General features: G+C 35.3%; 3 protein-coding genes and 2 long non-coding RNA genes across 28 annotated transcripts in view; 1 reads left to right on the top strand and 4 right to left on the bottom strand.

Annotated features, from left to right (window-relative positions):
• The first annotated feature begins 12,630 nt into the window (after positions 1 to 12,630).
• Positions 12,631 to 31,551, top strand: LOC113715851 (uncharacterized). Its single transcript, XM_027240151.1, has 4 exons — positions 12,631 to 12,837; positions 29,809 to 29,952; positions 30,159 to 30,366; positions 30,506 to 31,551. The coding sequence occupies exons 1-4, from the start codon at positions 12,631 to 12,633 to the stop codon at positions 31,549 to 31,551; spliced, it is 1,605 nt and encodes a 534-aa protein (XP_027095952.1).
• A 2,282-nt stretch (positions 31,552 to 33,833) lies between these two features.
• On the bottom strand, positions 33,834 to 45,220 carry LOC113717310 (WD repeat-containing protein 55-like). 23 transcript variants are annotated; one of them, XR_011823039.1, is made up of 10 exons: positions 44,572 to 44,852; positions 43,671 to 43,738; positions 43,194 to 43,225; positions 42,984 to 43,032; positions 42,826 to 42,872; positions 42,662 to 42,735; positions 42,354 to 42,409; positions 42,076 to 42,194; positions 34,754 to 34,816; positions 33,834 to 34,063 (listed from the first exon to the last, which is right to left on the bottom strand). XR_011823039.1 is itself a non-coding variant. In XM_072070678.1 (9 exons), exons 2-8 carry the CDS (start codon positions 43,704 to 43,706, stop codon positions 42,397 to 42,399), a joined length of 300 nt encoding a protein of 99 aa, XP_071926779.1. In that variant the 5' UTR covers positions 43,707 to 43,738; positions 44,572 to 44,852; the 3' UTR covers positions 41,918 to 42,194; positions 42,354 to 42,396. The 23 variants fall into 23 exon arrangements, 10 of the variants coding, with proteins under 10 accessions (XP_071926779.1, XP_071926774.1, XP_071926777.1 ...); XR_011823040.1 differs by lacking the exon at positions 34,754 to 34,816; XR_011823036.1 differs by having other exon boundaries at positions 42,076 to 42,409; positions 42,535 to 42,735.
• A 7,383-nt stretch (positions 45,221 to 52,603) lies between these two features.
• LOC113715852 (uncharacterized) lies at positions 52,604 to 55,823 on the bottom strand. Its single transcript, XM_072069948.1, has 6 exons — positions 55,646 to 55,823; positions 55,412 to 55,574; positions 54,693 to 54,956; positions 54,070 to 54,535; positions 53,117 to 53,766; positions 52,604 to 53,048 (listed from the first exon to the last, which is right to left on the bottom strand). Exons 1-6 carry the CDS (start codon positions 55,821 to 55,823, stop codon positions 52,604 to 52,606), a joined length of 2,166 nt encoding a protein of 721 aa, XP_071926049.1.
• Positions 55,824 to 63,752: 7,929 nt separating this feature from the next.
• Positions 63,753 to 65,114, bottom strand: LOC140017073 (uncharacterized). Its single transcript, XR_011823395.1, has 2 exons — positions 64,601 to 65,114; positions 63,753 to 64,224 (listed from the first exon to the last, which is right to left on the bottom strand). It is a non-coding gene; the product is annotated as an uncharacterized lncRNA (long non-coding RNA).
• A 1,787-nt stretch (positions 65,115 to 66,901) lies between these two features.
• Positions 66,902 to 72,089, bottom strand: part of LOC113715647 (uncharacterized) — a 10,872-nt gene continuing 5,684 nt past the window's right edge. Inside the window, exons 5-6 of one of the 2 annotated variants that reach the window (XR_011822812.1) lie at positions 67,654 to 67,784; positions 66,902 to 67,212 (exon numbers count right to left, since the gene is read on the bottom strand). This is a non-coding gene — a long non-coding RNA (uncharacterized lncRNA). The remainder of the gene's footprint in view (positions 67,213 to 67,653; positions 67,785 to 72,089) is intronic. The other variant, XR_011822811.1, reaches the window with a different exon arrangement.

Consider the following 72,089-nt stretch of genomic DNA (forward strand, 5'->3'; position numbering starts at 1 on the left):
TACTGTTAGAAAATAGATTCATAGGAATACAATTTTCCAGAACACACATTTATAAGATTCAGTCCATAAATCAGTCAAATTCCAGTCTCAAGTTGCTGCTTCATCAAGTAGAAAAACAGAGCAGGTGTGAAAATTCAGTCAACTTTGAAAAATCATAGATATTCATAGGAATTGAGAAAAATTCTGAAATTTTCACGGTAGAATGTACTCTGAATCTAGTTTCAAACGCAATAAGCAGAACTCAATTTGAATTTTTCTACACCAAATATAATAGATTTCCCAAAACTGCTCAGAGTCTCCTACGGGAAATTTTCCCGCAACACTTTCCCCTATTTTCTTAACTTTTCCATCCAAACTCAACACCAATATTTATGACAATCCAACCTCAATCAAAACCACAAGTTAGAGGCTATAAAGTAAACTTGATTAAAGCCACAAAACCATCCAAAATATCAAATTTTCTAGCTCAAAATCAACTACAACAAAGCTGAAATTTGAAACCCTAAACTGAAAATTTCAATTATAAGCTGAAATTTTCCACAAGCATGCCAAAATAACTTGTAAAAGCTAGAAAATTCACATGACAAATCTACTAAATCATGGCCAAACTCAAAGCATCATATAAAAGCTGAAATTTCACCATGAAAACTGAAATTTTTGAATCACCACTCAAACCTTAAAATTTCTCATGAAAACTACTAAAATCAAGCCCTAAATCCATTCTTATGCAAATATTAAAAGAAAAGAGGGTTTCTTGATATAGTTACCTTGAAACCCTATGAAGATATGGCAACCAAGTACTTCTTTCTCTAAAATCTTTTCACCAAAGCCCTTAATCCTCCTAAGTGTCAACTTTTATGAAGTGATTTGCAAGATTAAGGTGAAAACTCAAGATTCAAGCAAGAACTAGAGGTTGAAGATGAACTTTCTATTCATTTTTCTTCTCTCCAAGGGGTCGGCCAAATGAAGAAAAAAAATGATAGGTTTTGGTCAAATTTTTGGTTTATTAAAGGATAAGAAAGGTTGGAGTCGAAATCAAAGATCCAAAGCTTTGTTGACAAATGTCCTCCAATGGTTAATCCTCATCCTATTATATTCCAAATGCTAAAATATCTAGTTAACCTCTAATTATCCCTTAACACCATATAAAATAATATCCCTTTGCACAAAACTCCTCCTAATTTTCAAAAATTTAACGCACACACCTCATTAGTGGGTCCCACTACCATAATGCATGCATTACGAGTTTAACATGTACTCACTTATACAAGGAAAATGATTTAAAAACTTGACTCACTTGTAAAAATACCTAGGAATTGAAGGCAATAGGGTAAACTAATGAAAATGTATTTGAAGAAATAAAATAAAATAAGAAAATTTTTCAGGTCCTCACACTCTCTCCCCCTTAAAAGAATTTCGTCCTGGAAATTCTCACCTTCTATCACCCTTGTCGACTATCAAGACGATTGTCCATAAATAGTATAGGTTCTAGCCAGTGCTCGAGGTCTGTTCCCTCCTTCCTTTTTGCTTGTTTAGAGACATCTTTATCCATTTGTTGAGGAGCACACTCTCTTCGTTGATTTTTCGGGTAGTTTGCAAGTCGATGATCCGCACTTCCACAAATCAAACACATTCACCACTTTTTTCAATAGTTTTTCTCAGTGTGATTACACTTCCCATAATATTCACAATTCAACTGAGGAGTCACTCCTTGGCTTTTCCGCAGAATTTTCCTTGATGATTCCTTTTAAATTTGAGTTCCTCTTATTATAGTTCATGCTGGTTTTCCCGCCATGGGTGGAGATGGAAGTGAAAATTGTTCTTCTCCACCTCTTCTCCCAACTTTGCAAGGTGGTACATCTTTTCTAGGTACTTTCAGGTTACGACTGCTAGATGCATCCCTTTTGCATGTTTGAGCCGTTGCCAAAGATTCTTGAATTTCCAGATTTAAGTCCTGAATGAACCGCCTATTTTTCTTTTGCTCAATAGCAACCAGTTCTGGGGAAAATTTGAATAATTTTGTAAACTGAGATTTATACTCAATAGCACTTCTTAATTCCTGACGGAGCCTTATAAACTTGTCCTCTCTTCTTTCTTGAACAAGAGGGGGAATATATTTCCCATGAAATTCTCAAGTAAAATTTAGCTAGGTCTAAGGTACTTGTTCCCTCTCCCACTTAGTCCTTACAACATTCCACCATGATCGGGCCGCTCTCTTAAGTTGAAATACAGCAAATGTCACCAGTCTTTCCTCTGTATATTTTAGAGCAGCAAAGATATTTATCATGTTTTCTAACTAATTTTCAGCTATTTCAGGGTCAGGACTTCCAGAAATCTTAGGTGGAGAAAACTTTTGAAATCTCTCCAATGCTTTATCCTCTCTGATCTCTTGGTCTCTTTGTTGATTCACTTGTCCAGCCCCTTGGTTCTGTTGGGGTACTTAACGTTCTATCAAGTCCGTCATACGATTTATAACCAATGCCACTTGATCATTTGCCCCAGCTCTTGGCCCAGTGTTTTGGTTAGCCACAGACCCACTTTCTTTCCTTTGATTTTGGGCTTGTCCACGTGGATGTCCTCGACGTTGTCTTCCAGGTTCCATTTTTCTTCTCAACCAGTCTATGTCGATGTGTATTAATTCAATATTCATTATGAACACACATACGCATATGCATGTGAACATACCAATGATAAGCACATATATTCAAAAATAATAATTGGCAAATTAGACTAAATCATTTCCACAAGCAACGTAGTCACAATCAATTCTAACTACCAATTATGCTCAATATGAGCTATTTAATCAACTCAAGTTGAAATCAAGTGCCATACATATTCAAGTTGAAGGTATTAAATACATTAACCAATTCTCACTTCCAACCCCATGATCCCTTTCACACAAGTCAAAATCAATGGTCACTAGATCATATCATAATAGATCCGGTCAACTTTATCTTTCTAAAACAAAAATCTGTCAACGATAGTTGCGGGAAAACTGTATTTAATCAAACATTCCAAGAGTCACTTCTAGTTGCAGCCATGTACATTCGAATCTCAAAATCCTAAAGGGATATTTCAAACGAAATGAGAGTTTCATAAGTCTTCAAGTCAAAGATTCGACACCTACGTATCAAATCTTACCGTTATTCAAGAAACTCATCATTTATTCAAGAAATCAACCATTCACAATCCTCTTCTTTCCCCGCCAATTCCTAGATAAGAGACGCGGAGAGAACTTGTCTTAAGAACCATCGAGATCATAGATGTTCAACATTCCACTTAAAAGTCACACTAGTCCCACTGTCCGGTATCTTTAACTTTCAGCCTAGGATACTCTATAGTGATCTGAAACCTAGGCTCTGATACCGTGACAGCCCTATCTTTCCCAAAAATGACTCAGAGGGGTCAGTGGACCGCCTGCCCAACGCTCGCCAGAACTCACTACAATCCATAGCAAGAATTACTTGAAATTTCTAAACTAACCAAAACAATATTCATTACACCCCAAAATAACATTTACATACATCCAAAAACTATTACATAGGTTCACGTACAAAAGATTCATCATTCGGCGTTTATCTTAATTAAAACCCAAAAATATGTATACACTACAATCATTTCTACTGAAATAAAAACTTAAAATCTCTAAAAAACATTCCAACAGTATTCTTTAGCACTCTCGGATTCGAATCCTGTTAAGGAAAACAAAACGTGGGATGAGCTTACGCCCATTGAACATTCTAGGTAAATAGGCACAATAAGAGAATAACACAATTTAACATATAAACACGTTTTTTCAAGTAATACAGGTTCAAGTAAATCAATACTCAACTTTAGAAACTGGTAGTGCAGCAATTAATTGTAATAGGAGTCTTTCAATGTAAAATACTTGATAAACAATAACATTCATGCTTGCATTTAATCATTTGTTTAAGTAAATACAAAGATGAACAATAATTTAAACATTAAAAGGATACGGGATTCACAAGGAGCAACATTCGCCTTATAATTGCCAATAAACAATCCCCTACATATTACCACCTATAACTTCCGAACTCCCACCTTATGTCTTCCGAAAGATCAACAATCCCCTCATTTAACATCCACCTTATGCCCTCCGAAAAATCAACAATCCCCTCATTTAACATTAAACATTTAACATTGTATTCAAGGCCTTTCGGCAAAGAGTTTTATATTTTGCACTTAACATTGGTAAGTTATAAACCCAAAGCTGTCCAATTGATTCGACCTCGCAAATGGCGGGTCTCGACTAGGGTGCTAGCATAAGGTTAAGCTCAGTTCAGCCGATGCAATAAAGTACACATCGACCTACATTCTTGAACATTTATCATGCATTCATGTAATGTGAGCATGCGCTCATAGCAAATTAACAAGACAAGAAAATCACAACAGTCATTCACTTATTAGCATGTCATTCAAAGGAGAGCACTTAAGCAAATAATAGCATTTTCTCAACTCAGGCATAATCAAATAACATGTATTGGAACACTCACCGATATCAGTAGAGTAAATGACAAAAGTTCATCCCCGGGTTATGCTTGTACTCACCAATAAGCCCTAAGAACAACCAAGATAAAGATATTATGGTCCTACCGTCCTATACTAAACCTTTAACATCATCAAATAAGGATTTCATACTACGCGCTATTCAAATAATGACTAAGGGCTAGTAAGGAAACTCGGTCTCGAACAATCAACAATCACTATTCCACTCATAAAATCAAACTCAAAATGGTTTAACAACTCCAACTTAAAGTTGGAAATGCAAGCAAGAACAAGTTTAAAAAACAGAATTTTCTCCAGTTTTGCGCGACACTATTTGAAAAATCGTATCGTAAGTTTCTTAAGTCTAAAATTTATAAACTTTATACCATTGAAAAATAGACTCAAAGGACTACAATTTTTCACAATACATTTATAAGATTCTGTCCATAAATCAGTCAAATTTCAATCTCAATTTGCTGCTTCATCGAGTAGAAAAACAAAGTAGTTGTGAAAATTCAGTCAAATTTGGAAAATCATAGATATTCATAGGAATTGAGAAAAATTCTGAAATTTTCACGGTAGAATGTACTTTAAATCTAGTTTTAAACGCAACAAGAGGAACTCAATTTGAATTTTTCTACACCATAATATAATAGATTTTCCTAGACTGCTCAGAGTCTCCTGCGGGAAAATTTCCAGCAACACTTCCTCTTACTTTCTTAACTTTTTCATCCAAACTCAACACCAATATTTATGGCAATCCAACCTCAATCACAACCACAAGTTAGAGGCTATGAAGTACATTTGATTAAGGCCACAAAATCATCCAAAATATCAAATTTTCTAACTCAAAATCAACCACAATGAATCTGAAATTTGAAACCCTAAACTAAAAATTTCAACTACAAGCTGAAATTTTTCTTAAGCAAGCCAAAATAACGTATAAAAGCTATAAAATTCACATGGCAAAACTACTAAATCATGGCCAAGTTCAAAGTATCATATAAAAGCTGAAATTTCACCATCAAAACTGAAATTTTTGAATCACCACTCAAACCATGAAATTTCTCATAAAAACTAACAAAATAAAACCCTAAATCCACTCTTATGCAAGTATTAAAAGAAAAGATGGCTTCTTGATGTAGTTACCTTGAAGCCCTATGAAGATATGGCAACCAAGTACTTCTTTTTCCAAAATCTTTCCACCAAATCCCTTAATTCTCCCTAAGTGTCAACTTTTATGGAGTGATTTGCAAGATTAAGGTGAAAACTCAAGATTCAAACAAGAACTATAGGTTGAAGATGAACTTTTTCTTCCTTTTTTTTCTCTCCAAGGGGTCGGCCAAATGAAGAAAAAGAATGATAGGTTTTGGTCAAATTTTTGGTTTATTAAAGGATAAGAAAGGTTGGAGTCAAAATCAAAGATCCAAAGCTTTGTGGACAAATGTCCTCCAATGGTTAATCCTCATCCTATTGTCTTCCAAATGCTAAAATATCTATCCAACCTCTAATTATCCCTTAATATCTTATAAAACAATATCCCTTTGTATAAAACTCCTCCTAATTTTCAAAAATTTAACGCACACACCTTACTAGTGGGTCCCACTTCCATAATGCATTATGAACTTAATATGTACTAACTTATACAAGGAAAATGATTTACAAACTTGACTCACTGTAAAAATATCTAGGAAATGAAGACAATAGGGTAAAGTAACGAAAAAATAAAATAAAATAAAATAACGAAATTTTTTAGGTCCTCACACACCTTCTCCCTCGATCTCCATCTCATGCTCATGTTTGTTGAATATGTCATCCTGAAACAATTCATCTCGTATAAAATTGTGTAGTGTGCAACAGGCTATGACCATATTTATTTGTGTGGTCATATAAAAATTGGGTATAGGACCGCGTAAGATGATGAATCTCCTTTTTAGCATCCCAAAGCATCTCTCAATTATATTTCGAAGCGATGAATGCTGACTATTGAAAAGTTTCTGTGGTGAGGCAAACCCACGCTAACCCTATGCAACTTGTTGGGGCGTTCTACGATACGATGCAATAAATTCAGGAATGTTTTTGTATGCTAAGTCCACCTGGTAGTATTTTGCTGTGAACACAGGTATTGAAACACTAAAAAAAAAATGACTTGACTTTAGACCATGGTTTTTCACAAACTACATTTCAATAGAAAATTTTAAAAATCGAGTACACCTGGTGGAGGCATTGAAATATATGTAAGTTCTATTAGTGTTCCACCCAAGACACGTGCATTGTGGGCACTTCCTTCTGGACCAGTATAAATATACACAAATTGCATATCCACACCTATTCATGTATGCCACTTGCTCTCCAGTGGAGGATGTTCTGAAATGTGCGTGCCATTTGTTGTACCTACAACGTTCTATATATTTGATATACGGGTTAGTTACTATATATATAATTGCATATATCCTAGGAACACCTAAGAAGAAATCTTTCCCTATCCAATAGTAATATTGTATCTTTATATCTTAGAAGACGTTTGGAGGGTTCCTGTTCATTGCAATTTCATCTGCTCTCTTCAGGGCCATTTTTGTCCTTACAGCCTTTTGGTTGTTCTTTTTTCTTGGAGCTAAGACGTTTGGAGGGTTAGTGTTCATTACAATTCGTTTGCTCTTTTCAGGCCTATTTTTGTCCTCCAAGCCTTTTGGCTGTTCTTTTTCTTGTAGCTATTAGAACTGGTTGTTGCTTATTGCAAGACTTAGCTGAATGTCAGTGGAACATTGGCTGTTTTGCAGCATTTACAAGAAGCATTAATGAGATGTGATGTTGATTTCTATTAACCAACTCATTTTCTCTTGTTTAATTACATTTTCATCCCTCAAAATATTCATTGAATGGACTATATATTTTCAACTCATGTCTAATAGTGTCATTTTACAATAGCTTTTTACTTTTGGTGTGGGAAATTGGAAAATTGCTGCATGTATTCATCTTCCGTTGCTATTTGTATAAGCCCACAACCTTTTGCTTTATCCTACTACCTTCTGCTTTGTTTATGCTTCCTTTATTCATGCTATAAACTGTAAACCATGGCTTCAACTGATGCACCGGCACATTCAATGAATAAGAACATTGTTCGCAACCGAAAATTAAGAGAAAAATATGCTTCCTTATCAGTGGAAGAAAAAGAAGCTTGTAGAGCTAAACAAAGAGAAGCTTATCAAAAAATGAGAGCAAGGAAAGCTGCTGCATCCACGTCTTCTATGAATCAACAACAAACTGATGGTATCTAATTCAGTTTTGCCTTTATATTGTATTTGTGTATGTAGCAGAAAGCAGTCATGCATCATTTGAAATAAAAGAACAATAACGTAGTGAATAAAGGTGCTTCTCATGCATGCAATACATAAACAATTTTCTTATCAGAAACCTGCTCACGAGATGCAATACTTAAAGAATTTTCTTATGAGAAACCTGCTCACGAGATAACTAGAATTGTTATAAGAACCAACCATCAGTAAGACAAACTACAATCATACTAGTAATCTGGATTGTAGCATACAAAAAATAATACTAACTGAGCAGTACTTGAAATGTTAATACAGCTAGCAGAGGTGTTAAAATTTAAAACAGTTGATGTAAACGTTTGTTTTTCCCAAAAAACAAACGTAAAACAATTAGCTAATGTAACACTAAGCTCATGTTTTTCCCAAAAAAAAAAAAACTAAGCTGATGTAAAGCAGTAAACGTGCATAATGCATATAAATATATATCTAGCCATAAACGTGATATAAATGCATATCACCATAAACATTTGTTTTTCCCACTAAGATTCCATATTATCCAGCCCGTCAATGCCATGCACCTCTTTTTCAATCACTGACTCATGCTTCTAAATTACTTTCTTCATAAATAAAGAGGAGAAAAAAGAACTTTTGAAGTTTTTTAGTGTTCTCTTTTGTTACCTTAATACTGAATTAAAAAAAAAATTCTATAAGCAATGCGAATTATGAAAATCTTGTATATCAGGTATAGAACTTCCAGTTGGGTGTGACGTACAACAGAACAATGAGTACAATAGCCAACAGAGTATTGCTGTTAAACAACTTTTGCAACAGAATAGAAACAAAGACACTAATCTGCAACAATCTATTGCTGTCAAAAGTAATTCTCTGTGCAAAACCAATGGTAAATCAAAAGGCAAGCTAAAAAACCATGATTCTGTATTTTCAACATTTGAACAAGGTTTGCCTACACAAATTAATTCTGTATTCTATGTTTACACAAGTAATTTTGTATTCTATGTTTACCTTAATTCTGTATTTTTTTTGCTCTTCTAGGTTCTTCATCAAAAAAGTTGTCCAACTATAAATGCAGAAGAATCAATAAACTAAATGTGTCAGGTATATCTTGTTATAATCATATTTATCACTCTATGTTTCATATAACAATTTCTTTGTTTTTATCTGGTAGGTGATCCTCCTATATGTGATAGTTGCTCTAATTTCTTGCATCAAACAGTTAATAATCTTGCAGGTTTAACCCCTTAATACTATTTTTACAAATATTTGCTCAGTGTTGGTTGGTCACTGAATTTGATTTATGTTCTTACGCTTTTTTATTTACCTAATCAGGTATATCAATGACAGTACAACCTCAGCCAGTGGAAACCAATGTTTCTAATGTCATAAAAAATCATCCAAAAGGTATGTATAACTAAAATGTATCTGAAAATGTTGCAGAACTTATTACTTCCTGACTAGCGACATTATTGTCCTATAGGCAAAAGCTCAAGCCAAAGGAGATCAGGTATCCGAGCAAAAAAAACTTACATGCAAAATAAAGATATCATTCCTATTTCTTTATGTTATATCTGTTCATATACAAATATTTATAGTTCTTTCATATGCATATAATATAGTGATAACAATGCTTTGTATTCCTATTATTGTACAGCATCTAAAAATGCAGCTGGTGTAGACGCTCTGAATTTCATTAGCCATAATGCGGCTAATTGATTAGAATGTAGGTGTAAAAAAGAAAAGTCAGGCACTTACGGATCTGATAGAGCGTGTGTATAAAACTATGGGTGCCGGGCTGTCTTAGCCCGGCACCTGACGGAAACCTTTTTTTTTAAAAAAAAAAAACATGTCAGGTGTCGGGCTGTCCGGCACCTGACACATTTTTTTTAAAAAAAAGATGTCAAGTGCCAGGCTGTGTGACATCCAATTGAGTGAATTGCAATTCACATCGAATTGAGTGAATTGCAATTCACTTTATTTGTTAAGCTAGTTGATAAATGCAATTCACTTTAATTAGTTTAGTGAATTAATTAGTTTAATTAATTGAGTGAATTAATTTTAAGAGATTCGATTAAATGCATTTAATTAAGGTGATGAATTAGGTTTAATTTGTTATTTATTAAATATTCATTTATTTGTTATAAATGATTTAATTATTTAATTATAATGCATTATTTGTTGTTATTTAATTACACTTTATTTGTTGTTATTTGTTATGCTATTTGTTATTATTCGTTGTTATTTAATTACCCTTTATTTATCGTTATTTGTTAAATTATTTCTTATTATTTCTTATAATTATAGAATCGCACCTGACAGGAAATTTTTTTTAAAAATCTATCAGGTGTCGGACTGTGTCAGCCCGATACCTGACCGAATTTTTCTAAAAAATAAAAAAAATTAATAAGTCTACCAAACAAAATGTGCCGAGTAACAAAAAATTCTTAGCGAAACTTTCCCAGTAGAATTCAAATCACTTGACTTGAAATACAATTATCTAGTATACATATTCTTTTAATTTTGAATTTTCCTCTTTCATTTATAGCTTCTCATTTTATTCTCAAGAAAATATCGTAAGGCTGAAATTGTGATATGATTAGTAATTATCAATCGCAATTTGTGACACGTTGCATCATGCAAAAGATCAAAACCCTAAACCCTAAACACTAAACCCTAAACCCTAAACCTAAAAACCCTAAACCCTAAAACCCTAAACCCTACAGATCAAAACCCTAAACCCTAAACCCTGAACCTTGAACCCTAAACCCAAAACCCTAAACCTAACCCTAAACCCTAAACATTTTAGATTTTGTATTCATTCTCATGTTGGTACTTATATTGAATTTTTGCATTTTACCAATTGAACATAATGCATACTAATAGAACATCTATTTAAGTTCTGAATTTTTTTCGTAGTTTGTATTGTGAGGATAATTTCATAAATCTCCCATACAAAAAAAAATCAAAAAACCAAAACAAGAAAAAAAGTTTAATAAAAAGCTGAGTCGACCTGAAGTACTAAATACTTTGAAATTTAAGTTAATTAATTTACATTTCAAAGTTGAAACGTAAGAAAAAGAAGAAAATATATTTGTGCAAAATCACTAATTACTCCTATAGGATGTTAAACTACGAAAATGTTTTTCAAACAAAATATACCATTCATTTTGTAATAAGATGTAGTTCTCAAATTGTTGAGAAATTATTTGTTAGAATTTTTATGTAATTTTTAATGTTCACTATAATTTTATAAAACTAAATTTATTGTGCAATATATAAAAAATGGACCAAAAAAAGAGGAAAAAATGCATAGCGTGACAACGGTGAAATGGCTAGATATAAAAATAACAATAAGCATTCAAATAATAAAAGGCTAAATTCCCATATTATAATATTTGATATTTAGCAAACATGTAATGAAGATTGTATATTTTGTCTACCCAGAAGATTCCGATCTAAACCCAAAAGATTGTATATTTTGTCTACCAAATCATCATAACCTACCATCTCTGTAAGGAACAACACTTGTTTCGGTATAGAAGGATCATATGAAATTGACCCTCCTTCGTTTATAATTTTTCCACCCCAATATACTTGAATCACCAAGCAATTATCACTTGACATGTTAAACCTATTAGAGACGAGTGTTGATAGCATTTTAGAACCTCATTAATATGCTTATTTGAATAATTAATTAATTGAATCAAGTATATATAATTTATATTGCGATTCTATAATTATAAGAAATAATAACAAATAACAACAACTAAAGTGTAATTAAATAACAACGAATAATAACAAATAGTATAACAAATAACAACAAATAAAGTGTAATTAAATAACAACAAATAATAACAAATAACAACAAATAATGCATTATAATTAAATAATTAAATCATTTATAACAAATAAATGAATATTTAATAAATAACAAATTAAACCATCACCTTAATTAAATGCATTTAATCGAATCTCTTAAAATTACTTCACTCAATTAATTAAACTAATTAATCCACTAAACTAATTAAAGTGAATTGCATTTATCAACTAGCGTAACAAATAAAGTGAATTGCAATTCACTCAATTGACTCAATTGGATGAATTGCAACTGCACTTGACATCTTTTTTCAAAAAAAAAATGTGTCAGGTGCCCGGCACCTGACATGTTTTTAAAAAAAAAAGTTTCTGTCAGGTGCCGGGCTGTCTCAGCCTGGTACCCATAGTTTTATACATGGACTCTGTCAGATCCGCAAGTGTCTGACTTTTCTTTTTTACACCTATATTCTAATCAATTAGCCCCATAATGCAGACCATCTCCCTGATGCATTAGATTGCAAATATTGTGGAGCGAAAAAATTTTATTTAGAGACAGCAAACTTTTGCTGTTCTGATGGCGAGGTTGTGCTCCATGAAAATAAGTTACCTGATGTATTAATTGAACTTTTTACTGGACAGAGTGAAGAAGCTATACATTTCCGAACCTATGTCAGGACCTATAATAGCATGTTTGCATGTACTTCCTTTGGTGTTCACTATAACAAATCCCTTTGCAAGAGGACAAACGGAATCTATACATTCAAGATACAAGGCCAAACCTACCATTTTATCAATGAACTAATACCGCATGGAGGATTAGGAATGTATCTTCAGCTTTTTTTACATGACATAGAACATGAAATTCAGAATCGATTAGCCATATCAGAAAGGCTGACCGAAAATATTGTAGTCAAGCTAATGGAAGTAATGAAAGAAAATCCATATGCTTGCTTCTTTAGGAGTTCGAGAAATGTCCCAAACTTGGACTCATATCAGATAGTATTAAAATCTCACTCCGACAATGACCAGCGAGTGTTTAATAAACCCGCTGTATCTCAAGTTGCAGCTTTATGGGTTGAAGGAGACAACGCTAATTAAGGTTATTCTAGACACATACAGATATATACAAAAGAAGGACACAGCCACAGCATTCAATATTACTATGGCTGCTATGACCCTCTTCAGTATCCACTACTTTTTCCATTTGGAGAAACTGGATGGCATCCAGGTATAGAAAGATCAGGAGGAGGCAATCCAAAAAAACGCAAAAGAAAGACTGCGAAACATTCATGTACAGCTACATTGTCCAGCTTTAAGTCGCCAGAAGAAATGATTAATCTTGAAGAAGAAGGTAAGATGTGATGCTCCCACTTCTCCCTAAGGCGAACCAAAGGGTATCCGCGGAACGCCTGCCCAACTCTTGCCAGGACTCAAGCAATTTCTATTCAAGCTTATAGCGGTGCTAGAAGTCAACAACCAGATAATATAAATACAATTAGTGCGGAAGCGTTCGACCTTAACGATATATATAACAACCACCCAATCCTTACATTGGGATTCCATAATACAGTCCAAAATATACAATAGTTAAAAGTCTAGACAAAAGAGTTGAAACCCTATTACAAGAGTACACAAAAGATAATTTCCTCCGAACCTCATTCCAAACTCAAATCCTGTTAAGGAAAACAAATCTACAGGGTGAGCAAAACGCTCGTGAGGTCAAGAACACACATGCAAGCACATAGTCCAAGTAACAAGCCCAAATAACAGGTCCAAATAACAGGTCAATTGATAAAGTACAAGTAATTGATCATTCCAATAAGATGTAAACATAAACAATTCAAGGATGTGGTAGCTCACAGGAGCTAAGTTCCACTTGCTTTGCCAAGGTTATTCGTATACCTTTCCGCGATGACACTCCGTCAATCAGGTTGGTATTTTCAATCCGTAAATCACCACTTACTTCCATCCGTCCACCGTACATACTCCCACCGGGCCCGAATGTCATTTATAAGGCGATACTTCAACGAGTATGCCAAGCAAGATCTCTCCAATAGATCAAACTTATCATGTAATTCTCATGACTCGCCAAAGTTCCCGACCAAACCCGTGCCGGCTCGAGTCCAAGGTTTACCTATGAGTTTGGGTGTCCCCCAGTTAACATTTGAGAGTTGAGAAGATTCACTCCAATGACGTATGCAGCCATAGCATACCATTTCATTTCATTCAAACATTCAATCATCTCATTTCATTCAATTAAGTCATTCATAATTCATTCGTTTCATTTCAATCATGAGTCATTCATTTCAAATAAGAACGAGTGCGGTAAAGTACACACTCGCCTTCATTTTTAAAATCTCCAAACAATTATAACAATTAAGCATATATCAAGTATCCATACACTTGACACTCACCAATATAAGTAATGAGGAAGAAAAGGGCACTTGAAGTTCAAGTGTCCACCGTGGGATCCTCTTGAGGGTTCTCGTGCAAGCCTGAGCAATTAGTAATGAACAATCACATATAAACCCTAATTATTAAGAAAGATTGCACACTTGTGCGATCTCAGAAAATTTCACGAAAATGAGCCTTACTTATTCGTAAATCGAGACTCAAAAGTGGGGTTTTAAAACACAAGCGAAATCTGATTTCCATCTTTGAAATTGAGTGTAAAACGATCAAGTGATATCACAGGAAAAGAGAAAGTTTGGAAAAACTCCATTTCCTTTAAGTTATGAATTTTCAGATTTGGTGCACTTATTTTGAAAAATCATATCTCACTCTCTGTAAGTCCAAAATTAGAAAACTTGGTACCGTTGGAAACACCTTTCAAAGTACTAAAAGTTCTTAGAAGACAATTTTCTATGATTCCAAACAGAAGATATTCAAATTTTGGCTCAAAGTTTCTGTTCTAGACTATCGAGGCAATTTCGGGGTTGGTTTTTCGCCAACTTGAAAAATTCGGGAAAATTCACAAAATTGGAACTAGCCTCTCAAATTTGAAACTCAACTAGAGTTTCAATCAAAATTTAAAATAGAACAAGTGGAATGAGAATTGAAGTTTTGAGCACCAAGATATGGTAGGTCAAAGTTACCCAAATTTCCTTGTTAAACAAGGGTTTTCCAAAATCAAGTCATGAATTTTGGAAATTCAGTTGAGTAATGAAACAGCCTCGGAATAGCACCAAAATTAGCCGTATAATACTACCATATAAGGACTATTTCTCTGCCAAATTTCATGGATAAATAAGCACGGAAAGTTGGTTAACCAAATCACCCAATTTCCAAAAATTCCAAGGCAAATCTGCCTTGTGAGTCTCGTTTTCCGTTTACAAAACGTTTGGCTTACAAAGTTCCTCAAACATGGTCCATTTGCATAGAAAATGTCTAAGAGGTATCCCAAAACACAATTTTGGGTGATTAACACCAAGAATCTCGAATTAACAAGTCTCAATCGAGTTTAGTAACAATTCTGCCCAAAAGGAGAGTTTTCCTTCAAGAAGTTAGTTTTGAAATATGGCCACTATCACTCAATTCAACCCGAAATTGGACGTGGTTGGTGGCATTGGAAAACACGTTCATAAAGCTACAATTTCTCAGAAAAAACCATTTTCAAAATCCGTCCACAACTAGCTCACATTTGAGCATCAAGTTGTAGTTCATGTTCTGCCTTGTAGTGAACCAACGAAACAGGATAGCAAATTTCAAACGAATGGTTTGGCTCATACAAGTGGAACCAGGATATGCATTTTATACCATTAGAAAGCTAGGAATGTCTAGTTTCCAGTGCCGCAAACGGAACTCAATTTTGACATCGGAGTAAAAAGTTATAACCGAAATAAGATGATTGCTAGGGCAATCCGGGAAATTTTCCAGTTCTGCCAAACTTTGGAAATCAACACATTTGACCAACCAAATCATGTTATTATCAATGAAACTTTTTACACCATTCATATAACATATATACATCACAAACAAGCCATTAGAACTTCAAAATTTCGCACCAAAGTGCACGAACATGGCAAGGGTAAAATGGTCACTTTTGCTCATTGCACCATCCTTGAGTTTCTATCCACAACCCAACATTATTCCACTAATATAAGCACTAAACCAACATTAATTTCATCATCATTCACCAAATCAGTCCATCCAATCCAAGTGGGAGTTCATAGAGCCCACACAACAATTTTCCAACATGAATCAAGCTACCCACATGAATATATATGCTTATACGTGCAATATAACTTCCATAATGCAAGATTTGATGGGTTGATAGTCCATTACCTTCTTAGATGATCAAGACAGAAATTTTTGGTCCTCCTTAACCCAAGAAAAACCGTGGAAAGTAAGCTCTTTTGTAGCTTAAGATGTTCTCCAAGTGCTTAGCAAAGTGTGGTTGAATTTTGGTGTGATTTGGTGAAGATTTAGTGGTGAAATGGAGAAGAATTTGGAGCTGTTTTTCTTCCTCCTTGGTTCGGCTGTCTTGAGCAAGAGAGAGAGAGTTGTGTGCTGATGAAAAAGTTTCTTGAGGAATCTTAAGTGTGTGGTTAAAGTGACCTCAAAAGTCAACTCTCTCCCCGCGCGCACACGCACGTTTTGTGCTCGATTCCTTTCGAGTTTGTTGCACTAGTGCACTAAACCTCTAATGCACTTTCATTCATATTATTATTATTCACTCTTAATTGTTCCAAAATAAGGGTCTAAAGTCCCTTAATTAAATCGCGCGTGTAAAACGCGTATTTCCAATTTAAGCGCAATAAAGTGAAATCTCCAAGAAATTCTTATAATGATGGTACTAATAACTATCACTTGAATACTTAAGCATAAAAACACCTATTTTAAAACCATTGTGCAAGCTTCTAATTTTCCAAACTTATTGTATTCTTGAATCAATTATTAACTTCAATCGCGTATTCACTATTTTCACTTAACGAGCTTCCAAAAATTAAATTTTGAAACAAGTCACTTTAAAAATATAACGAAGCTATAGACCCATGTAATTAGATCTAAAGAGGTTAGAAAATAATATTTCGGACAATAGGCCAAATAAATAATTAAATGAGCTTGAATTAGGAGTTTAAAATAGATGAATTTTGTGAGTCTTCACATGTGTCTTGTATTACTTTCTCAAATCTCCAATAAATTTGTATCAGTGCGTCTTTCGAAAAATTATCGACGCGCAAGTGGTATACACCTACTTAGAACTCATTCACCTTTAATTCTTCAATTAACCTTTCTTAATCTACTATTGATCATTCTTAACTCCCCAAGATAAATGCACTCTCGAATAGAATATCACTTTGAAACACATGTATTCATTATTCCTCACTTAAACGAACCTTCGAAAATTAAATTTGCTAACGGAACGTTTTAAAAACATAAGGAAGACATTGTTCCATATGAATAGACTTAGAATGGGTGAAATGAATTATTTGGAGAAAACAGGTGAATAAATATTTAAATAAACCAATAATACTCGATAAAAATAAGAAATTTTTAGGGTCCTCACATCCTCCCCTCCTTAAAAAGAATTTCGCCCTCGAAATTCACTTACAAATCAATCTCTTCATGGTCAAGCCTATCAAGCCAATCACTAACTTACGTTTTCCAACTTATACGTCACAATTTCTATTCATTCAATTAGTAATCAAAACTTGATTTTCTTCATTAGATATTTTAATTCCCTGATCATAGGGCAACTTAATCGGCCTTATGTTTATCTCACCTAAGTAACGTCTTCACTCTTAATGCTACTATTACCGCCACTAACTCCAAATCATGAGTTGGCTACTTTCTCTCATGATTTATTAATTTTCTAAAGACATACACAATCACCTCACCATGTATCGTTAGTATACATTCTAATCTATCCTTTAAAGCATCTGGATAAATCATAAAACTACCTCCTCCGCTCGATAGGACTAACACAAGTGCATCGGTCAAACATCTTTCACTTTTAAAATTCTTCCTCACATTTAAAATCCCAAATAACTTGCCAAGTTTTGCACTCTTAGAAAATTCCTTGATCAAACCAAAGGAAAGGTTCGACTACCACCAAGAACTCCAAATTTCTGTAGGATTTTCTAACTTAGATATTGTATAACCTAGAAAGGCTATTTCCCTCCAATCGAACTCACATTTATCGAACTTAACAAAAGTTGGTGCATTCTTGGGGTTTGTAAAACATCATCAAGTATCTTTCATGATCTCCTCAAACCTTAGAGTATACCGATATATCATCAATAAATGCCACCACAGATTAATCTAATTACGATTTAAAACTCCGATGCATCCAGGTCATAATTGCTGCTAGTGCATTGGTCAACCCAACGGCGTAATGGAAAGTTCAAAGTGTCCCTATCTTGAATTGGAAGTGATTTTAAACACATCAGTTTCTAGGATCCTCAACTGGTAATAGCTTTGCTTTAAATTCAATTTGAATAATATCACGGCTCCTTGCCATTGATCAAAATCCCCGACTATGTGAGACAATGGAGTATTTGTTCTTAATGGTCACATCGTTCAAGTCTTGATAATCTATATATATATATATATATATATATATATATATATATATATAGATATATATATATAGCCTCAAGTTTCCATTCCAAATGTGATATCCGATCCCTAAATCATTATGCTCATCAAATCTACCAAAGATTTCCTTTCACTAACCCAAATCTCACAGTATTAATATATCAAATTGGCAATCAAACATTGGATCCCCACTTCAACACCAAGCTCTCGATTTGGTCACGATCTCTGATTGCCTCTAAGACCTCAGGGTGGTCTATATTCTCAAGCACAATCTCGACTGCGTCTAACACCGTTCGTGTCTTATTATGAATCTAAAATGTGGGACAAGATTTGAACATACATGTAAGTCGTAAAACCAATCAAAAACGGAGTAAATTTTCATATGTCATAAGGATCATAATAGGTACATCAAGTTGGAATAGATTTATCAAATCATTTCAAAAGAAAAAGGGAAACAACAAGATCGTAACAAAACGTGCCAAATTACCAAGATACAAAATAACAAAAGACTTTTCCCATTTTCACAAGATTAAATTTCCAAAAGTGCTAGTCTAGTCTAGGGTAAACTACAACCCCTATTCCTCGAGTGTAGTCAAAACATCTTTACTCGTAAAACTTCCACTACTAGAACCCCCTGCATAACCATTAGTACTAATTACTTCCATCTGGCATTCGATTGCTTTGGGCGAACCTAATTGACTGCTGAGTATTTCTTCCTTTTGTTAGGGGCACTGGGGCAACTTGAAATCTGATGTTCGGTGCTACCACAATATAAGCACTTTCTCGATTTCTTCCAACATTCATTCTCCGTGTGGTTGAGCTTACCACAGTATTCACAAGTCGCACGAGAAGTCATGGCCTGACCAGCTTGAGAAGTTTCTTTGTATTTTATTTCCAGTTCTACGTTCTTATATATCAACTCAATTTTCTCCGTATATTCTTGTTTCCACCGCCCTTCCCATTAGTCAGCCAACTTCTTTTGAAACTCTACCTCCTTTTGAAGGAGGTCCACTTCCTTATGCATTTCTTTCAAATTTGTCATCTTACCAGTTGGTTCAAGTCAAATGCTAGCCTGTCAGGTAAATCAAATGATCAAATAAGTAGCTATTCATCATGGAAACCCGAGCCATAATACTCCTTCATTCTTTTGCTTATAGGTTATCTCGAAATACAAAGCTTAACCATTCTCTGCTTAACACGGGTGAGCTCTTAAGTCTCCATGAGATTACTATCAGTAATTACAATCTCAACAAGGTAAGGGAACTTTATTCCTTAATATAAAGATTCCATGTCTCAGTTCACTCTTTAATACTTATCTACAAGGTCATTCGAGAAGAAATCGTAACCTCTTGTTCTCACTAGTGCCTTATTATATCCTCTCAAATCAATCTTACTATTTCGAAATTAGGTTTTCCATGAGCTTAGATGGATGAAGTTCAAGAATTGTTCAATTCCTCACACCTTTCTTGGTTCTTAGATTGGTTGATTGGTTTAGAGCTTTAGTGTTCCACTAATCGTGCTAGGGCATCAATCGTCTGGTTATTAGCAATAAATACGCGATTATTTTCCTTCATTTCTAGGGTTTTGGTTCAGTCTAGCAGTCGCTCTATAATCGTCCCCTTGAACTTGGGGTTGCTTAACCCCTCGCCCTCGATTATTTTTCACTCTTTTGGCCACCCATAATTTTAACATGTTTAAAGGCATGACATAAAGTGAGTGCACATAAACGGAGTTTGAAAAGTGATACATTTATCACGCCAAACAAATACAAGAATAAAAAAGGAAGATAATCACAAATGGGTACAACCCAATCATGGATTTGAAATCATGAAGCAGTAAAGTCAAGCATGTTATGAATAACGTTTAATTGCCTCAAAAGATAGGAAACATAGTAAAACAAGATGCAAAATGTAATGACCTCTAAGCGAGCGCCACCCCGTTTATCTTTGGTAAAAACTTTTAAAATAGTTTAAATCACTAGCTTAGTGATTGGCGGAGCCAAAAGTCTTAATTACCTCCGTAGGATCATTTTCATTTCCAGCACTAGGAGTTTTAGATGTCATGTCCCTTATCGAATATCTTGTCATTCTCCACTTGTTCAACCAGGGTAACACACCACGCCATCGACTTACCCATCCTATCTTTGATTTCGGACACTACCCCAACAAGTCGATTCTTAGCTTTTTAAAACTTCTCACAAGGAACCTTTGTCTTCCTTGCTCCTTAAGTATTTCAATCTCCACTTCAGGAATTCTAGTAGTCTAGGCATCCGCAATTACCCTCAATTCTCGAATCACCCTAATTTTCTCGGATATTCACTTTTAATGATAGACCACTAATAACACCCCATTACTTGGGTGCGAACAAGTCTTTTGAAAATCGCATGAAGTCCTAGTTCTGTGAATTGGATTATCTCTCCAATGCTCCCTTAGGTTTTTCTCGATAATGGACCACCGGAAGGTGTCCCGAGACAATTTAATATCACTCTTACCTCCCATAACTTACCCTTAAAAGTAAAAGCTCATGTAGGTCCAGATATATTCAATAAACTAGATCTGATCATTTCATATCATCCCACATGTATCACATAAGATCAAGACTACTTGTCATTCACTAATTCAAATCTAGGTTCTAGTTTTCATTTTCACAAGTTGTCACTTAACTTCCCAACCTGTTCCACAGTCCGGCATCCTAAACTTTTAAGCCTAGGATACACTACAGAGATCTAAAGCCTAAGCTCTGATACCAACTGTGACGCCCCCATTTCTCCCTAAGGTGAACCAAAGGCTATCCGCGGAACGCTTGCCCAACTCTCGCCAGGACTCAAGCAATTTCTGTTCAAACTTATAGCGGTGCTAGAAGTCAACAACCAGATAATATAAATACAATTAGTGCCGAAGCGTTCAACCTTAACGATATATATAACAATCACCCAATCCTTACATCAGAATTCTATAACACAGCCCAAAATATACAATAGCCAAAAGTCTAGACAAAAGAATTGAAACCTTAGTACAAGAGTACAAAAAAGAGAATTTCCTCCGAACCTCATTCCAAACTCAAATCCTGTTAAGAAAAACAAATCTACAGGGTGAGCAAAATGCTCGTGAGGCCAAGAACACACATGCAAGCACATAGTCCAAGTAACAAGCCCAAATAACAGGTCAATTGATAAAGTACAAGTAATTGATAATTCCAATAAGATGTAAACAGAAACAATTCAAAGATATGGTAGCTCTCAAGAGGTAAGTTCCACTTGCTTTGCCAAGGTCATTCGTATACCTTCCCGCGATGACACTCCATCAACCAGATTGGAAATTTCAATCCGTAAATCACCACTTACTTCCATCCGTCCACCATACATACCCCCACCAGGCCCGAACGTCATTTATAAGGCGATACTTCAACGAGTATACCAAGCAAGATCTCTCCAATAGATCAAGTTTATCATGTAATTCTCATGGCTGGCCAAGGTTCCCGACCAAACCCATGCCGGCTCGAGTCCAAGGTTTGCCTATGAATTTGGGCGTCCCCCAGTTACCATTTGAGAGTCGAGGAGATTCACTCCAACGACGTATGCAGCCATAGCATACCATTTCATTTCATTCAAACATTCAATCATCTCATTTCAGTCAATTAAGTCATTCATAATTCATTCGTTTCATTTGAGTCATGAGTCATTCATTTCAAATAAGAACGAGTGCGGTAAAGTACACACTCGCCTTCATTTTCAAAATCTCCAAACAATTATAACAATTAAGCATGTATTAAGTATCCATACACTTGACACTCACCAATATAAGTAATGAGGAAGAAAATGATACTTGAAATTCAAGCGTTCACCGTGGGATCCTCTTGAGGGTTCTCGTGCGAGCCTAAACAATTAGTAATGAACAATCACTTATAAACCCCAATTATTAAGAAAGATTGCACACTTGTGCAATTTCAGAAAATTTCATGAAAATAAACCTTAATTATTAGTAAATCGAGACTCAAAAGTGGGGTTTTAAAACACAGGCGAAATCTGATTTTCATCTTTGAAATCGAGTGTAAAACGATCAAATTATATCACAGGAAAAGAGAGAGTTTGGAAAAACTCTATTTCCTTTAAGTTATGAATTTTCAGATTTTGTGCACTCACTTTGAAAAATCGTATCTCACTCTCTACAAATCCAAAATTGGAAAACTTGGTACCGTTGGAAACATCTTTCAAAATACTAAAAGTTCTTAGAAAACTATTTTCCATGATTCCAAATGGAAGATATTCAAAATTCGGTTCAAAGTTTTTGTTCTAGACTATCAAGGCAGTTTCGGGGTTGGTTTTTCGCCAATTTGAAAATTTCGGTAAAATTCATAGAACTGGAACTAGCTTATCAAATTTGAATCTCAACTAGAGTTACAATCAAAATTTAAAATGGAATAAGCGGAATGAGAATTGAAGTTTTGAGCACCAAGATATGGTAGGTCAAAGTTACCCAAATTTCCTTGTTAAACAAGGGTTTTCCAAAATCAAGTCATGAACTTTGGAAATTCAGTTGAGCATTGAAATGGCCTCGGAATAGTGCCAAAATTAGCAGTATAATACTACCATATAAGGAATATTTTTCTACCAAATTTCATGGATAAAAAAGCATGAAAAGTTGGTTAACCAAATCACCCAAATTCCAAAAATTCCAAGGCAAATCTGCCTTGTGAGTCTCGTTTTTCGTTTACAAAACGTTTGACTTACAAAGTTCCTCAAACACGGTCCATTTGCATAAACAATGTCTAATAGGTATCCCAAAACACAATTTTGGATGATTAACACCAAGAATCTCGAATTAACAAGTCTCAATCGAGTTTAGTAACAATTCTACCCAAAAGAAGAGTTTTCCTTCAAGAAGTCAGTTTTGAAATACGGCCACAAATCACTCAATTCAACTCAGAATTGGACGTGGTTAGTGGCATTAGAAAACAAGTTCATAAAACTACAATTTCTCAGAAGAAACCACTTTCAAAATCCGTCCACAACTAGCTCACATTTGAGCATCAAGTTGTAGTTCATGTTCTGTCCTGTAGTGAACCAACGAAACAGGATAGCAAACTTCAAACAAATGGTTTGGCTCACACAAGTGGAACCAAGATGTGAATTTTATACCAATAAAAATCTGGGAATTTCTAATTTCCAGTTCCACAAACGACACTCGATTTCGATGTCGGAGTAAAACGTTATAACAGAAACAAGATGACTGCCAGGGCAATCCGGAAAAATTTTCAAGTTCTGGCAAACTTTGGAAATCAACACATTTGACCAACCAAATCATGTTATTTTTCAATGAAACTTTCTACACCATTCATATAACATGTATACATCACAAACAAGTCATTAGAACTTCAAAATTTCACACCAAAGTGCACGAACATGGCAGGGGTAAAATGGTCACTTTTGCTCATTGCACCATCCTTGAGTTTCTATCCACAACCCAACATTATTCCACTAATATAAGCACTAAACCAACATTAATTTCATCATCATTCACCAAATCAGTCCATCCAATCCAAGTGGGAGTTCATAGAGCCCACACAACAATTTCCCAACATGAATCAAGCTACCCACATGAATATATATGCTTATACGTGCAATATAACTTCCATAATGCAAGATTTGATGGGTTGATCGTCCATTACCTTATTAGATGATCAAGACAAAAATTTTCGGTCCTTTTTATCCCAAGAAAAACCGTGGAAAGCAAGCTCTTTTGTAGCTTAAGATGTTCTCCAAGTGCTTAGCAAAGTGTGGTTGAATTTTGGTGTGATTTGGTGAAGATTTAGTGGTGAAATGGAGAAGAATTTGGAGCTGTTTTTCTTCCTCCTTGGTTCGGCTGTCTTGAGCAAGAGAGAGAGAGTTGCATGCTGATGAAAAAGCTTCTTGAGGAAGCTTAAGTGTGTGGTTAAAGTGGCATCAAAAGTCAACTCTCTCCCCGCGCGCACACGCGCGTTTTGTGCTTGATTCCTCTCGAGTTTGTTGCACTAGTGCACTAAACCTCTAATGCACTTTCATTTATATTTTTATTATTCACTCTTAATTGTCCCAAAATAAGGGTTTAAAGTCCCTTAATTAAATCACGCGTGTAAAACGCGTATTTTCAATTTAAGCACGATAAAGTGAAATCTCCAAGAAATTCTTATAACGATGGTACTAATAACTATCACTTGAATACTTAAGCATAAAAACACCTATTTTAAAACCATTGTGCAAGCCTCTAATTTTTCAAGTTTATTGTATTCTCGAATCGATTATTGACTCCAATTGCATATTCACTATTTTCACTTAACGAGCTTCCGAAAATTAAATTTTGGAACAAGTCATTTTAAAAATATAATGAAACTATAGACACATGTAATTAGGTCTAAAGAGGTTAGAAAATAATATTCAGGACAATATGCCAAATAAATAATTAAATGAGCTTGAATTAGGAGTTTAAAATAGATGAATTTTGTGAGTCTTCACATGAATCTTGTATTACTTTCTCAAATCTCCAATAAATTTGTATCAACGCGTCTTTCGGAAAATTATTGACGCGCAAGCGGTATACACTTACTTAAAACTCATTCGCCTTTAATTCCTCAATTAACCTTTCTTAATCTACTATTGATCATTCTTAACTCCCAAAGATAAATGCACTCTCGAATAGAATGTCACCTTGAAACACATGTACTCATTATTTCTCACTTAAACAAACCTTCAAAAATTAAATTTGTTAACGGGACATTTTAAAAACAAAAGGAAACCATTGTTCCATATGAATGGACTTAGAATGGGTGAAATAAATTATTTGGAGAAAACAGGTGAATAAATATTTAAATAAACCAATAATACTCGATAAAAATAAGAAATTTTTCGAATCCTCACATAAGACATTTATACCATTCATTATATATAATTGTATTCAATTGCAGTCATCTCTCCTTTGACAAATATTCTAAATGTTGACCTTGGTCCCTACCTTTTGATGTTTACAAAACAATGGATAATTCTAATATCTCTTCAAGAAATATTTTCAACTATGATGCAAATCAGGTTCAAAGATCAAGTGCAATTGAAAGGGATAAAGGCTGTTGAAAGCTGTCGGACGCTTGGATCGGACGTCCGATAATCATTGCGCAACTTCGGACGCATGAAGAACTCTACCACCGGACGTCCGAAGGAAATAAGACATTCCCCCTGGATCACTGATCTCGATCGGACGCAAGCATCGAGACGCTGAATAATTTTAAAATCGACGAAACCATCGGACGCTGAATATGTCTTCACCGGACGTCCGATAGAAACAAGATGATTTCGCAAATCTCTTTGTTTGCTGTCGGACGCATAAAGAGCTTGCACCGGACGTCCGATAGAATTGAAGAAAATTTCTCAAACTCACTACCTGCTGTCGGACGCCAAAAATAGGAGTACCGGACGTCCAATACTCCAACGGCTAGTTGACTCTTCAGCTACTTTCTATCCGTTGAAAGCATTAATGTGGCACTTTCTTAGTCCTATATAATTAGCGGTTGGTCAGATATTTCAAATAATTTTGAGACACTAAAGATACAAAAGATCTAGAGTGATTTTAGTGAGAAAATACTCTTCAAGGAAGATTTGTAGTCTTAGTGGTGTGAGGTTCATTGTAAGTTTTTCATTTGTGAGTGAATACTTCATGAGTGTAGCTTTGTGAGGGTTGTCCTGAGGGATAGTAAAACGTCCTAACTTGACCGAGTGGAGTTCGGGGTAAGGAAGAGGTGAACCTTCCTTTGTACACAAGAGTGATTGTGATTCATCAATTTGAAGAAACTTATTTGAATTTATCTACAAGCTCAAGAGGAGTTGAGTAGTTAATTGGTTTGCAATTCTTTCCTTTTTATTTTCTTATTGTTACGTTTGTGTTCTTTAAATTGATTGTCTCTTCTACTCCCAAGCAGTCTTGCTTTCTTGTTAATTGTCTCATTAGTTGTCTTCGGGCCTTACAATTGGTATCAGAGTTTGGTCTCCTAGAGATTAAGCTCAAGCGGCTTAGGAGTAAAGATGACAACCAATAATGCTATATTTTTTGAATGACAATCTGTGATTAGACCACCTATGTTTAATGGGTCAAATTATGTGAGTTGGAAAGAAAGAATGATTATTTTCTTGTAATCGATTGATATTGAATTATGGTTTATTGTTAATGAAGGTCCATATAAGGCCTCTCTTATAGATGAAAATACTCGTAGATCTAAATCAAAAATAAGAAGTGAACTGACTGTTATGGATAGAGCCCATCTCACCTTAAATGCAAAAGCCATGAATGTGTTACATTGTGCTTTAGACTCAAATGAAACTATTAGAGTCGAAGGCTGCAAGTCAGCCAAGAAAATTTGGGATAAATTGAGAGAAATTCATGAATGTAGTGAGAATGTTAGAGAACAAAAGAAATCCATTCTAATTACAAAGTATGAATCCTTTAAAATGGAACCTCATGAAAATATTGATAAGATGTGTTGTAGATTCAATGACCTCATTAAGTATTTGGAGGTACTGGAAAAGGAATACTCTCTAGGTGAGAAAAACAGAAAAATTCTGAATGTTTTATCGAAGGATTGGGAGAGTAAAGTGACTGTCATTGAGGAAACCAAAGATCTAAATACCTTGCCTATTGAATCTCTCATTAATTCACTGACTTCTTATGAGTTAAAACTCAAGTCCAAGGTGCAGGAAGAAGAAAACACAAATGTGAGAATCTGAAGGCTTTACAAGAGGAAGATGATATAGCCTCCGTGAGTGAAGATGACATGGAAGGTGGTAATAGTGATGTTGCACTCATCACACGAGACTTCAAAAGAATACTCAACAAGAGGAGATTCAGAAAAGGTGGGCCTAGCAACTCCTTCCCGAATCAGTCCAACAACTTGAGAAACAAAGGGAAGCTAGAGTTAAACAAAAAACAAACTGATAAGTGCTTTGAATGCGGCCAACCTGGACACTATGCAAGTGAGTGTTCAGTGATGAAGAAGAAAGAAGGAAGAAAATCAAAATTCAACAATTTTCGGTTCACATGGAATGAGTGCAACTCCGATGGTGAAATTGATGAGGAAGAAGAATCTGCTCATTTGGCTTTTATGGCCATTGGAGATGATGAAGTAACAACTTGTAACTCTCAATCTGATAGTGATGATGAAACTGATGATGAAACTGATGATGATCTTGAATCTTTCATTATAAAATTGCATGATAATTTGAAAGAATCTTATGCTACAAACAAGGAATTAAAACATAAAATAAGTTTTCTTCTTCAGGACAATGCACGTCTTTTTCAAGAAAATAAAAAACTGAAAACTGAAAGTGATTTTTTAAAAAAGAGTGAGACTGTTTTATACTTTGAGTTTGATAAAAAAATAAGACTTTGTGAAATGTTCAAAAAAAATAAGGTGATTTGAAAAGAAAAATGGATAATTTAAATGAGTTGTTCTAACATAAAAAATAAGACTGTTTTCAAAGTAATAAATCAAAACCTCACTTTGGCGCTCATCAGAAGAAAATAAATTCTGTTGCAAATGAATTTGCTATTTATAACAGAAAACAAGTAAAATTTATTAAATCTGTTTATAAATCTTTGGTTATGTGTAATTTTTGTTATCAAAAAAGTCAAATGAAATGTGATTGTTATATGAGAAAGAATATGAGAAGAGGTTTGAAATGCATGTGGATAGTTTGATATGATGCTAACTCTAACAAGTAGGAGATATTGATAAGATTGATGAGTTTTTTGTTCATAATGCCTTTTTATAATTTTCTTTTGATGTTTCTGATATTTTGATCTGAGTTTTTCTTGATATTTTTGAATTTTATTGAAGTTTTATGATGACAAAAAGGGAGAGAAATGGATGCTATGTGAAAGGGGGAGTTATTCTGAGATTATAAATTTGGATGCAATGAGTGAGAGGGAGCTTATGCTCATATGCTCAATCTTTTTCCTTCTTCCATCCATTGTTTTGTCATCATCAAAAAGGGAGAGAATATTGACATTGGTCCCTAGCTTTTGATGTTTACAAAACAATGGATAATTCTAATATCTCTTCAAGAAATATTTTCAACTATGAATCAAATCAGGTTCAAAGATCAAGTGCAATTGAAAGGGACAAAGGTTGTTGAAAGCTGTCGAACGCTTGGATTGGACATCCGATAATCATTGCGCAACTTCGGACGCATGAAGAACTCTATCACCAGACTTCCGAAGGAAATAAGACATTCCTCTTGGATCACTGATCTCGATCCGACGCAAGCATCTGACGTGCGATAGGATTCTTTAAAATCGACGAAACCATCAGACGTTGAATATGTCTTCACCGGACGTCCGATAGAAACAAGATGATTTTGCAAATCTTTTTGTTTGCTGTCGGACGCATAAAGAGCTTGCATCGGACGTCCGATAGAATTGAAGAAAATTTATCAAACTCACTGCCTGCTGTCAGACGCAAAAAACAGGAGTACCAGACGTCCGATACTCCAACAGCTAGTTGACTCTTCAGCTACTTTCTATCCGTTGGAAACATTAATATGGCACTTTCTTAGTCCTATATAAATAATGGTTGGTCAGATACTTCAAATAATTTTGACACACTGAAGATACAAAAGATCTAGAGTGATTTTAGTGAGAAAATACTTTTCAAAAAAGATTTGTAGTTATAGTGGTGTGAGGTTCATTGTAAGCTTTTCATTTGTGAGTGAATATTTCATGAGTGTAACTCTGTGAGGGTTGTCCTGAGGGATAGTAAAACGTCCTAACTTGACCGAGTGGAGTTTGGGGTAAGGAGGAGGTGAACCTTCCTTTGTACACAAGAGTGATTGTGATTCATCAATTTGAAGAAACTTATTTGAATTTATCTACAAGCTCAAAAGGAGTTGGGTAGTTAATTGGTTTGCAATTCTTTCCTTTTTATTTTCTTATTGTTACGTTTGTGTTCTTTAAATTGATTATCTCTTCTACTCCCAAACAGTCTTGCTTTCTTGTTAATTGTCTCATTGGTTGTCTTCGAGTCTTACACTAAATCTTACAGCTTACAAGACATATGAAAACTCCAAGGAATATATATCGATGAAAGAGTATTATGCATTTAAATTTCAGATGAGAAAAAAAATTGGGCCAAATATTTTAAACGTTGGAAGAGCTTTGGAACAATATTCAGTTGACATGTATGTTAAAATAAAGACACAAAGACTAAATTTTAATCGAAGTCGACAACAACAAATACGTCGAGAGTAGCTACAAGGAATTAGGACAACGTAATACAGGGACAACAAAATGGATTTCAGATTGGACAGTGAGTAATATTGCCTACATCATTCATTGGAGGTCCTAGAGATATGAAAAAAAGGTAACTTGATGCTATGAGTTTAGTTCCGAAATTTGGGAAGCCAGATCTTTTTATAACTATGACTTGCAACCAATCATGGCTCGAGATTAAAGAAAATATGTTACAATCAGATGAAGCACAGAATAGGCTTGATCTTATTGCCCGTGTGTTTCGTGCAAAGTTAGAAATTATGAAACAAGAATTATTCAAAAAGCAAATTTTTGGAGAAGTAGCAGCATAAACTTATGTTATAGAATTTCAAAAACGTGGTTTACTTCATGCTCACTTTTTGATTATCCTCAAGCATGCTTTCAATTTATATACAGCAGAAGATTATGATCGCATAGTTTCTGCAGAAATACCTGATGAAGCACAAAATAAGCATATTTTTAGAATGGTCAAGAAACATATGATGCATGGGCCATGTGGTGAGAAAAAACCTGATAATGTATGTATACAGGGTGCATCAAAGAAGTCTTGCAAGAATAATTATCCAAAAGCATGGGCAGAAAAAACTACACATTCTCAAAATTTATATCCAACATACAAAAGAAGAAATGACGGGAAAAAAATTTTGGTTCGAGGACACTACTTAGACAACAGATGGGTAGTGCCATACAATGCTTATCTGTTGGCTAAATTCAATTGTCATAGAACGTAGAAATTTGCTCCACAATTATGGCTGTGAAGTTTGTGTATAAGTATATATACAAAGGCCATACAAGGATACATTTTCAAGTGAATTCAGATGATGGAGCAAATATTGTTGATGAAATCAAAGAATATCAGTCAGCACGGTGGGTATGTGCAGCTGAAGCAATGTGGAGAATATACAGATTTCATCTTTATGAAATGCAGCCTGGTGTAATACAACTTCAACTCCACCTAGAAAACTTTCAATCTATGCTATTTCGACCAAATGACAGTCTTGACAATATATTAAGTAACAATTTTGCAAAAAAAAACTATGCTCACCCAATTTTTCCGAATGAATGCTACAGATGATTTTGCAAAAAGTCTCAAATGTACCTACAAAGAGTTTCCTGAGCATTTTGTGTGGTATCCAAGTTCCAAATCTTGGCAACCTAGAAAACAAAAAGATTCTATAGTCAAACTTGTTGCAGCAAATCCCCTTGAAGGTGAACGGTACTTCCTAAAACTCCTTTTACTGCATGTTAGAGCTCCAACTTCTTATGATGATTTAAAAACTGTAAACGGAGTACATGTTACTACATTTCGCGAAGCAGCTGTGCTTAGAGGATATTTAGAATCAAATAACTCACAAGATGAATGTCTACAAGAAGCTGCTGTTTATCATATGCCATATAGTCTAAGAAGGTTGTTTGCAACATTGTTGGTATATTTTACCCCCTCAAACCCAAGATCCCTATGGCTGAAATTTGAAGAATCATTGTCTGAAGATTACAATAGACTCCCAAACATAACCAAAAATGATATTCAATTTAAAGTTCTGCATCAAATAAGCACTTTTTTAGAGTCTATGAGTCGTAATATAAACAGCTATGGACTGGTGCCAAGAGTACTCAAATTTTATGACTCAAACACAGATACAAGAGATACAATTAGTGAAACAGAGATTAAAGTTTCAGAGGATGACTTGGTATCAATTACTAAACTTAATCTTGGTCAAAAAGTAGCTTTTGATACCATAATGCAGGCATTATACATTAAAGGAAAAGGATGTTTCTTTATAGATGGACCAGGTGGCACAGGAAAAACATTTCTTTATCGAGCATTATTAGCTGAAGTACGGTCAAAAGGCTTTATAGCATTAGCTACCGCTTCTTGTGGAGTTGCAGCATCAATATTACCAGGAGGTAGAACAGCACACTCTCGATTCAAGATTCCAATTGATATGAATTCAGTTAACATGTGTAAAATTAGTAAACAAAGTGCACTTGCTAAACTAATTCAAGCAGCTAAACTTATCATTTGGGATAAAGCTCCAATGGCACACAAAACTGGTATAGAAGGTGTGGATACGCTACTAAAAGATTTAATGGGTTCTTTTGAATTATTTGGCTAAAAAATTATGGTTTTTGGCGGTGATTTTAGACAAGTTCTCCTTGTTGTCACTAAAGGTTCAAAGGAAGATTTTGTACAAGCTAGCTTAGTAACTTCATACATTTGGCCACAACTTCATAAACTATACCTCACAGATAACATGAGAGCAATATCAGATCCAGAATTCACAGATTACCTTCTCCGAATAGGAAATGGACTAGAACCAGTAATAAAAGGGTTAAAAGTAAAGATCCCTCTCCCACTATTGATACCATACAAAAGTGAAACAGAATCAATTTTTGAACTTATCAAAACAGTTTACCCAGATTTAACTGCTTTTTCCAATGATGATTTTTCATTGATAAATCGAGCAATCCCTACTACAAAAAATGAATTTGTTGATATGTTAAACAACTTGTTAATTAACATTTTTCCAGGTGAGGCTCAAGAATATATTAGTCGTGATATTTCAGAACAAGGCCTATTTGAAGATTTTCTGAATAGCTTAACGCCCAATGCTTTCCCCCCCCCCCCATAATCTTATTCTAAAACCAAATTGCCCAATAATTCTTCTCAGAAACATTGATCCCCCAGAAGGTTTATGCAATGGAACAAGGCTAACATGTAAATCTTTAACTAACAATATTATTGATGTAGTTATAAGTGCTGGAGAATTCAAAGGCAAACAAGTCTTTTTACATAGAATATCTTTTCGAATAGAAAATAATCCTAATTGTCCAATGTCATTTGAAAGAGTTCAATTTCCAGTGTGCCTATGCTTTGCAATCACAATTAATAAGGCTCAAGGTCAAACCTTAGATTTTGTCGGTATATACTTACGTGAACCAGTTTTTTCACATGGCCAACTATATGTTGCTTTATCAAGAGCAAAAAGCAGCAATTGTGTAAAGATTCTTATACAGCCTTCTCCCTTTGATCTAACAGTTGACTATGCTACCAATAACATAGTATACAAACATATTTTACAGCTTGCAAATCATGACCTTTCATAATTATTGATTACAAGATTGTCAGATTCATATTCATTGCACTTATTCATAATCAGAATCCACCAGCAATTCATGCTTAACTTTCTTGTACTAAAATACCTATTTTTCGATACCGCCTCAATTTTTAAGCCAACTGATGTTTCAGTATATATGATAAGAAAATTCTTGTATTAAGATATAGCATTAACTAGAGCTTATGCTTCATTTATAATGCAAATAATGTTAAATCTTTCACAAATGCTGCTCCATTTTTGAGTTAGCTCATACTTTTACAAATGTCCCTAGGAAATATTCAAAAAACAGAGGTTAGTGTTCATACATTTCATCTGCCCTTATTACTGATTCTTGTAGTCATATATTCAGAATATTCATTATATATTAACATTACTCATTCTTGTAATTGTATGTTCAGAAAATTGATTACTAAGTGTTTATCGTTTTTGCAGTGAAAATGTATATAAAGATGAGAACTCTGATCAAACTCAGAGGCAAGTACCTACATTGCTGACCTCAAAGACTCAAAGACGCTTTTTTGTTGGAAGTTTTTGTTTTAAAGCCTACTTCTACAGACTGCTCATCTCCTTCATTAATATTTTAGCATTCATTTTATCAGGTTATATAAAATGCATTTGAAGAATAGGAGGCATAAGTTCTTTTTGCTTTCATATGTGTTCATTATTTATAACAAATCTTTTTCTCCCCTCTCAGGTCTTTTGTTATTTGAATAAACTAAATCACTCATTGTTGTGATTCCTTGGAGCTGACCTTCTATTCAATGTATCAGAAGATGCGGATTATGTCCGGACTATTCTAGGTAGCATGTTATTATTGAATTCTGCCTTCTAAATTTGTTAAGTATTTCTATGTATTGCATCTATAACAAAATAAATCATGGTTAGATAAATACTGATTTTGCACTATAAAGTAGCACTGGTATTACATAACTTAACTAAGGCTGTTATGTAATTCTTTATGTTTTAAATAGGTTGATCCATTCAATCAGAGATTCTGACCTCAAAACTAAGGCTGCTGAGTCAAATAAAGCAGCAAAGATAGATGCAAGATCAAGTCATTATTGAAAGGATGCTTGATATGTGACAGCCCAACCTTCCCCTAAGGCGAACCAAAGGGGTTAGTGGACTGCCTGCCCAACTCTCGCCAGAACTAACGGTGAAGTTTAGAGTGATCTAATACGTTCCGGAACATACAAACGCGCGTAAACAAGTCAAAATCAAAAAAATAAAAAAAAAAACGAAACCAGAGCCGGTCATGAATAGTAACCGACACGTCAAAATCCCACCAAGCATCCATCCACATTTATATGTTGAAATTAAGCATATACAATCCAAAGTGGCATACAAAAGTTATTCAAAAGTTGATACATGTACGGTTTGCCAAATCAAAAGAGAAAACGGACCCCAAAAGTACATTTAGGGTTTCAATCAAGGAGATATACAAAAGATATGCCCACCTAGCTCAATTCGGCAACCAACTAGCAAATCCAGTCCAAAAGTATTTATTTTCCTATAAGGAAAACAAAAGGGAATAGAGTGAGCTTACGCCCAGTGAGATAATACCACTCAAGCAGCAAAGTTCACATAAACATAAAGCTTTTCATTCCAATTCATCAAAAGTAAACAAAGACACACATGAAATGTGGTGATAAAAGGATACGGTGGCTCTCAAGAGCCCTTTTCCCCGTTTGTATTCTTGATCGGATCTCATTGACCCTCCATCAATGTTTAAAAGTAACCAACCGTAGGCTCCACTTTACTTCCATCCCTTCCACCCAACATACCCCTACCGGATCCGAACTCCAAACAGTAGAAATTTGGTAATACTCGAATATACCGGAATCAAGAGTCTCACTACTACAAAATTCCATATAACAGTCCCCATGGCTCGTCAATTTTCACGACCAAGCCCTCGCCGGCTCGATCCAATCGACTACCAATGGGGTTGAGCTCAGTCGTATCAGTAATGGTCGTTGGATACTCGTCCAAGCGACACCAAAATCATGAACCAATTCAATATTTCATGTATCATTCAATCATTTCAGTAAAACAGTAGACAGTCATATGAGATACCAAATGGGTGAGGGCGATCAAGTACACCCTCACTTAATTAAGTTCAACGGAGCAAATAAGCCTTCAAGGCATCAAGTTCACATATACCAAAGCCACATTGTAAACAACAAGTGAGTGGTACACTCACCAAGCAAGCAAATGATATTTCATACACCACCGCCCAAAAAGCGTCTTGGACCACCGTCACGTCCTAAAACATTCAAATAAGCACAACAAGACTCGATTACCGGTCATAAACCAATTCCAAATACCACCAAATAGGGTTCCATAAGAATGTATAAGCACTAGAGTAAACCAGAAAAATCCAGAAATGGAATTAAGCTTTAACCCAAAAAAAACAGTTTTTGACATCATTTTACGATTTTGGCACCATTGACACTACAATTATCGGATGGAGGTGTAAGACACCGTTTCGAAGCTAAGAGATAGGGCTACAAAGTTACAGAAGGCTACTCTGTCCAGTTTCGAGTGTAACCAGGTCAAAAATGTAATATACTACACCAGAACCGTAAAAATAGGTTCACAAACCGCATTCTGGTTCAAACATCATAAGTCAGGCTACCTAAGTCCAAATTAGGTGATTCCAAAGCCATCCAAAAGCTAAGATACAAGACTACAATTCATCAGAAGACATCAACAACCAAATCAGAAGCATTCCCACTCAAATTAACCAATCACAGACGCAATTATCAAATTCGGGTAGAAACAGGGCAGCAGGGGTAATTCAGTCTTTTCACAAGCTACATTGCTCCGATTGACCTGAAATTTTGTAGGAATCTCTAAAATATCATTCCCTATAACTTTCATGTTTTAATCCAAGGCCAATTCGGCCTATAACTATGAGGTACTGTGACGAGCAGAATGTAAATTAATGAAACCCTAACTTTCCAAATTTCTTTCCAAAGCAGAAATTTCTTGTAATTAACCACCATTTACACCTCCTAGGTTCATTCTAGATCATTTCCCCTCTTCATACCAAGCCACAACATATGAATCATATTAAATCAGAAAAATCATCAATAATTATAAAACTTCACCAAATGCAACCAAAATCAAGATATAATCCACAAAATTCCCTCTTAGGCTACCACAATTCATAAATTAAACATCGTTAGATGGAGGAGAGGGGTTCCTTCACTACTCACCTTAGTAATACAAGAGAGGGAGCAACTAATCCCCTGAGCCTTCCAAACAACTCCACTAAACACCTCACAATCACTCACTTAAGGGTTTCTATGGAACAAAGTAAGATTAAATGGTTGAGTTATTGGATTTGAGCAAGAGTAGAGCTAGGAATTTGGAGAGTTTTCCTTTCTTTCTTCAAGGAAGAGAGCCGGCCTCAAGCTTGTAAATTTGAGGGATTTTTGGTCAATTTTTTAGTTGTTTTAAACAAATGGTAAAGTTATGAATAGTAGTCAAACTTAAGAATTAATCTTATGGTGACACTTGTCACCCTATTTAATGCATCTCTATCTTTTTGTTCCTCTCACACCAATCCACTTGGTAACCTCTAATTATCTCTTAACACCCGGTAAATTAAATCCAGTATCCAAAACTTAATCTAACTGGCCGCATTTTTCCGAACTTTTCGCCCTAGTGGGTCCCACGTCCGGTATACGCTCTTAATTTCTCAAAATCTAACCGATACTAGAAAAATCATCTAAAAACTATATTTACTTATAAAAATTATCGGGAAAAATTTTCCTAATAAAGAAAATGCAGAAAACATGCCATTAATGAGAAAAATCCTAGAAAATGAGAAAATTACGGGTTCTCACATGATAAGTACGTAAACTTCTGAAACATTACATTTTACTATAGATTTCAAATTTTTTCTCATTATCTCATTTTTGGACCTCCCTGTAGGTATATAATTAACAGAAGATATCAATAAGCTATAGTTATATATTCAGAAAATTCATTATATATTAACATTACTAATTCTTGTAATTGTATATTCAGAAAATTGATTACTAAGTGTTTATCATTTTTGCAGTGAAAATGTATATAAAGATGAGAACTCTGATGAGACTCAGAGGCAAGTACCTACATTACTAACCTCAAAGATTCAAAGACGTTTTTTTGTTGGAAGTTTCTGTTTTAAAGCCCACTTCTACAGACTCCTCATCTCCTTCATTAATATTTTAGCATTCATTTTATCAGGTTATATAAAATGCATTTGAAGTATAGGAAGCATAAGTTCTTTTTGCTTTCATATGTGTTCATTATTTAGAACAAATCTTTATCTCCCCTCTCAGGTCTTTTGTTATTTGAATAAACTAAATCACTCATTGTTGTGATTCCCTGGAGTTGACCTTCTATTCAATGTATCAGAAGATGCATATTATGTCTGGATTATTCTAGGTAGCATGTTATTATTGAATTCTGCCTTCTAAATTTGTTAAGTATTTCTATGTATTGCATCTATAACAAAATAAATCATGATTAGATAAATACTGATTTTGCACTATAAAGTAGCACTGGTATTACATAACTTAACTAAGGCTGTTATGTAATTCTTCATGTCTTAAATAGGTTGATCCATTCAATCAGAGATTCTGACCTCAAAACTAAGGCTGCTGAGTCAAATAAAGCAGCAAAGATAGATGCAAGACCAAGTCATTATTGAAAGGATGCTTGATAAGTACGTAAACTTCTGAAACATTACATTATACTATAGATTTCAAAATTTTCTCATTATCTCATTTTTGGACCTTCCTGTAGGTATATAATTAACATAAGATATCAATAAGCTGTGAGAATAAGCATGAAATACTAAAGATTGGATAAGCTTCAACAAGCACTTATAAGAAGTGACAACGTTCAAGTAACCATATACTATTGTAATCACGTCTCTCACAATTTTGCCAGCTCTAGAAAATATCAACGTCATGTGATTATATCTATCCAACTACTTGAGATCTCAAAATTTGAGAAATTCTAACCTCAACTACTTTAATGCACATGTCACCTGATTTTCTGCTGTATTTGAAAAACTCTTAAGAACAAAAAGCAAGAATGGTCCTTTATTGGGATTTCAAATAGCATTTAACCTTATAGAGAATGAATGCTGTCTCGAGAGACTTCTATACACTTGACATTGCAATTCTTATATAGTTATAATGACTAAGACATTTTTCCTATTTTCTTTTTTTTCTTCTCAAGATAGTTTCTCAGTTTACTAGATTTCTTTGGAATATTTCACTAATTGTTACCTTTTTGCATGTCGGATTGCATTTTGTAATTCTCAACACAATAAAGCAATCTGTTTAGATCAGAAATAATATTTGTCATAATACAACTATACACACTAATAGCATTATGGATGCCGTCACAACTGTGAACACATTACTGTGCACCTATTTTCATCATTGTTTTATATGCTACATAATGATAAAAGTTATTATTTCTATCTAACATTTTGTATTTGTTTAAACTATCAGAACTGGCTCACTAGGGCTACAAATTGGACTAAGTTTAGCGCAACAGCACTACAAGTTATTAACAGAGGCCATCTACATCAAGGAAAATCACTAATACATCCTTGTCACACAGTGGAACTGGTAGTCGTGGCTGCCCATATTCAGAAATATAAGCATTGTCTACTATGAGGAAGGCATGAATCAGTTCCTCTGTGATAATGTAACAAATACTAACGCTGAGGTATTTGTCTTATTGCATTATGTAAAAAAGTACCTATATTTATGTTTCCATTTTCTGTCTTTTTTTAAAAAAATCGTCTCCTACACGTTATTCAGTATAGTACCTACCTTAGCAGTATTGGAAACTCCTAACGAAGATTTTTTCATGATATCAAAAATGTCGTGTAAAAACTTAATAAATTAAAAGCTATGATATATTTCTATAGTTAAAAGCTTAATGAATTCCATAATCTATTTCTAGAATTAAAAACTAAATGAATTCTTTTTCTTTTTGACAGTTTATGGAACAGAAGCAGCACATTATCGATAAATGTATGCATTAGTGTTGGCTTACAATGAAACTTCAAGCAGTGTTGTCTTACGTTTAGACTTAGCACTTGTTTATGGTTTATGTTTAGAAAATTCATTATATATTAACATTGCTCATTCTTATAATTGCATGTTCAGAAAATTAATTACTAACTGTTTATTGTTTTGCAACAAGAGTGTATATGAAAATGAGCTATATTACTAGCCTCAAAGATTCAAAGATGCCTTTTTGTTGGAAAATTTTCTTTTAAAGCCTACTTCTACAGACAACTCAACTCCTTGATTAATATTTTAGCATTCATTTTACCAGGTTATGTAAAATGCATTTGAAGAATAAGAAGCATAAGTTTTTTTTGCTTTCGTATATGTTCATTATTCATAACAAACCTTTTTATTGTTGAATTTTGCCTTCTAAATTTGTTATGTATTTCTATCTATTGCATCTATAAGAAAATAAATCATGGCTAGATAAATACTGATTTTGAAGTATAAAGTGGCGCTGGTATTACATAAGCTAACTATGCATTTCTTTTTAACCATGCCATACACATCTTACTTTATTTTCTACTATATCCTTTTATCTCAGCTAAAGCTATAGACAAACGTCCTCATCTCAAGACTAAAGCTGCCGAGTGAAATAAAGCACCAAACATAGATCCAAGATCAAAGGCCATTGTTCAAAGGATGCTTGATAAGTATGTAAGCTTCTGAAACACTAGATTATACTATAAATTTGAACTTTCTCTCCTTATCTCATTCTTAAAACTCCCTCTAGGTATATAATTAACAAAAGATATCAATAAACTGTAAGAAAAAATATAAAACACCAGAAATTGGATAAGCTTTAGCAAGCACTTATACAAAGTGACAACATTCAAGTAACCCTATACGATTGTAATCATGTCTGTCACAATCTTGTCAACTCTAGAAAATATCAGCGTGATGTGATTATATCTATCTAATTCATTCTTCTAAATCTTATTTCTAATTGTAAAAAATGTTGGTCCAAGTGTAACAGATATCAAAATTTCAGAAATTCTAACCTCAAGTACTTTAATACATATGTCACCTGATTATTTAAGCATATGTTAGTTTCTCATGTTTTTGGATAGACCAGAAGACATTGCTGCTGTATTTGAGAAACTCTTAAGAACAAAAAGCAAGAATGATGGTTTATTGGGATTTCAAATAGCATTTGACCTTGTACAGAATGAACACCAAGCTTATCTTTTGAAAATGACGGACTAACTTTTCAGTCCCAAGAAAGATATTCAGATAACAGAGGGTAATCAAAATTCTGAAGGAAACTATTTATGCTACAAAGTTATCAAAAATAAAAGGGATGCTGTCTTGAGAGACTTCCATACAGTTGACATTGCAATTCTTATATAGTTATAATAAGTAACACATTTTTCCTATTTTCTTTTCTTTTCTTCCCAAGATGCTTTCTCAGTTTACTACATTTCTTTGAAACATTTGACTAATTGTTAACTTTTAGCATATTACATTGCATTTCATAATTCTCAACACAATAAAGCAATCTGTTAAGATGAGAAATAATATTTTAGTTAGCAGAAGATAAGATGTGCATAATAGTTTAAAAACATGGTTAGTTAGTTCAAAATAAGATTTGAGTAATGCCTGCGTGAATCATTAATTGATCGCTCAATAACATTTAGTAAATCAAATTTGATTACAATGAAAAAAACATCAAAGAGAAATAGCAAATAGCAAGCATTCTCAGTTTCAAATTTTGTATGCTCGGTAACTTTTTCACATGAACAAAGTTCAGTTTTCAGAATTAAATCAGAGGCCGTTTTTCTAAATCCCACATTAATTGCTTTACATTCCACATTTACAAGAGGAAAATTTGTAAACAACTATGACAAGGAGGAAGAGGAAGAGGAAGAGGAAGAGGAAAATGAAACTTACAAATGTTAAATTATTTGTAAACTTACAAGGAGGAAAAGGAAATGAGAGTCAAGTTAGTTTTCAAAACATTTGTAAAATATGGTGCTTTGTTTAAAAGTTAAAGTTTGATTTACTTTTCGAAGCATTTGTAAAATAATTTAGCACAATAATAAGAATCATGGGAATGGATTTCAAGTTTTGATGCTCATATATTTCATTGTATGATAAACAACTATGACAATATGGTGCATTATTGAGAACACTGATTCTATGATGGAGAGGACTGATTCTATGATTAGGACTATCACTAGCTCTAACTGGCATGAGTTCGACCTATTCAACTTGATAAAAGTATCATTCAATCAGTACACATGATTAGATTGGAAAAAGTTTGGGTTCAATATGAAACTCGATTTAAACATGAGTAGACCCTGGGTGTCATTTGGCTCGATCCAGTTAGAATCTGATCCATTAAAGGTTACATAAAAAGTGTATGTTTTGTATGTAATAATGCCTATATTCTGTTTAATAGTGAGTTTGAGCCAATTGTGAAATAGGCCTGAAATGGGCCAATTCAAACATGCTAATAGCATTATCCATGCCGTCACAACTGTCAACACATTACTGTGCACCTACTTTCCTCATTCTTTTATGTGCTGCATAATGCTAAAAGTAATTATCTCTATCTAACATTTTGTATTTGTTTAAACTGTCACAACTAACTCACCAGAGCTACAAATTGGACTAAGTTTAGCACAACAGTACTACAAGTTATTGACAGCGGCCATCTACAACAACAAAAATCACTAATGGCTCCTTGTCACGGAGTGAGGCTGGTGGTGGTGGCAGCCCATATTCAGAAACATAAACATTGGTATTCATCTTATTGCATTATGCAAAAAAGTACTTATTTTTATGTTTCCACTTTTCTACCATTTTTAAAAAATCATCTCCTACAGGTTATTCACCATAGTAGCTACCTTACTCTTGGTTTAGCAACATTAGGAACTCCTGATGAAGATATTTTTGATGATATAAAAAACGTCGTGTAAAAGCTTAATAAATTAAAAGCTATAATCTATTTCTAGAATTAGAAGCACGTTATGGATAAATATATGCATTGGCATTGGCTTACACTAAAACTACAAACAAGAAGACCATTTCACACCTGCTACATTTTGATGCATCAGAATTAAGCAACAATCTTAGGCAAACAGTAGTTTTAGCAAGTAGTTAGTTTCTCTTACGTTCAAGCTTGGCGCTTGCTTATTGTTTATCTTCTGGATTATAAGAATATGACACCAAACCTTTACTTCTCCAAACAAGTTTTCATATTTTGTATTTGCTCTTAACTCTTCTAACCTTCTACAAGAATCAATGAAAATGCACAGATTCAATAATTCATCTAATTGAGTTGCTAATTCTGGTTAAGCATAAATTCACCGGCAAAAACTATTCTGCAAAAACTTGAGATGTATCCCCAAAATCTAAATTATAGAACTGAAATTTCAGAATAAAATGCAAGAATCAGACATGATGTCTGCTATAGGAAGCAGATTTTACACACCCTTGGAAGCTTTTGCCATTGCATCATCAACATCTATCTCGTCACTATCACTATCTGCAACAGCAGACTGAGTCTTGGAATTTTCCAGAACCTTGCAGTAAATCATCCAGATTCCACAGCTACAAGGGCTCAGACATGGAAACAGAGATGGCATGTCAGAACTTATTTTTGTTCCAAAATTCAAAGAAAGTTTACTACATAGTTTGCCAAGTACATAAAGTAAAAAGAATCAATCCACACGAGAGAGAGAGAGAGAGAGAGAGAGAAAATGCAAGCACCTTTAATATCTGATCATGTGATATACTACCAAGAAACTTTCTATCATAAGAAAAAGCTGCCCCCAAAAAAAAAAAAAAGGTTCGACAATCAATACATATAGGGCTGATGATTTAGCTTCAAGCAAAATATACAATGCAATTATGCAGAAAAGGCAATATACAAGAGCAAAAGAACTTTTACACAGAACAGCTGCTCAATAAGAGACGTAATTCTCTATCAGCTTGCATGACTGTATATGTGAGCAATTCAATCAGTTCTGCAGAATTCCAATAATAATTCAAGGAAAAGGAAATCACTATAGTTATACCAAGACGCTCAATAGGATATTCTGAATGCTCTGCAATTGGCTGAATTATTTTGTTTGGCAATATTCCAACCATGCTGAACACACATAAAAGAATTTTATTCAATAAATGATAGATTTGACAAGCAGTATAGAATTATCAGAACACTACAAAAGTATAATCTCACCTGATAAGTCTATTCTCGGATCCAGTTATTACCCTATCTTCATCAAGCTTTGAGACATAATAATTGGATGGGAAAGAAGAAATCTTGTAAGCTTCAAGCAGGATAATCAACAGCTAAGTTCTGCTAAAAGTGAACACTTAAAACACATAGGCACGCACCTTTAACAGGGCATCAACAGAATTTGGAAACAGATCAACAAAGCGGTCACTAGGAATGTTAGAATCACGGAACAATTAGCATTATACACTCCAGCATTTATAACTATTAAAGGGAAAGAGAGAAATGAAGATTTTAGTTATATGTGTTAGTTTTGGACAAAATCAAGTATGCTGGCCTGTCCAACATAAGAATTATTAAACATGTAATACCTGCAATGCTTGAAGAAACCCCAAGAATAAACCTGAGATGTTACCACAATTACCAGAATTTTACATCTCAAGTTCTATAATTGCTATTTGTCTAAAGCTATCTTTTATTCCTGTTTGATTATGATGATTGGCAATTAGGTTTCTCCTAATCAAAAGTTGATTTTTTTTGTTTTAGCCATTGTGACGGGTTCCCCAGATTGTTCTATTCTTGCAACAGAAGTTGAAACTGGATCAGCAATTGCTCGTCTAGAGAATTCTCATGGGTAGGTATTATAGCCGACCATTTTTTGTAAGATTAAAGCTAAGTTCACCTTCTGTTTGGTATGGATATGGTAAGAGGGCGTTGCTGCTAGCATGGGGCCGGTGAATTGAGTTGGAAAAAATTATTCTGGTTAAGCATGAGGATGTTATGAACAAGATGCATAAATTGCTTTGAAAGACAAAACATAACAAAGTAACTGCAGTTGTTGGTCTTACTATTTTTAGCCAATCTTGATACTGAAATCTGCTCATATACTTCCTTAGCTTATGCTCTAACACTTCAGCTATCATGAGAAACAAAAAGACAAAGCAAAGTTAGCATCTCCAACTAGAAGAATGTATTCCATCATTTTTTTATCTACTTCTGTAATCAAGATTGAAAAACCCACCATTTTCATTTGACATTCACTCACAATAGATCCATCATACGTTAAAAGCTTTTCAATTATTACAGGCATTACTCACAGATTATTATGTGATTGGCGACACATCCACCGTAGTGCCTAATTTTTATTTTAAACGTTTCTATCATGACACAAATGTTATAAAGCTCACCATTATTTTGCAAGTAATGTATCTTTCCCGTAATTAAATATTACCTTTGATCTTCAACTCCACTCACCCCAAAAAAAAAAACCTATTATCTTTGGTTCAAGCTTCCCAATTGAAAGTTGTAATCCACTGTTGTGAATTATTACTCCATGTTGTCTGTGAATGGTGTACTATAGTCCTTTTACTTCATCAAAAAAAATAAAAAAAAAATAATCCATCCATAATTGGCAGCTGTTGTTTTTTTTTCTATTTCCAATCAGATTTCAATTTTCCCTATTTTCAAACCAAATCAAATAAGAACAAAATCCCTTCGTGATTTCTGAGTCACTATCAACTTTATATCTCATTAATCTGTTATTATCAATTTCTACCTACAACCAGACCATGGTTGTACAGCTTTTGACCTGGTTTTCATCAACCCGACCGGACTCATCAAATGGAGGGAGGAGAAATCGACCAAGAAATGAAAGAGATGAATTTCTCACCCCTCCGCTACCCGCCACACAAAAACCCCAGAATTTGAACAGAAAAAATTAATGAAATTAAATCAGAGAGAAAATATCACCACTGCCAAGATGCAATAAGCTGAGACGACGACAAGAATTCTGCAAACATGAAGCGAAGGGTACAGCGCAGCGAGAAAAAGACCCTGCAGCAGCCGCAGACCTAAATCAGGACAACGAAGGTCTAATCGACCATGGCATGAATAATATCCTCACCATTGTCACTCTATTTCTCTCTTCCCCACTCACTCTCTCGTACATATGACCGAATTTCTACAGAATTTAATTTGTACAAAAAAAAGAAAGATAAAAAACAAATGGATATATGCAGAGTAAAGAAGCTCTTAACTCTGAAGTGAAGCGTAGTGAAACCAAGGAATTAGATGCCCAAATTATTTGCGCACTGAGCACCCAGGACCCACGACCCAGGACCCAAAACCCAAGACAGAAAAGCCTATGTTCAATTTCTCATCCACAATTATTGTACCGTACTCATTCTGCTTATACATTGTGTATTAAATATCTTCGGTTCCTTTTCTCTTCCAACTTTCTCCCTTCACTCATTCCTGCATAATTGCTTGTGACTATTTCAACTCCATACCTTCTGAATTTACAATCTACTTTTTCACCGAACCATGAACAAAGTGTCCACTTTCAGTCTGCTACTATTAAAACAAAAGAAATAAAAGCATAACTAATTACAACTCAGTGTTTAAAAATTACATCTTCACAATAGTTCCTAACGCTAATATCATTTTATATACTTGCTAAACCTTTCTGCTCCTATTTGTCTTGTATCAGTAATATTCAAAGCTTCAAAAGCTTCAAAACTCTTATGCACTGCTTACTTCAAAAAATTGACTGCAACAAACATTTTACAAGATATCCACCACTCTGAAAGACCACAGTACATAATCATACTGATCTATTATAGTAGACTGTACTAGCCTCACATGTAATGCTTCTGTATATTTCAACTCCAACTTTTGAACTAAAAGACATACAAAAAAATGACAAACCAATACCATGCACGCGTGAATCACGTCTAATCAATTTTCACAGCAAACTAATTTCAAACAAAGCTCTTGCACATACAAATTTCGATCTATAAATACAAACATAACATTATTCCTGTCGCGCCCCATTTTTCGCGATAGAAAAATAAAAGGTGTTTATAAAAAGATGTGATTTATTAATAATAAATGAAAAAGGACCTAGAATGAGACTTAAAAAGAATGCGACAATTCGGGTCCAAAATTTAATCTAAAAGGGTTTTCAAGAAAAGATAGGAGTCGCCACTTGGTATGGAGTTTTGGTGTTCCAAGTCACCCAAAAAATAGAGTAAAATAAAATAAAACCCTTTTTGACAACTCCAGGTCTTTGAAAACAAGAGAAAATGGATTCGGGAGTCACGGTTGAAGAAGGGGAAGGCAAATGTTCGATTAACTCAAACCTCAGGCACTCTTTCAACTTAGTCTAAGCTAGTTGCAAGGTTAAGTCAAAATTTTCCTAATATAACCCTTAATTTATCACATTTGGATGTTTTCTACATGGATGCAAATCTAAATTTATAAAATATCGAAAGAGTCAAAATATCCATTCAAGGGTTTAATCGAACCAATCGCATTAATTTACGAAGGCCAAAATGATTCCTTGAAAGTGTCACGAGTATGCGAATGATGAAATTAAAATAAAGAAAAGAAATTAAATTATATACATATATATAAGTGATAAAAAAAAAGGGAATGCAACATAAAGGGTACGGGAGGCAAAAACTCATGACATAATTTTCTTATGCATGGATTAATAGGATATTTAAACTAAAAAGTTATAATCACCCATTTTCCATGTTTGAAAAATAATTATCCTAACATGAACAAGCAAATGAACTAGTTTAAATGAGATGCAATTCTAAATAACATGATTAGCACTTATAGCGGGTAGGGGATAATATAATAGGGAATATCATACAAATGAAAAAAGATCCTAAAAGTGAAAATATGCATGAGAATGTAGTGAATATCACACAAAAATGAATCTAGCGCAAGTCGGCCTAAAGGGTCTAGTATTGGACTAACCCATTTCTAAAAATCCTTATTAGCGTTGGACTAGCAAGTAAGCAGAGGGAAAAGCCACAACTAGCGTTGGACTAGTGTGGTGACGTCATGCATTAACAATTCATAGTGAAACAAATAAAACTTAAATTAAAACAAATAAACGCATAAGAGCACGTAGCACATAACACGTAAACATAATATCTAGATGCCAAAATCCTAAGAAAAGCAGATAAAACACATAACACATAAGCCACATAAACACGCAACCTATCTATTACATCGGGGAATCTAACTACAATCTAAAAATGGGAAAGATATGATAAGATAAAATTAGTGATCCTATCTATTACATTTTTGAAGTATTTAAATGCCTCTCGGATAATTATAAAAATTAACTAAACAAATATAATATAAGAAAATTTAAATGAACATTTAAACCTAATAAATAAAGCATATAAAAATATATAAACACATAGGAACACATAGGAGCACATAAGAGCACGTAATTGACATTGAAATAATAAAAATAGGAGTACCTCCCGTTTGAAGTGGTAACTAAATGGAATCAAATTGTCCTATTTATACTCACAATGAACAAAAAGAATCATGGCACCAATTTAATTGAAAAAAAAATAAAAAAATAGTAAAAGTACTAAATTCACACTAATATGTCAAACGTAAAGAAATTTAAGAAAATCTAAAAATTACAAGTTAAATATACTCAGAAGTAACATAATTAGCTATTAAAGAAAAAAAAATAATCATAATAAAAGAGAGTCAAAATTCATTAGGGACTGAATTGCAAAATTTAAAAACTTTTGGGGATAGAAATATAATTTTCCAAAGTTTAGGGGGCCAAAATTAGATAAAATATAAAGTTTAGGGACCAAAGTGCAATTAACTTAAGAACCTACATGAAAGAAATTTAAAATGTTCTGAGCCATAGTGAAAATACTTGAAAGTACTGGGACTGGTATGAAAAAATGTTTTCTTATTCCTTGACAAATCAGGTCTCTGGGCCATTCTCTATTTTTTCGGGCCAAAGGCCATCTGGCCCAAACGAAAGTTCAAGCCAAAATACACAGGCCAGCCCGTCATTTTATCACTCAAGCCCAACAAAAACCCAAAAGAAATAAAACAAAACCCAACTAAAAAGAACCACAAGCCCACCCAAAAATAAAACAGCAGCCCAAACCATTTTTTTCTTTTCCTTCCTTCTTTTCTTTCTTTTCTTTTCTTTCTTCTTCCTCACCGTTTCTTTATCTCCTTCTTCAGCCAAAACTTTAGCTGGTGGCCATGGCGGCCGCCGGCGACCTCTCAAGTCACCAAAATTTCTCAAAATGCATCTCCCCACTCCATTTTTCGCGTAGATTCCCTTTCCGGAGTTAGTTTTTACAAAAAATGACCCAAAAGTGGCCAAAATGAGAAGAAATCAGTCCAGTTTTGATTTTTTCAAAACACCATATCCTTCACCAAAAATCATAAAAATTATACTATAACACTCCTTGCAACCTCTACAATACAACTACGATTTTAATTCGACAAGAAGGCAACATAAAAAGGGCTAAAATAAAGCAAAACAGCCCCCTAAAATTTTTTTTTTCATTTTTTGGCATTTTTTCAAACAGTTAACATGCATATACAAAAATCATTATTCTTTTCCTAATTTTGTTCATGACCCATCCCAAAATTCAGCAACTCAACAGCCAAGGAAACCAGCAAAAGCAAAAGAAAATTAAACAATGAAGCATGGACTTACTGTGCTAAACAAAACTTAAATTACCTCAATGTAGGTGTGTGTGAGATTGAGAGGGGAAAGGGAAAGGAGAACCGAGAGACTGAGAGGGATTTTTCTTCTTCTTCTTGTGTGTTTTCTGTTTCTTTCCTCTGCCCAGGTTCGAGAGAGGGAAAGAGCGAGCCGTCTGCAAAGTGAGGGAGTGTTTTCTTCTTTTTTTTTTTTGTGAGGGAGAGAGCCGAGAGATGTGTTTTGGGGAGAGAGAAAGGCAGTCTTTTTCTTCTTCTTGTTCTGTGACCTTTTTTCCGTCCTCTGTCTGTGAGAGCCGAGAGAGAAGATTGAGGAAGTAAAGGTGGGGAGTTTGTGTGTTGGATCTTCCAAAATGATTTTTTCTCCACCTAATGAAAAGAAAGGTGCATGGGATAAAATGATGATTTCTTCCAAATAAAAAAAAGAAAGATGCATGGAGTTTTTGAGTGCAAAAATGGATCAATAGTGCATTTGGTGAAAGAGCAATAATTATGAGAAGATTTTTGATTTCTTGATTTTTTTTTTTTTGTGTTTGTTTTTTTTTTTGGTCCTAAAATAAACCTGCAAAAAAAATGAGAAAAATACACATTAAAATGTAAGAAAATAAATAACTCATTAAATAGAAAAAACTCACTAAAATATTAAAGATTGACAAAAATTTGGTGTCTACAGCTTGCCCCTCTTTGTCTAGAGTTTCAAAGAAACTCAAGACAAAGACGTAGACACCAAATTGCTTACCTGTCTCTTGTAGTTGCACCTGAACTAAAATAAACAAGCCAACACTTGGCTGAAATTATTGGACAAAATGATGCAATAACATTGCAGAAAATGTGACCGAACTCATGTAGAGTTGCCTACGTATCCCACCATAGGAATCAGGTCAAACGTAGTTTGAATGCAAGTGAACCACAATGAAACAAGTGCATTGACCAACTGTGAAATTTGCAAAGTCGAAAAAGTTTGAGCTCTTAGAACTTCTAAACATGAAACACAAAATGAATGAGAAAGCACAATTATTAATCAAAACAGTCAAGAAAAGTAACTTGTCATAACTAGAAAAAGATGCGCGGAGGGACGCGGTTATGCTTCAAGAAGGGGGATAGAAGAGTGCGCGGCGGGCGCTGAGACTCACCAACAAAAATTAAATTTGTCAAGAAGAGGAGGTAGAAGGGTGCGCGGTGGACGCTGAGACTCACCAACAGAAAATTAAATTTGTCTTTTAGAAAAAAAAATGCGCTGAGGGACGCAATTACGCTCCAACAGGAAATTAAATTGTCAAGAAGGGGAGATAGAAGGGTGCGCGGTGGGCGCTGAGACTCACCAACAGGAATTTAAATTGTCAAGAAGGGGAGGTAGAAGTGTGCGCGGTGGACGCTGAGACTCACCAACAGGAATTTAAATTTGTCAAGAAGGGGGACAGAAGGGTGCACGGTGGACGCTGAGACTCACCAACAGGAAATTAAATTGATGCGCGGAGGGACGCGATTACGCTCCAACAGAAAATTAAATTTGTCAAGAATGGAAGGTAGAAGGGTGCGCGGTGGACGCTGAGACTCACCAACGGAAATTTAAATTGATGCGCGGAGGGACGCGATTACGCTCCAACAGGAAATTAAATATGATGATGATTTTTTTTTCTTTTTTAAATGACAGATGGGTGGGATAGACTCTAGCCCAATTAAATATTGAAAGAAATGAAAACGCAAGTCGAATACTATCAAACTGACAGATTAAAATGCATGTTGTTCAAGTTGTAATAAATCAAGACAAACTTACTTAGCGGACTTACAACTTTCTTGATTGATTTTTTTTTCGAACTTTAAAAGAAAGGGAATTATGATTTTTCTTTCTTTCTTCGAAAAAGTACAGCAAAACATGGAGCTCAATCCTTCTACCATTTGCCCCAGCGTCAATCATGCTCAACTAAGCCAGTATTGTGTCACATAATCTTTCCTGTAAAAAGGAAAAAAAAAGAAAAAGAAGCAACTATGATGAAAAGACTGCCACCACCACGTGATCCCTTTGCCTTGAGAACCATGTAAACATGAGTTTCAATATCGACCAATCGCTCCCTTAGGTTCAGCCGACAACCCTTCAGAAGCTTTGCAACTGTCAAATGTCAATTGTTCGCACTTTAGTATCATAGGACCTTAAATTTCATGACTCTTTAGAGATAAATTATAGGGGATTGTCTTTTGAATGAGACCCAAAAAAATGAAAAATATAAACAATTAAAAAAGTAGTATTCATCATGCAATAATACTAATATGAAATAAACAATGATACACAATAAATAAATGAAATAGCAAATAGAATAGTAAAACAAAATTGTTGAATTTTTGAATATAGGCCCAAGGATCCAAATTTGGATTCGTATTTAGAGGATGGCCTTTGATGAGGAAAAATGCTCCATCTGACCCTTTCGTAGTCATCCATTTTGGAATTTATTGTCGGCAAAAGAACAACAGTATGAAAGAGACCCAAATCAACATAGTCACCAGTTTTCAGACCTCAACATCTTCTTCTCTGTTACTGATTCTCTTGTACTCCAAAACCCTACCTCAGCGCCCTTTCGGGTTTTCACTAAGGTTACCCCCACCCTTTTAATTTTTTTTTCTTTTTTTTTTGTTTTTGTTGTTGTTTTTTTTGTTTTTGTTGTTTTTTTTTCTCTTTTTTTTTACTCTTTTTTTTTTACTCTTTTTTTTTTAAGGTGTCCTTTCAGGTTTTCACCTAAAGACATAGACAAGACAATTTTAACCCCAACCGTATCATTGCAATCATACTCTGATAATGAGTAGCATCAGTGAGATAATCTTTTCTGACATGTTTCAGAAAAGTTTGTATTTACATCATTTGCTAGTTGATTAAGAAAAAATTTTCAAAAATACTGCAAAAGATGAAATTTGGCAAAGGAAAGGTTAAGGCTTGAAAGGCTTGACAGCGGATCATATGATGAGTTTGCAATCATTTGAAATAGCATTCTTTCAAAACTTACCCCAATCTAGGATGAGAAAGAGATAAAATTTGCCCCAGTTTAATTCTGACAGAATCTCTATTTTCTTCTTTTTTTCACTTTTTTCTTTTTTTTCTTTTCTTTTTCTGTTTTTTTTTTTTAGAAACAAATTGCCCCAGTATGGGGTTAGTGATCTTAAGGGACAGCCAAGCGAAAAGGAAAATGGTTATGAAAAGTCAAAAGGAAAGAAGAAAATTTAGGGATAGAATATCGAAATGGAAAAATGAGGGAAGTATGCCTGAAATCCGTCTCTTGCAGTATTTTAAAATTTTTTTTTATAATCAAATAAAAAACTTTTTGCACATGTCTGCATTGATTGGTTGGGGAAAAACTTGACCGTCCATTTCCATAAGAATAAACGCTCCTCCGGATAGCACTTTCTTAACAATGAATGGTCCTTGCCAATTGGGAGCAAACTTCCCTTAAGCCTCATCTTGCATTGGAAGAATCCGTTTCAAAACCTTATCTCCAACGTCAAACAAACGGGGCTTGACTTTTTTGTTGTAAGCCCGAGCCATTCGTTGCTGATAACATTGTCCATGGCAGACAGCATTCAACCTCTTTTCATCAATGAAAGACAATTACTCCTGACGTTCTCGGACCCATTCAGTTTCTTCTATCTGAGCCTCCATTAGAATGCGTAAGGAAGGAATTTCAACTTCTGCAGGCAGTACTGCTTCCATTCCATACATAAGAGAGTAAGGAGTTGCCCCTGTAGAAGTTCTGATTGTAGTTCTGTACGCCATCAGTGCATAAGGCAGTTTCTCATGCCAATCCCGGTGTGCTTCAGTCATCTTACGAATAATCTTTTTCAAATTCTTATTTGCGGCTTCGATGGCTCCATTCATCTTAGGCCTGTAAATGGCAGAATTTCGATGTCTGATTTTGAACTATTCACATAATCCATCCACCATATCATTGTTGAGGTTTTTGGCATTATCGGTGATCAACGTCTCTGGTACCCCAAAACGACAGATGATATTATTTCTCAAGAAATCCGACACCACTTTCTTAGTCACATGCTTATAGGACGCAGTCTCAACCCATTTGGTGAAATATTCAATCGCCACTAAAATGAATCGATGCCCATTTGAAGCAGGAGGATCAATAGTTCCGATCACATCCATTCCCCAAATCGAACATGGCTATGGAGCAGTTGTACTATGTAATTCTGTAGGAGGAGCACGTATAACATCACCATGCATTTGACACTTAACACATTTTCTAACAAAATCTACACAGTCATGCTCCATGGTAAGCTAAAAATATCCTGTTCTCATGATCTTCTTAGTCAGTAGATGCCCATTCATGTGTGGTCCGCAAACCCCACTATGCACTTCTTTCATCATATAATCGGCTTCCTCTTCATTGATGCATCTCAGAAGGCCCAAATCAGATGTTTTCTTGTATAGCACTTCTCCATTCAAGAAAAATCTTGCTGACATCCTGCGTAAGAAACTTTTTGCAACAGAATCAGCGTCAGGAGGGCAGGATCCCGTTTTCATGAATTCCTTAATATCATTGTACCAGGAGCGACCATCAATGACCCTTTCCATAACCAGACAGTGCGCTGGCCTATTCTGAAGTTGGATCTGTATAGGTTCAATCACCAGCTCATCTGGATGTTGGATCATCGAAGACAAAGTAGCTAAAGCATCAGCAAAGGCATTACGAGTGCGGGGAATATGTCTGAGTTCCAAATTCCTGAATTTACTAGCCAAACTAAGCAAGTTACAATGATATAACATAATTTTTTATCCCGAGTTACCCACTGTTTAAGCGTCTGGTGCACAAGTAAATCGGAATCACTAAATGCTATCAGGTCTTTGATATCCATGTCCAATGCCATTTTCAATCCAAAAATGCAAGCTTCATACTCGGCCATGTTGTTGGTACAAGGAAACCGTAATTTGGCCGTAGCGGGATAGTGCTTCCCTTCAGGCGACACTAAAACTGCTCCAATTCCGGCTCCGAAAGAATTTGACGCACCGTCGAAAAATAACCTCCATCCAGGATACTGCTCACTCATGTCCTCAACTGCTCCAATGAACAGAATTTCTTCATCAGGAAAGTAGGTATGCAATGGCTGGTAATCATCATCTCTTGGATTTTCTACCAAATGATCTGCTATAGCTTGACCCTTGACTGCCTTTTGTGTTGTGAAGACAATATCGAACTCGGAAAGGATCATTTGCCACTTAGCCATGCGTTCCGTGGGCATCGACTTTTCCAATAGGTATTTTAGAGGATCAGAACGGGAAATCAAGTAAGTGGTATAACCGAGCAAATAATGTCTCAACTTCTGAGCTGCCCATGCTAAAGCACAACAACTTCTCTCAAGGAAAGAATAGTTGGCTTCATATGCCGTAAATTTCTTGCTCAGATAGTAGATGGCTTGCTCCTTTCTCCCAGACTCATCATGCTATCCCAGAACGCATCTGACAGCCTCATCAAGAACAGACAAATACATAATCAGAGGTCTTCCTGGCTGAGGTGGCACTAAGATCGAAGGATTTAACAAATAATTCTTGATCTTATCAAAAGCCTGCTGACAATCTTCATTCCAATCCATTGGCGCATTCTTTTTCAACAGTTTGAACAAAGGCTCACAGGTAGAGGTTAACTGTGCAATGAATCGGCCAATGAAATTGATTTTTCCAAGAAAACTCTTCACATCTTTTTGACTTTTTGGAATGGGCATATCTCGAATTGCTTTTATTTTTACAGGATCTATCTCTATACCGTTTTTGCTGATAATAAAACCCATTAACTTACCAGTCGGAGCACCAAAAGCACATTTCGCAGGGTTCAACTTCAAATTATACTTCCTCAATCTTTCAAATAGCTTCTTTAAATCAACCAAATGGTTCTCGACCTTCTTGGATTTAATTATGGTATCATCCACATAGACCTCCATCTCTTTGTGAATCATGTCATGGAACAGAGTAGTCATTGTCCTCTGATAAGTGGCTCCAGCATTCTTCAACCCGAAAGGCATCACTCTATAACAAAAGGTTCCCCATGGGGTGATAAAAGACGTTTTCTCTTTGTCTTCTTCGGCCATTAAGATTTGATGATACCCAGCAAAACAATCACCAAAAGATTCAATTTCGTGTCCAGCAGTATTGTCCAAAAGAATATGAATGTTTGGCAAAGAAAAATCGTCTTTCGGACTGGCCTTATTCAGATCTCTGTAATCAACACATACTCACACCTCCCCAGATTTCTTAAGCACTGGCACAAGATTCGATAGCCAGATGGGGTAATGAGACACCATGATTATCTTAGCATTGAGCTGTTTCACAATTTGTTCCTTTATTTTGAGACTCATTTCTGGTTTGAATTTACGTGGCTTCTGCTTTACAGGTAAAAAATTTTGGATCAGTTGGCAACCTATGAACCACTATGTCTGTAGAGATCCCTGGCATATCATTGTATGACCATGCAAACACATCTTGAAAAAGCATTAAGAATTCAATCATTTCCTCCTTCTGTCTCTTATTCAAATGAATGCTGACTTTAACTTCTTTAACCTCCGTTTTAGTGCCAATATTGATGATTTCTGTTTCTTCTAAGTTGGATTTGGGTTTCTCTTCATACTGTTTTAAATCCCTTGAAATAAACTCAAATTCTTCGTCAGTATCGCTTCGCTTTGAATTTCAGATTGCATAATTTCAAGTTCATGAGAGATATCGAGATTGCAGCCATCGAATTTCAAAATGGTGACATCCAAAGGGTCAAAGGATTTTATTTGTGGCCATCTGAAAATAGAATAGAGCATAAGTAATAAATAAATAGCAAATACTGGAGAAGTCTTTCATTTCATTAGATTCAAAATGCATCGAGACTTCACAAAAAGATAAATATACAGATATGATTGCTATTTAAAGACATATTTAACCCAAACCTTTATTTTCGTTTCAGCAATTTTCTTGAACAAAGCAAGTTATATTAATTGAAACAAGAATAAAGGTTTAAAAGATGAAAGCAATTTTTTTTAACAAAAGATCCAGACTACTGTCCTATCTAGATATGATCTAGACAAAAGACAATCCCCTTAAATTTACCGAAATTCCCTTCGAGAGGGAAGGTAATCAGCAGTCCAATTCTGAATAGCTTCTTCGGTAATTGGCAAAAATTCTGCATTCTCTGATGGCCCCTCCTCACAAGTAGCCCCGACAAATAGCTGAGACAAGTCCACTTCAATCTCCTCCACAGGATTCTTCGTTTCTGCATAATCACCTCTGATGGACGAGGAAAAGTGTTATATAGCGGAGGGATATTTAAGGCAGTTTGCTTGCCCTTCTTTTCAGCTTGCTTTCGAGCTTGCATTTCCTTTCTATCCTTAGCAGTTGGATGAAATCCCAGTCCAAATGTATCCTTTTGCGTTGGGATCTCTATCGGCTCCAAAATTCCTTGCAATTCTCGCCCAAAACCTCTTCCTATTTCATAGCCGCCTCGGATCATCTCCCTAGCCATCATTATACTGGCCTCTAGCAAATCTGATTGAGTTGGTGACTTATCCTTGGACGCCCATCCCACAAAGACGATGTCAGCAACGTGATGAGATTGGAGTCCTTTGTCTGTTTTCACCATTGAATTTTGCATCAACGATCATGGTACAGTCATCATCAGCAAACACAGTAATGAGTTGATCATTTGCAATAAACCTCAACATTTGATGCAGAGAAGATGGCACTGAATTGGAAGCATGTATCCAAGGTCTTCCAAGTAAAATATTGTAAACGCTGGAGAAGTCCATGACTTGGCAAGTAACTTGGAATTGAGCAGGACCTATCTCCAATACCAGATCTGCTTCACCCATAGATTCTCTCCTTGAACCATCAAATCCTCGAACCACAGTTGCAGATGGACGGAGTTTAATATCAAGAAATCCAAGCTTGGTGAGAGTGTTCCATGGACAGATATTCAACGCTGACCCATTATCCACTAAAACCCTCGGCAACAGCTTTCCATTGCAAGGGACTGATATATACAAAGCTCTGTTATGCCCGATCCCTTCTGTAGTCAGATCATCATCGGAGAAGGCAATATGATTAGCAGGAAGTACATTCCCCACAATGTTAGAAAATTTATCCACTGGAATATCTTTAGAGATTTGGGGTTCGTTCAGAATTTTGAGCAATGCTTCTCTGTGCAGCTCGGAAGTCAAGAGAAGATTCAGAAAAGAAATCTGAGCAGGCATCCTATCCAACTGCTCCACTATTTTGTATTCACTTCTCTTCAGCATCTTCAGAAAATCTACAGCTTCATTTTCAGACACACGAGGCTTGGGTGTCGGAGATTTAACCTTGGCCCTGAATTGAACATCAATATCGAAGTTTCCCACAATTTTTTCAGACCTAGTAATAGTAGATATATCTTCCTTCAAGCAATCTTTACCCCCAATTAACAGACTGGGCTCCTCGTAGTTCCATGGTACATTTTGCAAGTCATTGATAGGCATTTGCTCTGGAAATTCGAGATTGGCAGGCTCTGATATATCTCATTCAAAAGATGGAAGATCCAAAATAAAAGGAACTTCAGAATTGTCAACCTCGGAAGGTCCTCCTTCTACTATAAACGGCTCCTCTTTCTCAAACACAAAAGATTTTAACTTTTCCTCAGCATTATCCTTAGTTATGGACTCTTCAACAGACAGTAATTTCCTCATCTCCGCATGGTCAGTCTCCATCATGCCAAACACTTCAGTTTCATCTACAATGTACTGACTGGGGTCGACAAAATCTTCATCAGCGATGATAACCCCCACAGTGCTCCCATGCTCAGGTAGAGGATTCTTACTAACATTCGGTCCTTGCTCTCCCTTTCTTCTGAGAAGGATGTCTCCAGAATCAATCATGTCCTGAATCTTATGTTTTAAAGCCCAACAATTGCCAGTGGTATGACCTGGACTTCCAGAATGATAAGCACAGATTGCATGCGGATCATAACCGGTAGGAGGACCTCTGGGATAGATTTTGGGAGGAACAGTGCCAATTTTTTCAGCTGCTTTTAATTGCTCATACAACTAATCAATAGGTCGGCCCAAGTTGGTGAAGGTTCGAAATTGCTTCTGAGTTTGAATTCCACTGGTTTGCAAAGGATTTTGAGAAGGGTTATTGTTTTGCAGGGTTGGTCTGGAATGGTAAATAGGACGAGAGTGATTTTGAAAGACAGGTTGTGGAGTTGGAGGTAAGGGCGAGGTATTCAAATGATTTGGTCGGGAATGATGGAATTGGGTAGTAGTGTGGTAGACTGGTTGAGGATTGGTGTAATAGGGGTAAGGAAAAGAATAGGTGGGATGGTTTTTGGGTCTGAAAAACGGACCTTGATCCCATATAAAAGCAGTATCACCTTCTTTCTTCTTGAATGGGGGCTTTTTCCCATTGTTGTTTTGATTTTGTAGAGCATCCAATTGCAACTTTAATGCAGACACATTAACAATCTTCCCTGCTTTGACAAATTCATCATACTCCTACAATTTGTTAACGATAGCAGCAAATGAACTTCCCGTCATGCGGAAGGTCTCTTCAAAATAGGGTTGATCGTGAGCCTTGATGAAAGTGCGAACAATCTCCTCCTCAGTCATAGAGGCTCCACTTTGGCGGCTAACTTTCTCCACCGTTTTACGTAGGTCTTGTGATCTTCCGACGGCTTTCTTTTCGTATCCTCCAGTGTGGTTCGTGTTGGTGCCAACTCACAGTTAATTTCATACTGCTTCACAAAAGCAGTTGATAGATCCAACCAGGTTTTGACTTCTCCAGACTTCAAATTTGAATACCAATCTAGAGCATCTCCCTCCAAACTTTCCGGAAATAGACGCATAGGTAAATTCTCGTCATCCATAGGTTTACCTAACTTGTTGGCAAACATCTTGAGGTGCGTCTTAGGATTTCCAGTTCCATCATACTTGCTGAATTTAGAGGTTTTGAATCCCAACGGTAGCTGAATATTTGGGAAAAGACACAATTCATCGTAGTCCAAACCACCATGCCTGCTCAACCCTTGATTCTTTTTCATAAAGTCATCGAATCGATCCAACCTTCTTAACAGATCTTTATCAACGGGTGTAGGTTGTTCTTCCATCGCCACCTTCCTTTGAGATGTAGTATCTAGTACAAAAGGCTCCGTAAGGTGGTGGTGCGGTCCCTGAGGGTTGGGGGAAATGTTCAGATTGGTTTGTGGATGAGTTTGAGGGATTTGACTATTGGTTGGGTTCACCAATACATAATTCGGATGCATATAGGAAAGTCTGAATTTAATCGGGCAAAGGTACTTTCAAGAGGGTTAGCGAAAGGAGGAAGGAAAGTTGTTTGGGTATTGGATGTGTGGGGTGGTTGATGGTCTTGTGCAGGTGGGTGATTATCGATAGGTTCTTGGTCGTTGGGGACACCACCAGCACTGTTGCTTGCGACCAACTGATCAATTACACGCCTTTGTGCGGCCATTTCAACACTTAACTCATTGAACTTGCCAAGCACCTCACTTAATTGAGCTCCCAATGCTGTGAAGTCCGGCGATGTTACTATAGCAGATCTTTCCGAAGTTTCTGGTACTGAACTCATGTTTACAGATTGTCTCAAGGCTCTACTTCGGGACCTGGTGATGATGGGGTTTCTTCGGGTAGCTATTGTGAAAAATACCTGAGAGTGGAGAAAAAAACTAATTTAGGAGTGAATTTTCTGCCAAATTGCTGTAATTTATTCAAGAAAAAGAAAAGAGAAAGTAAAAAAAATGAGTTAGTAGATATTTAAATAATTCAGATGCATGTCCTATGGGGGAGCCCTTTTCTGCCAAGGGTAGGCCTAATATGATGCAACACCTTCGGGGTAAAATCCCAATTCCAAACCTGTAAATGAATTTAGAAATCAAAGTAGAAATTCTCATTAAACACTGACAGGTTTAATCATTTTTTACAGCTTCATTGATGGTTCGGTTGACCATTTTTACAAAATCCTCATGCCTTGCCAAACTAGTACGTTGAGACTCCTTAGATCTTCCTATACTAAGCTTTCGAATTCCTTCTTGGATTTTGTCAAATGCATCCAGCGCTCTTTCCAACTTTTCAGTTTTTCTTGTCTCCCACTTTAATTGTGCTTGGGCGTCTTCCAGGGCATGGTCGGCCACTATGAGTTGCAATTGATAATCCTCAAGCTCTTTCTTCAGCTTGTCTATCTGCTCTTCAAGGCTGACAGGAGCGGACTGTGACTTCTCTCGTGCTTGTTCGACTGTCAGTTTGATCCACTCATTATATTCTGAAATGACCTTAGGTTCCAATTTGTTGACTTGATCCAAGTGCAAGTTCTCTAAACTAAGAAGATTTCCCCAAGCTTCCAATACCATGCTCCGACTTTCAGCAACTGTGTTGAGTCTGATACTTTCAATCCCTTGCATTACCGGAATTCTTTCCGAATACCCAAATTGCCTCATGACTCGTTGCGGAACATACGCGACCAATCCATTGGTGCCTGCTAGGGGAATAAAACTATGTTGGGTAGTCGTAAAAACTGGATCCCTAACTTTTGTCCAATCTAAAACCCATTGTATTTTCTCAAGTGTCAAGCTATTGAACTTTTGAATAAATTGACTCGGAGAAGCAATCCGATAATACTTTTTGACCCTTTCTCGGTGTGATTCGATCCAATTCTCTGCGGGGAGACAAGATCCCAAAGGATTGAGCGTTCTCTTCGCTAGATGCTCCATTGCCCACATTTGGAGTATCAAATTTGAGCCAAAAAAGAAACCTCTCTTCTTTTGCCGTGAAGATGTCGGCAATGATTACAGGTACCAAAGTAGGGGTCATTCCATTAATTCCTGAAAATAGGCTCTGAACCATGTTGATAGTAAAAAATGTGATCTTTCCATGCTTTTGTGGGAACAACAACAGATTGATCAAACTAATCCAAACGCTTGCACTCGCTTCTCTAACCATTGCTCTTTACTTATAAAAAAATCGATTCGGTACTGTTCATAGAACCATCTTTCTCCAAATCGTTCATACAGAAACTCTAACGGGCACGATCTCGCATTCGAATGTTGGTTCATACTAGCTTGCCTTAATCCCAAAAACCTATAAAACTGTTCCCTTGTTCCATTAGTTGGATATATCATAGGATAACCTTTCCCAGGTATCTGCAATAATCCCTCTATTTCTTCTAAAGTTGGTGTTAGTTCACATTCACCGAATCGAAAAATAGAACCTTCTGGATCCCAATACCCCAGTAAAAATTGAATGATTGCAACATTTGGTGTTATGCTTAGAAGACTCGGTAAATGTCCCACATACTTGAACAGTCTCTTCACCTCATGTGTCATATTATTTTTCCAGTCTGTTAGTTCCCGAGGTATCTGGTTCAGCATTCTGCATGGAGCCATCTGAGGAGGAATTTCACTTTTAGTACCTTACCTCGGGATTTTACCCCTTAGGCAATACAAAATCGTAAACATGCAAGTCTCATTGGATTACATATCCGAGACAAAAGGTGCTTATGGCTACCATGGGATTCCCTATGCGGCATTCCCTCTATGGTTAATGCATGATGACAATTTATTAAAACATATTAAATATACAATGAAATAATTGAAATGTGACCTAAAAGTGTCCCATTTAAATGCCGGGGTAAGCTTAAAATTATGTGCAGTACATATGCATATGCAATTAACTAAAATTTAAACATGCTTGATATAAGAGGCGGTCTTATCCTAAACGAGTACCATGTTAGGACTCTTATTTCTAAAGTTTGTGTATGCAGAAAAAGGGAAAACAAGGAGAGGTTAGTTCAACAAGTAACATATAACACGTTGTGACAATAAATGATACAAGAATGAAAAGTAAATAAAGCAAAGAAAAAGGGGTGAAATCCCTCCCCTCGTGTCTAGTGTTACTAATCGGGTAAGGTTGACTCTATTTTAGGTAATTTCTAATATGGATGCATGAGGTTTGGCTTACTAATGCATCTAGACTTAATAAGGTTTCAGGCTCCTAAACCTTCAGATCAAAAGGCTAAAGGTCATCAATCCCAAAGCCTTCGATCGGTGGTTTGAGTGATCCCTTAGGCATCGCTATGGGTGCAGAGCACATCATCTGCATACCTAAGGAAATCGATTCTTGTCCTATAAGGAAATGTGGGATGGCGCCCACGAAAAAATAAAAATAGGATGAAAGTAATGCATGCACGTATGAGGTGCTTCCTTTTGAGGGGGGGGATTATAATTAAACAAGCATGGAGGCTCTAAGGTGATATATCCCCCACCCAAGATGCAAGCGCGATACAAGTATATAAACATAAACAGATGAAAAATAAATAAACAAATTATCGCATACGTGGATATCGAGAGACGGTCGCTTGTGCGAAATGCAATAATCCTAGAAATGAGAAAAAAAAGAAAAAATCAAAGAAATATGCAACCTAAACATCCAAATATGATAAGTGAAAGGGTTAGAAGGAGAAAAGACAACTAAACCAAGTGCTTGGATTCTCTAGCGTCCCCAGTGGAGTCGTCAAGTTGTCGCGCCCTATTTTTCGCGATGGAAAAATAAAAGGTGTTTATAAAAAGATGTGATTTATTAATAATAAATGAAAAAGGATCTAGAATGGGACTTAAAAAGAATGCGACAATTCGGGTCCAAAATTTAGTGTAAAAGGGTTTTCAAGAAAAGATAGGAGTCGCCACTTGGTATGGAGTTTTGGTGTTCCAAGTCACCTAAAAAATAGAGTAAAATAAAATAAAACCCTTTTTGACAACTCCAGGTCTTTGAAAACAAGAGAAAATGGATTCGGGAGTCACGGTTGAAGAAAGGGAAGGCAAAGGTTCGATTAATTCAAACCTAAGGCACCCTTTCAACCTAGTCTAAACTAGTTGCGAGGTTAAATCAAAATTTTCCTAATAACCCTTAATATATCACATTTGGATGTTTTCTACATGGATGCAAATCTAAATTTATAAAATATCGAAAGGGTCAAAATATCCATTCAAGGGTTTAATCGAACCAATCGCATTAATTTGCAAAGGCCAAAATGATTTCTTGAAAGTGTCACGAGTATGCGAATGATGAAATTAAAATAAAGAAAAGAAATTAAATTATATACATATATATAAGTGATCAAAGAAAAATGGAATGCAACATAAAGGGTACGGGAGGCAAAAACTCATGACATAATGTTCTTATATATGGATTAATAGGGTATTTAAACTAAAAAGTTATAATCACCCATTTTCCATGTTTGAAAAATAATTATCCTAACATGAACAAGCAAATGAACTAACTTAAATGAGATGCAATTCTAAATGACATGATTAGCACCTATAACGGGTAGGGGATAATATAATAGGGAATATCATACAAATGAAAAAAGATCCTAAAAGTGAAAATATGCATGAGAATGTAGTGAATATCACACAAAAATGAATCTAGCCAAGTCGGCCTAAAGGGTCTAGCATTGGACTAACCCATTTCTAAAAATCCTTATTAGCGTTGGACTAGCAAGTAAGCAGAGGGAGAAGACACAACTAGCGTTGGACTAGTGTGGTGACGTCATGCATTAACAATTCATAGTGAAACAAATAAAACTTAAATTAAAACAAATAAACACATAAGAGCACGTAGCACATAACACGTAAACATAATATTTAGATGCCAAAATCCTAAGAAAAGCGGAAAAAACACATAACACATAAGCCACATAAACACGCAACCTATCTATTACATCGGGGAATCTAACTACAATCTAAAAATGGGAAAAATATGATAAAATAAAATTAGTGATCCTATCTATTACATTTTTGAGGTATTTAAATGCCTCTCGGATAATTATAAAAATTAACTAAACAAATATAATATAAGAAAATTTAAATGAACATTTAAATCTAATAAATAAAGCATATAAACATATATAAACACATAGGAACACATAGGAGCACATAAGAGCACGTAATTGACATTGAAATAATAAAAATAGGAGTACCTCCCGTTTGAAGTGGTGACTAAATGGAATCAAATTGTCCTATTTATACTCACAATGAACAAAAGAATCATGACACCAATTTAATTGAAAAAAAAATAAAAAAATAATAAAAGTACTAAATTCACACTAATATGTCAAACGTAAAGAAATTTAAGAAAATCTAAAAATTACAAGTTAAATATACTCAGAAGTAACATAATTAGCTATTAAAGAAAAGAAACAATCATAATAAAAGAGAGTCAAAATTCATTAGGGACTGAATTGTAAAATTGAAAAACTTTTGGGGATAGAAATATAATTTTTCCAAAGTTTAAGGGGCCAAAATTAGATAAAAGATAAAGTTCAGGGACCAAAGTGCAATCAACTTAAGAACCTACATGAAAGAAATTTAAAATGTTCTGGACCATAGTGAAAATACTTGAAAGTACTGGGATTGGTATGAAAAAACGTTTTCTTATTCCTTGACAAATCAGGTCTCTGGGCCATTCTCTATTTTTTCGGGCCAAAGGCCATCTGGCCCAAACGAAAGTTCAAGCCAAAATACACAGGCCAGCCCGTCATTTTATCACTCAAGCCCAACAAAAACCCAAAAGAAATAAAACAAAACCCAACTAAAAAGAACCACAAGCCCACCCAAAAATAAAACAGCAGCCCAAACCATTTTTTTCTTTTCCTTCCTTCTTTTCTTTCTTTTCTTTTCTTTCTTCTTCCTCACCGTTTCTTTATCTCCTTCTTCAGCCAGCTAAAGTTTCTTCAGCTATTTTCTTCAGCTGGTGGCCATGGCGGCCGCCGCCGGCGCCACCGCCGGTCGCCGGCGACCTCTCCAGTCGCCAAAATTTCTCAAAATGCACCTCCCCACTCCATTTTTCGCGTAGATTTCTTTTCCGGAGTTAGCTTTTACAAAAAATGACCTAAAAGTGGCCAAAATGAGAAGAAATCAGTCCAGTTTTGATTTTTTCAAAACACCATATCCTTCACCAAAAATCATAAAAATTATACTATAACACTCCTTGCAACCTCTACAATACAACTACGATTTTAATTCGACAAGAAGACAACATAAAAAGGGCTAAAATAAAGCAAAACAGCCCCCTAAAATTCTTTTTTTCATTTTTGGCATTTTTTCAAACAGTTAACATGCATATACAAAAATCATTATTCTTTTCCTAATTTTGTTCATGACCCATCCCAAATTTCAGCAACTCAACAGCCAAGGAAACCAGCAAAAGCAAAAGAAAATTAAACAATGAAGCATGGACTTAATGTGCTAAACAAAACTAAAATTACCTCAATGTAGGTGTGTGTGAGATTGAGAGGGGAAAGGGAAAGGAGAACCGAGAGACTGAGAGGGATTTTTCTTCTTCTTCTTGTGTGTTTTCTGTTTCTTTCCTCTGCCCAGGTTCAAGAGAGGGAGAGAGTGAGCCGTCTGCAAAGTGAGGGAGTGTTTTCTTCTCTTTTTTTCTGTGAGGGAGAGAGCCAAGAGATGTGTTTTGGGGAGAGAGAAAGGCAGTCTTTTTCTTCTTCTTGTTCTGTGACCTTTTTTCCGTCCTCTGTCCGTGAGAGCCTAGAGAGGAGATTGAGGAAGTAAAGGTGGGGAGTTTGTGTGTTGGATCTTCCAAAATGATTTTTTCTCCACCTAATGAAAAGAAAGGTGCATGGGCTAAAATGATGATTTCTTCCAAATAAAAAAAAGAAAGATGCATGGAGTTTTTGAGTGCAAAAATGGATCAATAGTGCATTTGGTGAAAGTGCAATAATTATGAGAAGATTTTTTATTTCTTGATTTCTCTTTTTTTTTGTGTTTGTTTTTTTTTTGTCCTAAAATAAACCTGCAAAAAAATGAGAAAAATACACATTAAAATGTAAGAAAATAAATAACTCATTAAATAGAAAAAACTCACTAAAATATTAAAGATTGACAAAAATTTGGTGTCTACAATTCCCACCATATCAAACTACACAAGGCAACAACAACTGCTATTCTATAAACACTTTCTTATCCCAAACCATGAACAATCCAAACCCTCACCATTCAGCCTCTAGCCCAAATAATACAATTTCCAAGCAACTACTAGCAAATATAGAACTCAACAACATCCAAACAAATCCAAGTGTCCTTGAATTTGTCAACCATTTATTTCTAAAAAAAAAAAACAAACACTTGAACTTTTCCACCTGAAAAATGAAATACTAAACTTATTTGGAACATTTTATAGCACACTTGCATGGACACCAACATTTGAAGCTGCTTTACAAACATATCAACCATTACAAATGCTCCAGGAACTTGCACAGCAAGCTAAAGAGAATGTTCAGAACTAGCATGAAGAAGTAAGAGTAGAATATTAGTAGTTTAGAAATCCAGTTCAAGTTCTTTTGCTTTTGTACTTCTCAAAAACTTTAATGTTTATATAACTCATTTTATTATCGTTATTTTATTTTCTTACTTCTGCAAAACAATTTTTCCTTGCCTCTACATATTTCTAATCATCATAAATCTCATTCTCACACATAACTTTTATCACAACACACATTCATTAGAAAACTCATAAAAACACTACAAAGATAGCCAGGATTCAAAATACAATACTTATAAATAAAATACACAAAAGTCAATTTATCACAAAACAACATAAGCTCCTGCTATTCTTCAATTTGAAAGATTTCCAACAAACAGCATCTTAAAACTCCCTCTCAAATTGATGACGATAAACTAAACAATCAAAATTGTCAACTATAAATAATTATAATCAACAAAACAATTTCAGCAATAACCAATCTATTTTAATGCTTGCTTGAAAATATACGCTACCTTTCAGTCACTCTGATTACCAAAACTATCGGTAGACGGTGGACTAGGAAAAAAATACTTTTCTTCCAATACCTCAAGCCTCATTTTTCTAGCAACTAGTTGGAGAACCGGATAATTTCTTCCAATTCTCAAAGTAGCTTCTAGAACTGAACTGCAGTCATCATGCCTATAAAACTCCTTGAACAAGTCGCATAATTCATTTTTGAGCAAAACATTTGCAATTTGAGGTCGAGCACCAGGTTCAGCAGGTCGATTACGGCATCCATGTTCCATGGGATAAGCTACTCCACGCACAGCTGCTAAGTCAATTATCTCCTCATCTATCTCTGGATAATATGGCTAAACAGTTGGAAACGTAGAATTTGCACGTGCCATTTGAAAAAACTTTGCACAAAACAACAGCCAAATGCAGATATCACTCTATGTCTCACTCTCTATATTCCCTTATTCTTATCCTCATACATATGCTTACATACATCATATAAAATATCCTACACAATCCTAACACCTAAAAGATAAAATATATACAACCTACCCCTCTGAACCACACAAAAAGAAGAGAAAAAAGCAGTCAAACATGTGACAGTCTTAGGAATATGTGAAAGCTGATAACTATTAGAGTACAGACTATAGATTCAACATACAAAAAACCCCTTCAAACACAACCAAATTCCTTACACAGCAAATATATTCACTAATCAACTACAACTAAACTTCTTCTATCAGATAATATATCTACAAACCAAGGAATATCAACAAAGCATATGCACGCATGATTACTTTCAATTGGACTGAACTCCAATTTTATAGCTGTGACTGTGACAGCCCCACCTCCCCCTAAGGCGAACCAAAGGGGTCGGTGGGCCGCCTGCCCATCTCTCGTTGGGATTCAATCGTTCACTACAGTTCTCAAATAAATTACAATATAAATCTCAAATATACATCAAATTCTCCAATAATTACATGTCATAAGCGAAGCGGAAACAATTTCCAACCATACATAAAATGATTCCAAATCCAAACTGTACAAGATATACATTATCCAGTCACGTGAATAAGTACTACAAGCCTTCCTTCGCCACGAGCCCTGTGGAGGGGAATAAAATATTTTTGGGGTGAGCTAAAAGCTCAGTGAGTAACCAGTAAAATCAGTACTCAAATATATTTCAAGATAATGCACTTCGATGATGTCACGAGTCAAAGATCAAATGTACGTTTATTGCTCTCGTGAGCCAGTGAAATCATGGCACTTAAACACCCAACGCTCAAATAAATTACTTAACGTTAAACAATAAGGGGGAGCAACGTTGGTGCTCCAGATCATGTCACGAACTCACGAAAGTGGTGGAGACGTTGGCTCCAGGTAAATAGTAGAGGAGACGTTGGTGTTCAGCACAAAACTCCCCAAGAACTCAGTTAAGCTAAATCATTTCATGGACTCACATGCCGGCACACATGATATGCAAACGAGTAAATAATGCAAAAAACACTTCGTAAGTAACTTTGAAAACAGTTTAGGATCACTCACCTCCACGGCTCAGAAACCATCCATCATATATCATTACCTTGCTCGAGTCCAAGCCCTAAATCACAAACTCAAAGCAATCATACATTCTCAAAATTCGGACAGCATTTTCCCATAAATGCTTCATTTCCAACCTACAATATATTACCAATCACACATACGGTTAATAAGCAATAAAATATCCAATTAGGCCATAATATCCCTCAATCAAAGCTAATTTGAAGCTTAAGAGCCACCATTAGAAAAACCCCCAATTAAACCCTAGAAACCGGAATTCATTCCCTCAAGCGTAAATTTTCCGCAACGATCGCAGTTAACGTATAAAAGTTCCGTTTAACACCTTTCGGAACAATATCCATAACTGAAGCTACCCTTATCAGATTGAAACGAATCTTATGGCGTTTCGAAACCAAGACATATACCTACATTCCTTATGAAGACCTCCAAGGCCAAATCATGCACTTTCATGATCAAAAATGGAAATTTTCACGAAAACAGAAATCTGGGCGCAGAACAGGGTTCATGGACAGTCAAGGGTATTTTGGTCATTACATAAGCTACAGTACTCGGATCAAGCTAAAATTTTGCAGGACAGTAGTTTATACCATTGGCTACAACTTTCATGTTTTGGCCAAAATCTAATTCGGTAAGGGTCAGGGTGAAAAGCCACGGTCAGATTGGATGAAATGACAACCCTGCTCGCTGAACTCTTACCTAGGCCAGTCTGGGTATTTCCGACTTTGCACAAGTTACCGAGCTCAGATTGGGCTGAAATTTTACAAGCAACTATAAAACATCATTCTCTACAACTTTCATGTTTTAACTTAAGGCTAATTCGGCCTTTAACAAGGTGAAATAGAATCAGGAAGAAGCAGGGCAGGTTATCATCCAAGCTGAAATTCATGCATTCAAGTGCTAATCTTCCACAAAACAACATCTAAAGCAACTAAAAACCACTAATAAGCAATTAATTGAAATAAAGAGGATGTTCTTGGCAAAATACCTTAAAACCACAAGAAAAGTAGTAGCTTGGAACTTGTCCCTTCAAAATCACTCCAGTCAATCCTTTAATCTACCTTAGTAAACAACTTTGATGGAAGGTTTTGCAAAAATTCTGGTTAAAATTCAAGATTGGGCAAGAAATTGAAAAACAAATGAAGTTTCTCTCTTGGTTTGGCTCTCTCTCTCTTTGTTTCTATGAGTTTTTGCTTTGTATTTCTTTTGATTTACTAGCTTAGAAAATATTTAAACCAATAGTCAAAGTATGCTTTTTGTCCACCAATCAACCTTGAGCATAAGAAGAACCTAGAAGCTCTTAGATTACTAGTACACTTACTTTGCTAATCTTTACACTATGGCCCCAACCACTTCTAATCTTTGCAATTAACTTCATGGTTCACCAACTAGTTGAAAAAAAATATCGCATTTACAGCACTAGCTTGTATCAAGGAAATGATTTGAAAACTATATTCCCTTATAAAAATGTATAAGAAATTAATATATTGAAGAAAGGTATAAAATTATAGACAAGGAAACAAAATAATGTCTAGAAAATATACAAAAATTTTCGGGTTCTCACATTCATCCTTTCGGGGCATCACAGTCACCACAACTAAATCACTTCAAGTACATAATCTCTATTGTATTCTTATCGCTTTTAACTTCAATTGCATCAACAGATGTATTCTTATCGCTTTTAACTACATCAAACAAGTCTATCTCCTTTTGCTTTTCCCTCATCACCTGGAACACAGCATTCTACAATCAGGTATGTAAACTACAACTAAACCACTGAGCTTATACATTTACTGCTAAATCTTACATTACTAAACACCAACTTGTTTAATGACATGCAATGTTTAATTACAGTTACTCATAAACACCAATTTGTTCAATGACATGCAATGTTTAATTACATTTACTCCCTCAAAATACTCATTCAATGCACTAAATATTTTGAAAAATTTACCCTTCTCTTGTCCCTGTTTTACTACTGCATTTATTCATCATCCGCATATATTTTTGTATCTTTTACAATTACATCTCTTGATATCTCTTCATACTATTATTTCTCTTCTTCACTTTCCAAGCAATACAAGAAAAGAATGGACCGCAGCTTCTTAACTTTCAGCAACCTTAAGCCAGAAACAAAAAACTAGACTGCAATCATCCAAGTGGCTGAAAAACTAAAAAGACAAACTTCTAAAGCAAGGAACCCATATCAAAAGATGATACTCCTTGACACTGAGGTATAAAAATTCATTCACATACTATTCTATTAATTACAACTTAAACAATATTTTTTCATAATTCACATACTATTCATTCACTCCTTGACGTCAATATTTTGAAACAGAGAAACAGCTTAAACGCCCTCATCTATGGTTCAGACATCAACTTTTTCAAAAGATTCTTCATCCCAGGAAAAAGATACATCATCTCAAATGCTAGAATTCAATATACTGATGAGCGATACTGCACCAAGGAAAACAAATGCACATGGATTATAGACAATTCATCAGTCGTCCAGGTAGTAGATGAACCAGAGCTACCAGCTTTCCCACATATCTTCACATTTACCCCTTTCAACAAGCTCCAGCGCCATATTGATGACAACACTGAGATAAGTAAGCATCTAAACATTACAACCACTTTTTGCTCAATCAGTATTCTTAGTATTAACGCTCACAGTAAAATTCTGAAATAAGACGTGATAGTAATCGTCATCCATGTCGAACCAAGAAACAACAAAACACGAGTCCCAACTAGAGAAATTGTGCTGATTGATCACAAGTAAGACTTAATTTTATACTCATTCTGTACCAATAATAACAACTATACAATTATGCATACTCTACCTAACAAAACTACATACAGTTCTATGCCTGTAGCGCTGACTCTATGGGGTGATTACGAAGCAAAAGAAGGCCAAATATTGACTGACAAAATCCACACTCAACCAATACTTGCAGCCATCAAAATAAGTCACTTCTTACCACGGTAATATTCTCAATCCTTACTATGCTATGCTCCATATACAACAAAATACTATACTTACAATAGTTATACTAACAAATCAAATAAACAGCTATAAACATGTCCACCAAGTTTGCAACAACACTTCTCATCAATCCACCCCTTGAAGAATGTGTACAGCTAAACCAATGGTAACTAATTACCTTTTTGTGATTATTATTCTTTCTCTTCCATTACTTACATACAAAATCAACAGGGCAGCAAAAAATCAAGCTATCATTGCAAACCTCAAAGCACAAAGAGCCTTTCTCAATAGAGCTAAGCTGCTTCCAATTCCTGATGCTGAAGATGTAACAACAATCAAAGACTTTCTGAGGTTTCCGCAACAAAAAAAATACTGGGTACAAGGAAGAACCACACTGCTAGACAAAAGCCAAAAGCTGTGGTACTATGCTTGCCCCCAGTGCCACAAATCCCTCAGATCGCAACCTAACTGGCCAATTATTTGTACCTCTTGCCAGAAGCACATCAACGTTGTCACAAGGTTCAATATCTCCAATTCCAACACTAATTACTGAATACTACATAAACTAATAACTCACCCATTACTTAATAACAGGTGCAAGCTCACAATACAGCTTACAGACAACTCAGGGACTCTCACGTTTAACCTTTATGCACAAGATGCAGAACAACTACTCCCCTTCAGCATAACAGATCTCCAGAAAGAAGAAAATCAGGTATACACAATCCAATCCTTCCTCTACAAAAAAGTTGTATGTGTAATCACATTTGTCTATGATTATAAAAGTTTCATTATTCTGAAAGCCTACTCAACTAAATAGAATAGTATGCTCTACGACATCATTGAAGAATCAATCAACAAAGCTACCATTGCTTGTTTCTTGAAGAAAACAACAACAAACTACACCACATTCAACACTGATAGATGCACTACTATCATAGCCCACAAGATTGACCCCAAACACACTGCAGTGCCACCAACCAATGAAAACCAACCAATGGTTCCACATGAAAGCACAAAGGCACATGAAGAAATTGCTCAAACTTCTACTAAATTAATCATAGTTGACCTTTCACCTGCAATTGCTCAAGCTTCTACTGAAGTTCCAGCAAAATCTACATCAGACACACTTCACAGCAGTCTCCTTGACTCCCTCAAAATTGGAGAAAGTCCCACCAAGAAACAACGTGTTACATTATCCAAGAAGCAAGACTAATGCTACAGAATATAATGCCTTGCTCTTCCTTTTCTATCTTGTGCCATATCTTTTGAATCAGCTACTGCTTTCCTCTTTTGCATCTGTACATAACTGCCCTTTCCTACCAATACTACAGTCCATCTTTTGTATGACTATATAGCCACTCTTATCAACTAATGTATATTGCCTAATGTATATTGCTTTTATGTCCTAACCAAACATCTTTTCTATCAACACTTA

This window comes from Coffea arabica, chromosome 11c (assembly GCF_036785885.1).
Source record: "Coffea arabica cultivar ET-39 chromosome 11c, Coffea Arabica ET-39 HiFi, whole genome shotgun sequence".
Taxonomy (NCBI): domain Eukaryota; kingdom Viridiplantae; phylum Streptophyta; class Magnoliopsida; order Gentianales; family Rubiaceae; genus Coffea; species Coffea arabica.

Coding starts and splice junctions, on each gene's coding strand:
- LOC113715851 (XM_027240151.1), top strand. CDS start 12,631: ATGACCAGCGAGTGTTTAATAAACCCGCTGTATCTCAAGTTGCAGCTT. Junction 12,838..29,808: donor AGAAACTGGATGGCATCCAG/GTATAGAAAGAT, acceptor ATTATCCTCAAG/CATGCTTTCAATTTATATAC. Junction 29,953..30,158: donor GTGAGAAAAAACCTGATAAT/GTATGTATACAG, acceptor CAATTGTCATAG/AACGTAGAAATTTGCTCCAC.
- LOC113717310 (XM_072070673.1), bottom strand. CDS start 43,706: ATGAGCAGATTTCAGTATCAAGATTGGCTAAAAATA. Junction 42,873..42,983: donor CTGTTGATGCCCTGTTAAAG/GTGCGTGCCTAT, acceptor TATGTCTCAAAG/CTTGATGAAGATAGGGTAAT. Junction 42,736..42,825: donor TCCGAGAATAGACTTATCAG/GTGAGATTATAC, acceptor ATGTGTGTTCAG/CATGGTTGGAATATTGCCAA.
- LOC113715852 (XM_072069948.1), bottom strand. CDS start 55,823: ATGGCTAGGGAGATGATCCGAGGCGGCTATGAAATAGGAAGAGGTTTT. Junction 55,575..55,645: donor AAAGCAAGCTGAAAAGAAGG/GCAAGCAAACTG, acceptor GTGATTATGCAG/AAACGAAGAATCCTGTGGAG. Junction 53,049..53,116: donor GTGCACCAGACGCTTAAACA/GTGGGTAACTCG, acceptor TAGTAAATTCAG/GAATTTGGAACTCAGACATA.